This window comes from Corapipo altera, unplaced genomic scaffold (genome assembly GCF_003945725.1).
Source record: "Corapipo altera isolate COAL_440 unplaced genomic scaffold, ASM394572v1 214, whole genome shotgun sequence".
In the NCBI taxonomy this organism is placed as follows: Eukaryota; Metazoa; Chordata; class Aves; order Passeriformes; family Pipridae; genus Corapipo; species Corapipo altera.
In genome coordinates, this window is record NW_020885031.1 from 510,681 (window position 1) to 577,403 (window position 66,723).

Genomic DNA, 66,723 nt, shown 5'->3' on the forward strand with positions numbered 1-66,723 from the left:
ACCAAATGCCAGTGGGGATGTGACACAGATACCTGTGTCTGCCTCGCTAAGCTGGGAGCTGAAGCCTGATGTGAGCTGTGTGAGAGCACGAGCCCAGGAGGGGACTCCCACTGCAGCTGGACTGGTGTGTTTGTACAGCTTGGCACTTCACCCTCGCTGTATGTCCCCTGGCCCTGCTGCTGGGTCAGTGCCCAGTAGTCATTTCTTCTGCCCCGGGGAAGGTGGGGAGGGCCTGGGGCTGGTTCCTCAGCTGAGGTCAATTGATGTAGCTCCTATGGAGCCCTGCTGCTCGATGCTGGCTGAGAACCTGGCCGTGGGCACCCGCTGGAATACGAGGAGTGCTGTGTGCTGCATGCTCTGCTTGGCTAGGAATCCTTACAGACCTGTGGGGTCCAGGCGTGCTGAAACACCCTCCTGCAACCGTGGCTGTAAGCAGGATAGGCTGAAACCCCTGTCTGCTCTCACCTGAGAATTCAGACATGGTGATGTGTTTTCTAGAAAGAATAGGAAGTTTTGAAGGCCCTCTTTCTTATCTCTTTACAGAGTTGGTAGCTTAACATTTTTAAGAACTCTGCAGTCAGATTTTTCATCTTAGATCTGAGACCAGTGCAGTGCAGGATGGTCTGGGGAGTTCTGTCTCTTTGTGTAGCTGCTCTTTGCTCCTGGGAAGTTGGCTGACACGTTCACAGTGTCGTGGGTGAGACAGGGATGTTTCCAGCGACTGTGACCAACGCAGGTTCTGCTTTGCTGATGCATTCACAGACACTCTGCCCTGAGGAACATCCCTGTGTTTTAGTGTGTCCTTTGTGCTCCACACCAGGTGCTGTACCTGCTGCTGTTGTTCTTTAGTGTCGCAGTTACTAACGGAGGCTTTCAAGGGAAGTGCTGACACTTCTGCCCTGTAGCACACCTTGGGTTTCCAAAGGCTTTGAGTTTCTCCTTGCACTCTAATGAGCAGCTGCAGTTTGTGTGGTTAAAGGCTTCCATCCTCTCTCTCTCTGCTGACATGGCCTGTGGTGCTTCTTGTGCAGTTGCCAGAGAAGTCCTTGCCATGCCTGACGCTCGCAGCCTCCCCAGGAAGTAAATCACAGGAGTGCTTTTTTATTCTCAATGTGGGATCAGATTGCTCCAGCTTGGAGAACGGAGACTTTCCACTGTGCTGTGCATGCTGGAGGGAAGGCTCAGGGTGAAATCTGCTGCTGGCCCGACTCCCTGAGGGAGAGCTTGGCCTTCCCCATTTCCAGGCGATTCCTCCAGGAATTCCCTAGCTTGTACTCATTTTTAATCTAGAATTGTTGGGGCCCTGGCCTGATGGCAACAGTGTGCTGTTCTGGGGACAGCACATCTGCATACCCCAGGCACTTCAGGGGTGACTGGAGAGGTGTACTCGAGTGATCACCTGAATGTGAGGCTGAGCATACTCACCCTGCTGTAATTTTGGGATGGGGCTGTGCTTCAAACCTGTACAGCCTGGAGGCAGTTCCTGGCAATAGCCCAGATCAGAGCAGCCAACAGCCTTTCTGGTGCTTGCCTGCTGTTTGGGAGATGGCCACATGCCTCAGCATGTACTGCTGTGTTACTGCTCATCCTCAGCCCCCAGGAGCTGGGACCGTCTGTTTGGAGGCTATTTCGGTTTATTTCAGCCTATTTCTGAAAACCAAATGTAAGACTTGGGGATTTTTTTTTTTTTCAAGTTCCTTTCTATGTAAGTTTTCAGTCCCCCACGGCTGCTCTGGCCCAGCTTACATGGTTGGTTGGTCAGTGGTTCTGCCCCCTTGATTTTTCTTTCTACATTTGCTTGTCGTAGGCTGGAGTAGAGCCTGGCCTTGAGGTTGAGTTCCTTTGTAATTCCATGATCCGTGTGCATGCCCACCCACCGGAGCGAGTTGCTGGTGTTGGCTCTCCTGGCTTTCTTTTATTTTTATTTTTTTTTCATTTTGAGTTCAATTAGTGCTAACTTTTTTGTTTTTTGTTCTTTTTTTAACTTGCAGTGCAAGCTTCACATAAAGCCTGTCGAACCAAGGATGTTCCTGCATTCACCTGCTTTTGCAGTAATGTGTCTCTGCCATCTGTTTTCTTTTTCTTTTTTGGTTTTCTTTTTTCATTTTTTAACATGAATAACTATTAACTCATCTAATAACATAGGGGGAACAAGAAGGAAGAGGGATGCAACTGGAAGTTCAGGGGCGGGTGGAGGGACAAGATAACGATACCCATGTGTTTTTGTCACCAAAACCACCAGCTGTAAATCAGTTTTGTCCCCCAGTTTAACCAAGAGTCAGGGCTGGGTGTCAGCAGCTCAGGTGAGCAGGGCTGACCGGCTCAGGTGCCCTCAGTGCTGCAGTAACGTGTGCTGAGGGAGCCCCTGGACCCAAAGAAACCTGCCCCAGGGAATCGCTGCTGTAGGAATGTCACAGCCAGCCCATGGCGTGGCTAAACCTGGAGTTTAACCTGGTCCATATTCCTGGAGTAGCTGATGTGTTCCAGCAGTAGCTGCTGGGGAGAGGGAGGGGGGTGTGTGTAGATAACCCAGTGTAACTGACCCTGCATGCCATGACATTTGCATGATAATGTGTTTTAGTTGCTGTTTTTGTTGTCTGACCTGACCGTGGCTGGGGTTTGTTGTCCTGTGCTGGCCTGTTTTTCACAGCCACCCTTCCAGCTGAGCGCAGCAGCTGAGGGTGCCCGGGGGCAGGAGCATTCCCAGCACCCCTGTCCCTGCAGTACTTGCTTGAAACCTTTGGAACCTCCTTTAAAATCCTACCTGGTTTCCAACGGGTTAGCAGCTCTTGTGGAACCAAATGCTTGGGCAGGGGGGGCACAGAGCCTTCAACATCCTCTTAGAGCCTCCAGGAGCGTTCCTGCACATTGTTAAATACAGACTTGCAGTGGGATCCACAATTCCAGGTCAAGGGAGAGAAGATACCCGGACACACTCTGTGCTCCCCACCAGCCCTCCTGCACCAGGGGCAGTGTCCCATTCAGGTGTCCCTTGAATGTGCCAAGGACATATAGGATAAGCCAGGCCTTGCTCTGGGCCAGTGCAGGGTGGAAGGGGATCTGTTTAATGTGTATTTTCTATGCCATTGCTTTTGGACAGAGTCTTTCCCTTCCTTCCCCAGAAGTGGTGAGCCATGCTTATCCTATGACCCCTGGGTTCCTTTCTCTCCTGCTGATGCACAGCCAGCACTTGCTCTGCTCCTGGCTGGGGAGTCTCCTTTCCTTTCTTTAAAGCACTCCTACATATAACTCCTCCCACCTGAGTCTCACACACTGCAGCTCTTTGCTTGTTTCTGGATGGAATTTTTCCAGGGGAAAAAGGGCAGAATTATCACTTGTTTTTGTTACTTCTTCTTCAAGTGTTGCTGTTGAGAAGTGTGCTGGGGGGGGTTAGCTTATGGGTTGTCTTGCTTTTAACCCTCACTGCTTAAACATGGCTTTGGGAAGAGGATATCTAAATGGCCGTGTCTTGGACAAAAGAGAAAAGTGGATAAGTAAGCTGGAAATAAAATGGTTGACCCTTTTATCCCTTTCTTTTCTTTTTTTTTTTTTTTTTTTTTAACCTCCTGGTCTTGCCAACAATGCACTTTTTGCCATGTTAAATAGGTTTGCTGCAGGGTTGTTTGGAAAAATGAAATTCTGATTCTTGTGGCTTCTGGCAAACCCAACTTTAAAATCTTGAGTTATGAAAGAAGAAGCTTGGGTTGTTTGCATGAGTTTTTTACAGTCCAATCACATGCCCATCACCGAGCGCTCGTGGCAATATGCTTCACTTCAGCTGTCTCTGTGCATGTCCTCTTTTTAATTACCAGTGTTTTGTGCCAACTTGAAAACTTAATTTTAACATTTATTTGTACTGCTTCATTTAACAGCCCTTCAAGGGATGTTTAGCAGGGGAAATCAGCTGAGTTGAGCTTTTGCTTTTTGACAGAAAGCAGTGGCCAAGTGCATTAATGACTTTTGGGTTGAGTTTCTTTCTCCAGCAAAAAGCAAGCTATGTTGGAGAAACTGGGAATAAACCACAAGCTTGCAGATGTCCAAGGTATTGTTTTGGTTTTCACCACAGGAGATGATAATGACTTCTTTTTTTCACCTTAAACCCCTGGGCCATGTTTAGCTTGTCACTGCTGCACTTCTTGCTTTTCTTTCTAATGCCTTTTTTCACAGTAGCCCCTGGTGTGCATGGAGTGAGTGATACACTCAGGGCTGGCTGGATGTGCTTTCACCTTTGCATGTAAGTACAGCAGCAAGAGGCTCACCTTCCTGCCTCACTCCTGACAGGAAACCAGTCTTGCTTTTCTGGGAGATTAAGTCCACTTCCTTACAAGTGGCATGGCTAAAAACCCCCTAAAACTGTCTGCAGGCTGCTTGTGCTGAGCTGTTGTAGAGAAGCTGTAGGGAGCACAACATCCAGCTCCTGTTGGGTGCCTAGAGCAACCCTGGGCAGCTTCCCTGCATGCCAGAAGCTGGACACATGGTTGGGCAAAGCCTTGCTTGGGAGGCCCTGCCACATGGAACATGATTAGACAGCCATGATAACGAGCTGATGATGCTGCTTGCTCCTGACTGCATTTCAAACCTCAGTCTCACGTAAAGGAGCAGGAAAGCACACTGAAACGTGCCTTTTCTGGGATGGTGGTGTTCCCAGGGCATGAAACAAACCCCCAGCATGGAAAAACACAGTCAGGTTACTGAGAGAGGGGCTGTGACTGCTCTGTACAGGTTGGGCACCCCTGGGTCTGGCAGGCAGATGAAAAGGAGGAGGTGGATGAGGATTTGCTCCCCCAGAACCATCCAGGGCTTGCACAGTTCCTTTCTGGGAGGGCATTTAAGTGGGAAGGATCCCTTTGAGCTCGTGGTCATTAAATGCATTGTCTTGCATCTCCTGTGGCACGTGGCTCTCTGGGAGCAGGGACAGTAGTGCCTGGCACCCACCCTGGGCTCCTTGTCACAGCCTGAAATCCCACCAGGGAGATGGGTGTCTCTCTGGAAACATGTCTGTGTTTACCACGAGCAGTGTTTCCCCAGGCAGCTCCTGTTCTGCTTCTCCTGAACCGTCCAAGTGCAGATGGAAGTGTCTTTTTGTGTGTGACCACATCAGATCTGTCCATTTGGCTCCAGTTCCCTTTGCCCTTCAGAGGTGTTGGAAGAGGGGGGGGGGTGTCCCTTCTCCGAGGGCCCAGGTTGCATTTGCAGTGTGTGATATCCAGCACGGAGCTGTACAAATATGAAGGGGTTTTTTTAATTCACGGAAAATAAAGCTGTGAACAGCGGTAGAAATCTTGTATTTGTATACATTTTTAATATCCTGATTGCCTTAAACCATAGATGTAGGACTTTATTACCTTGCTATTGGAAAATAACCCGTGTTTGTAACTAAATAATTGTGTAACCGACATACAGTGTTAATGCAAGTGATATGTATGCATCTGTTAGATATTGTCACTTTATTTGATGTGAAAGTATTTCAGTTTTGGAATTACAGATGGAATAATAACCTTAGAGCATAAGCTCAAGTTATTTCTTGTATATGCTTCAGGTTACAGATCCAAATAGTGCCAACACTTGAAGTGGGGAGAGGAAATATATTTTTACCCAAAGCTTTGGTCTTTGCGTGGCCTTTGTGACGTTTGCTGTGTAACAGTGTGACAGGAGGGTCACCTGTCACCCTCTGCCTTCCCAGCAGGTCGTTCTGTGCCTTTGAGGTGCCTCTGTGGGCTCGTGCTGGTGTTTGTCAGTCCCTTTTTGTGGTGTTGTGTGGGTGTTCCTCGCCTCAGCCGGTGTCTCAGGGAGCTCAGGCGTCCCGGTGGAGTTGGTGTGTGTGGCACCTCCCCAGCGCACTCCCTCCTTCATGACTTACTTTAAAATGTTGTTCCTCCTTTATCCCCCCCTCTCTCACCCCTTCATTTCAATTCTGAACCTCTGTTTCTTTTCTCTTCTGTTTTTTCTCTTTTTCTGTAGCTTCTTCTTTATGTAACCGTCACCTTGCCAAAGCCCCCACACCCCCTCTCCCGGTGGGCTGTCGGGCACTGGAAGAGCCTGAGGCTACGGGCAGCCCTGCCAGGAGAAGAACCATCTCATTCCTCCATCTCGTCCGCCCTCCTCTCCTTCCCTCTTGTTCCCTCCCGTGCGCTGTGCTGTGTGTCTGTGCGGGATCTGTCGCTCCCGGCGCGGCTCCGACAGCGTCCAGGCTTCCCGGGCTGCCAGAGGTAACGGCCAGAATGGCCCACGTTGCACTGGGTTAGTTGGATTTCTTTCCTCCCTCCCTGTTTTCTCACCTTTTGCCATAATATGCACACGTTGCTGATGACAAATAGCGACAGACTGGGGGGGAGTGTGCGTAGCTGGAGGGTTTCGTTTCTGCCTCAAGTCTGGCTGCTTTGGATACCACAGCTTCATCCCAGGGCCATCCTGTGCTCCTCTGACACGGCTGGAAATCGGTCTGGAGACCCGGGAATGTTCTCCGTATGTCACTGTGTGAAGTGGGGATGGTGGATGCCACGCCCTGGGGTGCTGATGGAGCCTGTTCTGGACAGCCAAAGCCTTATTTTCTGGCTGATGTAGCAAAGTAGGATTTTCTTGTACAGCCGAACTGCACTGACTTGTACTTAGATCGAGGGCTTCGCTTTGTTTTCATGAAGCCTAGTTAGCAATTATTTTTTTAGCAGTCCTGAATGTGGGCAAGTTGTTAAACTTTGTACCTTGTTTATTTGAAATTGAATTCAGTCAAAAAGCTTGAGAAGTGCCAAAGGATTGGTTGAAGGTAAAAACAAAGCCTGTAAGTGTGGTTTAGCGCAGAGGGAAGGAGGCAGCCTGAGCTTCTTGGGATGTTTTTTCCTGTGGAGTGATGCACTTTTTTTTTTAACCGAATACTAGTGACTGACTCTTTGCATCTGTGAACCTTAATCAAGGAATTCCCCTCCTTTAACTGGGAAATGGTCTAGGTTTGGCCTCTCCCCTGTGTGATGTGCAGGCTGCTGGGAGGCTCTGCTGAAATCTGCTGGGGGTTTTTTTCAGAAGCACAATATTTTGCAGCACTTCCCAGTGACAAGGGTCGGCTCCCTCCCGCCAGGTGGAAGGAGGAAATCTTTGCAACCAGCCAAGTGACTTTATAGATACAGTCAGAAAGGTTGTGAAGTGTTTGGCCTTGTGTGTGTGCTGTGCTGATTTGCCTGGTGTGTAACTGGCCCTGCTGACCACTGCTCAGAGCACAGGGCTACCAATATCTGCACAAACGTAGCTTGGGGCAGCATTTGCATTAGTACCAAACCAGAGCCTGCAGAGGTCTCAGGTGGTACCTGCTCTTCTGCCACCAGTGCTTCCCTTGAGGTGGCCAGATCTAGGAAGCTGTGCAGTTCTCCAGCTGTTATGTTTCTCTCATTCCTTGGACTTTTTTGTTATATTTAAAAACTGTAGGATGGCTTTATGTGGGAGTAGGAGCCTGCAAGTTGCTCTCAAGACCATGGTTTCTGGGGCATTTCCTCTGCCCCTGAGAGGTGCTGGGCTGGACTGGGGGAGGTGTGGTGGTTCATCCCCTGCAGGGACTCAGCTCTGAGTGACCCACCTGTAGTGCTGCTGTGGCAAGAAGGTTAGAAGAGGGGTAAAACCCTTTTTCCCCCGGTGGCTTCTAAACTCTAGATGGGAATTTTTTTAAAGCTTAATCTAAAGAGAAGCACAAACCAAATACCAACACTTACACAGACTGCCTTTATTTTGCAGCTCTATAAGAGTTTTGCTGTGCTGGTGCCTTGAGTCCTGCTTGCAGCTCTGGACTTCGTGTCTCCAGAAGGACATAGTGGAGTTAGAGGAGGGCACTAATGGTAAATGGGATGGAGCAGCAGCTGCCAGGTGAGATGGCTCAGTTTGGCCAAGGAAAGGCAGAGGTGAGGGGGGATCAGCCCCGCTGTGAGCGGGAGGTGGCAGCACATGTCCTCTAGAGGTCCCTTGCAGCCCAGATTTATTTGTGACTCTTGTTGCAGAGCTCTCCAAGTTATGATGGCGCTGGGTGCCAACCTGCTAAGTCAGCAAATCGTCACAACTAGACGAGAGGAGTAACTTTTAAGGAGCAGGTACTAAACTTGTGGAATTTGTTGCCTCAGGTTGTTGAGGCAGATGGTGTCAGCAGAAGGTTTTGGGGTTGATTGGTGTGGTGTTCTTTTTTTTTAAAGGTGAACTCAGGGAGAAGAGATCCATAGGGAAAACAAGGTGAAACATCTGACAGCCATAATCCAGTGGTGGGGTGGGTACTGGGGCAGAGGGAAGGGAGCAGAAGGCCCTGCCGGTGTCCACAGTGAGACTGAGCTGCAGAGGGTGGTGGAGGCTTCCCCACACCCTGGGGCTGGGGAGGGGATGGCAATGTGCCCTTGGGCTGCTGCCTCCACGGCTGCAGCTGTTGGGGAAGAGGTGCCAGTGTGGGGAAAGGATGGCAACGTGAAACCTGTTGAGGACAGCTCAGAGAGGTTATTTGTTACCAGGTGTCCCCAGCAGAGCTGGGAAAGCCACTTCTTCCATTGGAGGGAGTGGGTGTCTGAGTTAAAAATCATGCTTTGGGCTTAACTCTTTCGTGTGGCTTCTGGAGGGGATCTGTGCTCTCACATCCTCAGAGCAAACCCTGAGGGGGCTGAGGGAGGCTGAGGTGCTGCAGGGAGCAGTGCAGCAGGGGAGGGTTTATGGCTAAAGGCATTGGAAAGGAGCAGCAGTGCTCTGCTGGGATGTCCCTGCCGTGCCCTGGGGAGCTCCCTGGACTTGGAGACTGAGCAGAAACATGCTGGGGTTTGTGAAAGCAGTGGTGTTATCGCAGTGCTCATGAGGGAGAGGGGGCAGCAGGGAGCTGAGCCTGGCAATTGGTTTCCTCTCCAGCCAACCATTCACCTGCCCCGTGTGCTGGGCTGCACTCCTGCCCTCGCTGCTCCGGGCCCCACTGGAGCAGACAGACTCTGGGCAGGTCCGTGGTGGGGAGTACTGGGATGCTGTGAAGCTTGTGGGAAGGTCACAGGAACATGAGGAGACAAGGGCACATCAGGGAAGGTTTTCCTGTGGGAAACGGGGAGCCCTGGCAGCACTCCAGGCCAGCCCTGTGTTCCGACAGCGAGAGCTGCGTACAAGCCAGCTACCGAAGGTGATGGGGGGGCAGCTTGGAGGAGACGTTGTCTGGGGGTTTTATGGGGAGGAAATGTGGGAAGTGGGAAATGGCTTCTGTCTCTGGCCATGTGGGTTGTTTCCAAGTCAGCTGGACTTGCTACATGAGGGAGCTGCTCTTGCTGGGATGACTCATTTTCCGAGGTAAGGCTGTGTCTGAAGGTCACCTCATTAGCCACGGAGCACTGTAAACGTGTATACCAGTGCAGGCAGCACAGCCAGGGAGCTGCTCATAGGTGTTCAGGGCCTGTGCCAGGACAGCAGGACACTGCAGAGGTGGGTCACACGGACCAGGGACAGGGTTTGTGCCTGAGCCTATTTTTTCTTGGAGTTGTCTGGCACAAGATCATTGGTGTGGGTTTGTGCATAGTGCCAGCAAAATAAAAGTGTCTGTCTCACTCTGCAACTCACTGGGGCTGGGGGGGTGCCTGTGTTTGGGGCTGGGAGCAGGAAAGCACTCACTTGGCAATGAGGGAGACCGAGTCCTGCCTCTGCAGGATTTTGCCTCCCGGGAGCTTGCCGAGTCGGTGCTGTGGCTTGTGCGGCTCCAGGCAGCACAGGGAGGCTGGGAAGGGTTCTGGGCGGTGACCCTGTGGTGGGACTGGGCTGTGATCCTCACAGGTGCCTGTGTGCTGATGTGCCAGTGGGGCAAGGGGGAACATGCCCTTCAGCCTGGGAGGGAAGCAGCATGCGGAGGGAGAGAAGCCAGTGTAAGTTAACTGGAAAAGGTGTGCAGCATGCGGTGAGCTGGAAGCAGAGAGCACCAGAGCTGGGGCTCTCCTGCACTGACAGGGTGCCTTGCTGGGGCTGTGCTTCTGACACCCCCAGAGGACTGCACAGCAGCCTGGCTGGAGAAAACCGAGCCACTGGATGAGAAGGTCAGGGTCTGGAAATAGCATAAGGATGGCAGGAAGGGCTGGAAGGGAAGGAAGACACACACCCCTCTGAGAAATATGGCCTGGGGAGAGGTTTTTCAGGACTCGAGCAGGAAGAGTTGGAACCTGTGGGAAGGCTCTTGTGGTGGTCTGTGCACGACAAGGAGATGGCACCTTGGAAGGCACAGGGCAGGATGGGCTCCAGGATGGGAGATGGAGCAGGGTTCCAGCCATGCACTCGGCCTGGAAAGGGAAGAGCCAGGAGTGAGGAGCACCAGAGCTGGGGCTAAAGCCAGAACTGCTGGAGGCAACGAGTTCATGTTGGTGACTCCCCTGGCACCCCAGGGGGCTGCCCAGCACCCCCGAAGGCACTTTAAGGCACTTTGTCAGCTGTCTGGCACAGAGCAACTCCCTGGCAGCATCTGGGTAAAACTGATCCAGGTCTCGGATGAAAAGCACAACACCAGACTTGGAAATCCAGGACAACTTTCTTTATTGCTACCAGAAGGCTTTCATCAGTACAATGGCTCCAGATACGATACCTTCCTCAGGGCTGTGGAGAGAGCGTACAGTCGGGACAGGGCGTTCTGAGAACGGGGTGTCACAGGGACGAGACAGGTTTAAAGGTCTGACTCTTGGTTAGAAGTTACATGAACACAAAACTCGAGGATCGGGTCTTTCGTTTTGGTTTTGTGACTGACAGGGACACACATTCCAAACCTCAGGGGTCCACAGCCACCCCGGCACCTCACCCAGCAGTGCTGGGAAAAGTGTGGGCAAAACCAGGCTCTGCACAATTCAAAGCTTACACTTCATGGAGAGGGTAAAGCATTGGTGAAAATTTACACTGAGTGCAACATTTCTCGGTGCAAACAAGAAAAAAATACCGTTTTGGTTCTAGTGCTAGAAAATGCAGTAACTGCTTTCTGTGTTGGGAGAAGCAAACTGGTGTAACTGGAGAAGTCTCTGTGTGAGGCAGAGCACCAGGGCCAGCTGCCCTAGGGTTCTTCCAGCGCACCTTCACGCTCCTGTGGGCATTACTGAAGTGTGGAGCAGCTTGCGAGAATTGGTTTGGGGTTTTGTTTAAAACCTTTTGTTTAAATCCAGTTTTGCAGTATTATCACATTTAAACACCCAAGTATTAACAAAAGAGAAGAGGTTTTCTGTTTAAAAGGGCAAAAGAAAAAGCTGTGGGGCAGGACAGAACGTCAAGCACAAGACTGGCTGAGAATTAAAAAGAGGAGCAAGCAGAAGGGGAGTGAGGAGCAGGTCGGAATGGGATCAGAGAGGTGTTAGTTGGCTGGGAAACCTGGAACAGCTCTGCAGGGTTGATGTGAGCTCTCAGATGTGGAGAATGGGTTACAACACACAGGAGCAGAAAAACAGTGGAACTGACAACACTAGAAAGGAACAGGTTTTTGCTACTTTTTTTTTTGGTTGGTTTTTGGGTCTTTTTTTAGATTTTTATACTTTTTTGTGTTTTTAAGTGCTTAAATAGTGGAACTATAATTAGCCGCACAAGAAATAAAATTCAAAAGGGGTTGGGATTTTTTTTCCTGGGGTTTTTTTGTTTTTTTTTTTTGGCTCCCTTCAGTTCAGCCTGACAAGGTATGGCCCCTTCTCCCCCCACTGAGGACACGGGCTGCCGGGTCCGGCGAGGCTCCTGGAGCGGGTGGTGGCACTCGCAGCTACATGACAGACACCGGCTGCAGGGGCGGGCAAGGGGACACGCTGCCCTCCTGCCGCGAGACGTCGGCGCCGCAAACAGAGCCCATGTTCTCCAGGGCCACGACCTCCGGGGCCAGGTCCTCGTTGTAGAGACGCTTGATCCCGTCGTAGAAGTCGTCCACTTCCATCTCTTCCACCTTGCGCTTGGCGGAGGCCTGTTTGCAGCCGCCGGCGGGGGCGGGACGGCGCTGGTAGAGCGCGGCTGTACCTGTGACTGGCGCTTCTGGCCGGCCGTTGTCCTTGGAGAGACCCGGCCCTGGGACAGAGGAGGGCTGGCGGTGGAACGCTCCTCTGTTACAGGTCACCAGGGTCTGCTGGAGGGGACTGTAGACATATACAGAGTTGGGCAGCAGAGAAAGCTGCACAGTGGAAAGGTGATGTGCCACGAGCTCCCGGCAGTGGATCAGCTGCGAGCTGTCCATCTGGAGGGGGAAGACAAACAAAGGTACCGGACTTGTGGGATCGCTGCCATGGTGAGGAGAGAGCACGGGCTCCAACAGCACCACCCAGCCATGCAGGAGGAGGAAGTGATACAGCACCCCTACCACGCTGACCTCCTGGGATACAGGCCCCTGCTCCTTCTTACACCTCATGGGAATAGTGGTGAGAAAAAGCTTAAAAGATACTAAAATGTTTCACTGCCAGAGCCTTTCCAGTACTTGCAAGTATGCTGGGAATGAATGCCTGAACCACTGACTAGGAATTTTGTGCTGGTCTGTTATTGTCTCCCTGGTGCAGCAGGACTCTGTGTACGTGAGGGCACACGGCTCCCACTTCTGTCACCCACTGGATGTGGTCAGGATGGAGCACTGTTCCTCCAGGCTGAAGCCCAGCCATCCCCACACAAGTGTACCAGCAGGCAGCCATTGGCAGCCAGGGATCCCAAAGCCCTGGCTGGCGGGAGCACTGAGCAGGATGTGTCGCGGTCCCTCCCCGCCCCTCACCTGTGCCTTCTGGAGCAGCTCGATGATGAGAGCCAGCCAGTCGGGGAGCAGCTTCTCCAGCTCCAGGCTGACGATGGCCAGTGCCAGCATGGAGCCCTTGAACTGCAGCAGCTGGAAACAGGCCATGCAGTGCAGCAGCTGCTTGGTGAGCGCTGCCACGTGCTGCGACGGGCTCAGCGTGGGCAGCAGAGCCAGGAGCTGCGGCCTGCTGGACACTGCCATGGCGTGGAACTGTGGGGACACAAGACAGGAGGCAGCTGGAGGCACCGATCTTAGGAACGCCTTGTGAGATGGCTCGGACACACTGGCATCCTCCAGCTTAACCCTGGAGGGATTTCCACACCAGGGGGAAAAACCCAGCACGTTGAACCCACCAAAGCTTGGTGCAGCTCTTCTAGTGGGGCCTGCCTGGCTTCTTTGGCAAGGCTTTTTCATTCAGAAAGTGCTTGTACAGAGGAATTACAAACATCCCGAGGTCTTTGCTCCCCTACAGGTAGAATTTTTGTTGAGGTGCTTCTCAACACATTATTTGCACTGACAGTCACCTGAAAGACCATCAGTAGCCCCTTACTTACAATATGAAGGAAATCCAGTGGCGTTGCCATGTGAAGATCCCAGTTCAGTTTATCCAGGATGATCTTCTCCATTCTGCGGATTTCAGCTGGAGAACAACCACAGAAGCTATCCCGAGCCAACACCTTCAGTACTGGAATCCTCTGCAAAAGCCAACACAAAAAAAGAACGGATTGTTAGAGAAATCCTACCAAGTGCTTCCTTCCTGTCCTGGCAAGTGTCAGCCACTGTGTGCAAGCAAGGGCAGGACTGGAAGGACAGATACTCCGACAATGGCAAGGTAGGAACAACAGAGTTACCTCATCTTCCTCAATGGTCTTTGCAGCGAGGAAGAAGCAGCTGATTGCAATACAGTTCAGGTACTTTGGACGGGCCTGCAGGACAGAAGAGCAGAGAAGTCTCTGTGTCAGCATGATGCAGAAATGATGCCCTGATCCTTCTGGTTGGACATCCCAAGCCCCAGGGTCTCCATGTGGATCGGCAGGCTGACCTCTAACTATGCCCTGGCAGTGGCAGGCTATGCCAAGCACAAATCCATGCTCCGTGACATCAGCCGAGCAGAGATCTGATCTGGCAGCCCCGTGATCGGAATGGGCAGCACTGGAGTGGAAAGAGCTCGGGCTCAGGCACTGCAGCAGAAATGGGAAGGACTGTCTTGCCTAGGGAAGTGTAACCTGGAAAAACACCACTCACTTGTTTTGCACTAGTTCCCAAACCTGTGGGCCAGGGATCAGTGGAGGAGAGCCAGTCCCTTCCACGGGAGATGGTTTAGGCAAGGTAAATGAAATTTGGATGGGAGAGGGTTCTGTCTGTGAGCTCTGTCCATGTGACTGTCTTTACAAAGGGCTTCATTCCTACCATCAGTGTAACAACCACTGGACATGGTCCCCTCCTCCACAGTGGCCAGGGACTGGGAAAGGCAGTCTGTTCCTAAACCTTGGCACAGCTGGAGATGCCGAAAGCAAAGGTAAGTGAAAATCCTGCAGCAAACCTGAAAATCCACTCACAACCTGCACTTGTGCACTCTGGTGTCCAAGAGAATGAAATCCCTTAGGGCAGGACCAGAACTGGGCCCTGCTGAGGGCTAACGAGTGCTGTGCAGTGACACACACCAAGACTGCTGTGGGTCACAGCCAGTCCCAGCAATCCCAGACTGTGTTCCTGGGGATGGGAAAGCACCTGATAAACAGGAGTTGAGCTGCATCAGAGGAATGAGAGCTTTATGGGAGAGGAGAGCTGGGGGAAGGAGCACAGAGCCCTGATGCTCGTGCAGCTAAGCCCCTTTCCCAGTCCCTGCTCGCTGCCTCAAGCACACAGAGGGCTCCTGACTTGTATTCCCATGCTTTCTGTACACACTCCTTGGCTGCTCCAACTTAAAGAAAAACTGTCCTTGAGGGCATTGGCTGCTGAGGGACTTAAATCTTTCCCATCTCAGCATTTCAGTAAATCAGCTACTTTGTGATCTCCTTAAAAATAAGACCTTCCATGGCTTGTATGAAAACATGAGCAATATTTATTAATGTTTAAAGGGTGGGTTAATGAATGAATGATGTCAGTTGTGTTCTTACCAAACTCAGTCACGTTGGAGTGCAAGGGCACAGGCCGGGAATGCATGTTCCTGCTTCCCTCTCCTAAGGGATACAGCCTACCCAACGTGCTGGTGGTGAGATCAGACATGTGCAGGTGAGACAGGGATTTGCCAAGCACAGAATGGTAGCTGAGCAAACATGATAAGAGATGAACTTCCCAAAGCCTGACCTCACAGCTCCAGGCCAGGGATTCCAGGCTGGAGCAGAGTTTGTTCAGTCACTGGGCAGGTACAAAGCCACAGCCCAAGCACAGCCCAGGTAACTCAAAGGACCAGAGGAACAGCAGGTCACACTTGCAAGGAGCCCAAGTGCTGGGTTTTACCCCCTTTTTAAGCAGTTTCTATGGTGGAACAGCCTTAAAAACAAGGGGGTTCCTCTGCTCTCCTGTTGGGGAATACACAGTGGGTTCAGCACCACAGGAGGGGACACGTGTCACACAGAAGCCTCCACCTGTGTGTGCTCCCCTGTCTCCTTCACACCCACTGGACATCAGCCAAAAGCTGCAAGTCCATCAGCCTGGCTGTAGAGCAGGCAGGCAGGGAACTGCTCCCAGAACAACAGTGGCCTCTGGCTCTATATTCTTTCCCCCCCTTTTTTTTTTCCCATTTCCCTGCACCAGCCTACTTGCCAGGCCCAAATCTCAAACTTTCTCTCCCAGCTGGTTCCCTGCTAGTAGGTGCTCCTGGCAATCCAAGTGGAACACATGAGGTGAATGTACTTAAAACACCCGCGAAATGGAGGTGAGCAGAGACCTTCCCAACACTTCTGTCCGAGGGCGCTGGTCCTGGGGTTGTAACTGTTATAACAGTTCATGGGCACTGCCTTTACCTTCTGAGTCTGTTCAGGGTGAGACTGGGCTCTTGGTATCTCAGAGCCCACCCCAGACTGAGGCTCTGGAGCAGCAGGTGCCAGCCTATCCACGCGGAGCAAGGAAGGGGTGTGAGCACCAGGGGGGAAGGAAGAGTTTCCGTCAGACTGCACACACCAACAGCTGAGTGGGGGGTAGGAATCTGTTCCAATTTAAGGATCCACAAATATTTACCTTTACTGCAGCTAAAAACCTGTCCAGGAGGCTGATGGCCAGGGCGAGTGTTTCTGGGTAAAGGTGGAACTGGTACTTGAGCTTGGCCAGCCACTGGATGACCTCATCCCTCTGCCTTGGAGAAATGGCTACATCCTGGGGGAGAGAAAAACAAACTGTTCCTATACACGGGCTGAGCAAGTCCCGAAACACCAAAGGTTTTACCTCTGCAGGAGTCTCTCTGCACGGGAACAAAGCCTCCTTTGGCAAGGGGAGCCTCGAGCCAGCCTCAATCACCACTTTGTTCCTGCAGTTACTTACCTCATCCCAAAAACCTGCCCTGGAAGAGCAAGCTTTCCTTACAGCAACCCCAAACCTCACTCCAGTGTCACTGTAGACTGGGGATAAGAAGAAGGATGTCTTGCAGTTTCTCATACACTGACAGGCTCAGCTCCAGCTTAGCTCCCAGAGGTTTATTATTTTTTTAACCTCCTCAGAACCATGTGGATGCACAGGAATGCCCAGCTGGAACAAAACCAGCCCAGAGGGGAGGGACCCAGTTGGACTTCTGAGAGGAAAGGTTTATTTTTTCTTCAAATTATGGAGATTTTTTAGCTCAGTGTATGTTAAAATAAAGAAAATTGCCAGCAGTGTACAAAAGGCTTTTAGTGGCTCAGTTAACTGGGAACTGGGGTGGAGCAGGTACAATTTCACCTGCGCTTTGGGTTTGGTGTTTGGTTTAAGTTTTTGGCCCCTGTCCTCCCCATTGTTCCGTTTGGACAACAGCTAAATTTCAACCACATGTACAGCTTAGCCATTGACATCAAATCCTTCTGTGTGACTGAGTTCAGAAATATTTACAGCTCTTCCAGAGCCTTTCACATCATCCAAGGAACTGTCTGGTCTCACTCCAGTGGGGATTATTGGGGATGACTAGCAAGGATGTATCCAGAAGCACAAACAGCTGGGCTATTACTGCCCTCCCAGCAACACCAGGAGAGTGAAGCAGCAGAAATTTAAAATAAAACCACCCCACAGAGATGCAAACCCAGTACTTAAGGCTCTGTCTACCACCCAAACACCTACTGTGTACCTTCCACGGACAGTAACTTGCTTTCTACCAGGGCTTGCTGCCCCTCCTGCCTTGGAGTCCAGCCCAGGTGAAGGCAGAGCTGTAATGGCAGAGGGGCCTCCCTGGGAACACGTGTCACCCCTTGCCATGTTACTGGCCGTGTGACATCTTTACTCTGCACTGAGCTCCCTTCCTGGTGGGACAGAAGGGGTGGGGAAGGTGCCAGGGCTCCAGCCACAGGGCTGGATTCTGGGCTGTGGGACAGCAGGGGCACAGGTGGTGACCGCTGCTCACACATGTCCCCCAGTTCCCTTGGGAAAAGTACACCAGTCCCAGTGCTGTTGTACTAGGAGTGCCCTGAGGAGAACAAGGGCCTGCCAACCGTTCTGTCCCAAGCCCAGCAGGGGATGGTGCCCTGGTGTCACCAGAACTGTCTGGTGATCGAGAGGGGCCTCTGCTCTCAGCTGCCACTCAAATGCTTCAATAAAAAGTACCTGCCATTTTCTCAATTCCAAGAAATATGGTTGTTTCTAAAACTGTTGATGCAGTTTCAGGGTGAAATGTGAGCCCCCCCAGGGGCAGGACACTTGCTGCCAGCAGTGCCCTGCACTCCTCCCAGGAATGCCAGTTCAAGGGGTGTGCTGGGAGCACAATGAACACACCACACAGCAGGAGAGTTTATTAAATGCTCTGCTAACGCTGTTCCGGACACAGAACAGGGACTGAGGGTGTACCTGTGGAGGAAAATGGGCTGAGGGGGTGAAAATGGCACCTGTGGCACTTCGGAATGGGGAGGGAGGGCCCTGCCTCAGCAGCATGGGGGCATTTCAACACCACCACAGCCCTGCCCCTTCCATCCCTGGAAAATCCCATTCCTGCTAGATCCAGGCAGAAATGGGCATCGGCTTCCACGGCTCCTGGCAGCGTCTGCCCTGGCTCGGCGCTGTTTTCCCTGTGCCTGCCAAAGCAAAAGGTTAGGCCTTCTCCTAAAAACAGCAGGAGTGGGAAGGGTAAGACTGCCTCTCAACCTCAGCCCTCCTGAGATCTGCCCTGAGGCCAAAAGGCCCCAGTTCAGCCCCAGAGTGATCTTTACCAGCAAGGCTGTAACACAAACTACACACTTGGTGCCTGTAAGGCCTGTCCTGGCCGTGGGAAGGGAAATGGTGCTTGACCCAAACCCTAAGCGTGTGTAAGATATAAAATTAAACCAAACGACCCTAAAGCCCCATGGCCCTGTGATGGGAAGGAACAACTGCAAACACCCTCAGTTCAGTGTATGTGCAGCACAAGGAAGGCTCCAAAATTAAACTGGCTCCTTAAGAACTACCCGAAGAAGCAAAGGAAAGGAGGTGAGTCTCCAGCTCTTTTCAACATCATCCTACAGAAAGGGTCTACTCCAGTCCCTAACTGCAAATGAGGGAGCAGGAGGCAGGGGGGAATTCCCTCACACACACAGACAGAGCAGGGAAGGTTGAGCGAGCCCAGTGTAAGAGACAGACAGCAGTGGGACCTGGTCCCCCCTGCACCCACAAGCCCTGCTGCTGCTCCTGCTTCCACACAGGGTAAGGAGCCTCCCACACGAAGTATCGGGCTCTGCTCCCCTCCCTTGGAGGTGTCCCTGTGCCACCCTCAGAATAAAAGTAAGAAAATGCAGCACAGTAACATTAATTAAGCAGCGAGGTCACTGTTCCTTAGTTAATTGAAACTAAAAGCAGCAATGAGACACTCAGTGGCTGAAAGTGAGGAAGTCCCTCTGGGCTGGAAAGCCCAGAGTTCTTGCCTGGTGCAGAGGTACTTTCTGTGTGTGTCCCTTCTGCACCAGACAGGAGGGTCAGGGGACACGACATGGGCGCAGATCACCTCTAGGAATGCCCCGAGACTTCCAGAATATGCAGGCTAAAATAAACATTATCTGTGAACTCAAACATGACTCAGTTTTATTGCAGCCCCGTCTAGGAAAAACACCTCACCTGATACTGTTTTCCTTCATGTCTGCTGTCCCAGACAGGTGTTTTGCCCTTTCCCCTGTTTGTTCCTGTGTGGCCTCCTGGGGAGTGAGCAGGTGACCTTTATTAGGACTGGAAATAACCTGAGATATTCTGACTCCTCAAGAGGTCCAGAGAAGAAGTGGGAAGACAGGAAGAATGAGCCAGAACAGGAAAGAAAGCAGGCATGACACAAGTGACACTGTTTCTGTTAAAAAAAGCCCCAAAACTCTTGGCTCACACATCTCTGTGCTGCGAAGTTACTTGGTAACATGCAAAAATCAACCTCTGACCAGGCTTTACAGCTTGATTTCTAGCCTTAATCCCATGAAAACTTCGGAATGTCACCTGCATCTTGTATAACTCAAGTGGTGGGGGAAAACCACAAGGGAAAAAAAGGAAGAAAAAGACCAGATCCATTCAGAAGCATGAGGAGGGTTCCAGACTCAGCCCATCTGTTTTTTCAGGCTGAAAAGCCCTTGTGAGATCTGGCTTTGCTATGTTGCACATACCCGGAGCACTGGCCTGCATTTAAAGTAGGGGATGGGAGTTTTCAGACAAAAAGTACTAAGGAAACACAAAAATCACATATATTAAACTACCAGGAACAAAGTCCCCAAGAGACTCTGCACCCTGTCCTAAAAATGGAAAGTCTTCCTGTTTCTGTAACTATGGGTTTGTTTCTTCCTTTCAAAGGTCTCAACTGACACATATTTAGAAACTGCATTTGTTCCGGTTTTAAACATTAGAACCAAAAATGTCTCCTCAAGAGTCAAAACTGAAAGTTTCCTCCTGCAAAATACCCCCTTGCGTGTCTCCAGTCAGGCTGTTCAGATCTCTGCAGCCGCACTCACGTCTGTCCCTGGCAAACCAGGTGAGCTCATTAAACCTTTGTGCAGTCAGCCCACCCTCGCAGCAGGGAATGGAAAGTTCCACACGCTCCGGGGTGCCAGATCTGATCCACAGAGGGCTGCACATTTCCCGACCGTCACGGCAAATAAACAAGTGTCGTGCAAGTGAGGTTTTAGGCTGCTGCAGCTGATTGCAGAAGGCAGTGGCTGTCAGGGAATCTGACCACCTTCCAGATTTTACAGAAAATGGGGTAATTCACGCTGAGCACCATGGCCAAAATGAACGCCGGGGGCACACGGGACAGTTGGAAAAGCTGGGTGTCGTGAACCGCAGGAACAGAGAGAAACCTGGGATTCCACACAGTGTTCTCAGCTGCCCCGTGGCCTCGCAAGGGGGAAAACAGGAAGAAAAAGGTGACACCAAGACAACAGAGTTTTGGGGGTGGCAATTCCAGGAGCAGAAACCCTTGGGGACAAGCACAGAACAGGGACTGCTGCGAGGTCTGCCTAAGGCAGGCAGGTGGTGGTTTCTGAGCCACCTTCACCAAGGCAGAAACGCAAGTGCCTTGTCCCTGTGAAATCTTCCCCCATGACTCTGGTGTGGTTACACTCTCTTATCCTCTAATCTTATCTCCCTACATTATAATCACCCCAGGAATACTGCCAGCAGGGAGTGACAGCCTGGTTTGCCATAAACCAGAGGCTTAAACTGTATGTGCCCCAAGACAGCCACAGCTACATATGCTTCACACCTCTGACAACCATGTCGCTCATTTGGAAACCACAATGTGGATTAATAAAACTAATACTGAGGCCCTTAAAAATGTATATGCTCCTACCCAACAGCAGCAGTTTCTTGTTTGCCAGACAGAAAAAACAAACAGCACGGGGATTAGCTCTGACAGCAGCTGACCTACCTGTATGAACGTTTCATGTGGCGTAACAACAGCGAGACGGGATCCGAGTCCTTAGTGTGGTTATTTCAGCCCAACCCAGCACCGAAGGAGCAGAAACCCTGTGAGAACCATCCTCACATTTCACATTTTGTTTTGAACAGGACTCTGTGGAGCGCAGAGGTGCTTCTGGGTGCACGTGTGAGACACACACCTCCTTCTGAAAGAGCCCAGGCCCAGCTCGGGCTGGGTGAGGCCGTGAGCAGCCTGCTCCAACCTCCCTGCTGCACAAGTCAAGCTTGGACTATGGAGCCCCTGCGGACCCTTCCACTCCGAATTTTCCTCCAGTCCTATGAGAACATTCCTAACTGGAACAGGCCGGTGCCTGGCTCTGGTTCCCTTGACACGAGCTTACACCCTGCTCCATAAATAGCCCTGCTGGAGTCAGTGGGGTTCTTCCTGGAGCAGTGCCTTTCCCAAGTCAGATCAACACTGTTATTAATGAACTAGTCCCAGAAATGGAGCTGCTTTTAAGAACTGTTGCGAAGTTGGTGCCCAGTAGAAATGGGCACTAATAAACCACACATTTCGTAAAATTAATTTAATTAAGACAATTCAGACAATGTCTGTATGTGCTTTCAGAGATGTACCACTGTGTGCTGCGCAGGGTGTTCTGCACCCCCGGGGGCAGGTGTGCCCCTCAAATAAAGGGGGAATCCCTCCCTGGAGAGGCCGATTCCCCAGGTAAAGGTAACCCCTTCTGAAAACACCTCCAGTTGTTCCCATACCAACACACCCAGGACAGCCTCCTGCCTTTGCTGAGATCAATGATGTGAAGAAGAGATATTACCTGATCGGGCTGAATTTTCGGCACATGTGCTTTCCACATTTGAGCTTCCCTAGAGATTGCCGTCTCCAGAAGGAGAGACAACCTCTGGCTCTCCAGGGGTCCTGAAAACTTCATGGTAACCCTTGGATCCACCTGCCACCCAGCTGGATACAGCTACCTGCAAAACCAAAGACAGCCTGATGAAACACTGAGCCAAAGGCAGCACAAAGGGGACTACAGCTGCAGGAAACGGAACAGGCTCATCTGGGACACGCTGCTTGGCAAACCTGCCCACGGAAACCCAACCCAGGTGGCTCAGATTTGAACAAAGCTGGGCCAAAATCACCCACAGGCCTCCAATCCCTCTGTGGGCTGCTGAGGTTTTCTGCAAGAGCTCTCTGACCTCAGCACTGAGAGGTGGGAGAGGCTGCTGGCAAATCCATGAGACAGGGAGGAGCTGCACAGCAAATACAGAGGGGATTTCAGCAAGCTCTGAACAAATGAAGATTCAAGGTGCTTTCCCAGAGCTAAGGGAAACCTTAAAGACTGACAAGGAACAAATATTGTTCTTCATTCACATATCCTGCACCAGGTATAAAACCACACTCCAGTACCACTTAAAGCCTGTCAGGTTTTAAGTGGCAAATAAGCGTCAAGGCCCTCAGTCCTGAAAAAAACCTCCTTTTATTTTAGATTTTTATAAAACAAATGCTTCTCCATGAGCAAGGGAGAGGCTGTACTGGGTAGGCATACACCTACACAAGGTTTCCAGGTATCAATGGAACGACCCGAGGTTTTCCAGCTAGAGGGAACACCTTGAATCCAGGATTCCTGAGCAGGGCTCCAAAAGGTCTGCAGTGTGTCTCACAATCACTTCCCATCAACCCCCAAAGGGCCAGTGTGGGCTGAAAAATCCCTGTTAGAAGTTCCTCCCTTGCCCAGGGGGATATTCTGCCTGGGGAAGCGAAACTCCAGAACCTCCAACCTCACGTTATTTATGTGCATTTAGTCATTTTTTAATTTCTTTTTTAAACCTGGGGCTGATCCCGAGGACACTCACTGTAAATGGGGCCAAGGGGAAACAGGGATGCACATTCACAGCCTCCCTCAGCTCCTTCCCTCGGGGGCTTCGTGAGCATCTCATTATCCTCCCATCAGACACCACAGGTTTTCCCCTGAGCTGGGCAGGTTCCCAAAGGCCGGATCCCCCACCGTCTCCAAAGCCACCAGCACTTCCAAAGGAGGGGTAAAGCCCTGGGAAATGAGCATGGCACTGATGGAAAAGAGCAGTTCAAATTACAAGGAACAGGTGAAATATGTTGTTCCCTTCGGCAGAGAGGGGCGGAGCTGGGGGACCCCTTCCCACCTTTCAAGTCCAGAGCCCCAGAAAGGGTTTTTTCCAGGCCTGTGCAGGGCAGAAGATGGGTGATTTACCCATTTATTTATTATTTGACTGAGCCTGCAGGTTGCCAGCTGTTACATCCCTGGTAACGCTACAGCCTCTCAGGACACACCTGGAGAAGATCCGAGAGCTGCACCAGGTGAAATATGTGCCTGGAGAAACAGGACCAGGTCAGGACCAGAGCCACAGCTCAGCCAAGCCAGCACAGAGGCCAAAGCCGGGCCCAGTGCTGAGCACTGAGAGCGAGGAGACCAGGAGCTCCTGGCTGCACGCTCATTAGGAAAAAAGCAGGAGCTATATTTAGCCCAACCACGTCTCCTAATACAAAATATTGATAGTCTTTTCTTGGTTTTGCAGGAAGAGAGTAATTAGCCATCACTGGAGAAAACACAGGAAAAATTTCAGGCCAAAGTGAGCATCCTCAGGCATTGCTTTTTTCTGTGGTGACTGGCAAACATTTCCACTGTATTTACAACACAAACATGTTTCAGAGGCCTCTGAGCCCAGGAAAGCACTTTTAGTCATCCTGATCCCTCTGGAGGTTGTCCCTGTGCTGCCTGGGCCAGTCAGTGGCCCCAGCAGAGAGCTCGGGGTGTTCCTGGAGCACCCTGACATAGCAGTGAGCAGCGCTGCCAGCTCCTCTTGAGCTGCCCAGGGGAAAAGAGAGGGGAAAATAACCTTTCCTTTCTGAACTAGGGACGTAATTCGATCGAGGGCTGAGGCTTTATAACCTTTATAAGGGGAAAAAAGAAGAGGACTGACGCGCTTGAAAGTTTCCCTTGGAGCAAGAGCGGTGCACGGACTTTTCCAGCACAGAGAGCAGGGCCAGGCAACCGGCCAAGCGCCCCCGGGCTGAATCCAGTTTGCATCTCCATTTACACAGCTCTCCCTCAGATACATGCATGCCATTTGGAAAAAATGCCAGCACATGTATGCAGGCTTCCCAAAACGCAAGGGAGGCACGGCAGAGCGGGATCCCAGAGGATGAGAAACGGGAGGGCTGGCACAGCTTCCCAAAATCCAGCACAGGGAAGTCGTGTGAAGATCACAGAGGGACCGGAGGCCCTTCTCTCTGCTCAGGGCAGGATGATAAAACCTGAGCAGCGCAGAAAAGCAACACCAGCAGCACAGATCCCTGTCAGTGCAGCAGCACCTCCCAGGGAACAGTAGGAGGGTGCTCCAGCCAAAAGCTTCCCTCCTTTTCCTGAGACCCACGGCTGGAGGAGCTGCCCAAGCTGGGACAGCCACCATGAACTAACTCACCCCAGCTTTCTGCTTCTGTTTTCCTGATTTAAAATTAAACCTTAGCTCCACGGTGGTGGCTTTTTTTTTTTGGCCTTTTTTTTTTTTCCCTGTGGTCACTTTGGGAGTTTTTAAACCACTGCTCACACAGTGCCTATGGTTTCTTAATCTTCACTGGAAGGTCAAGTGGCTCTGCTGAAACCCCTTAAAGAGCAGTTTGGAAGTTAATAAAGGAGAAGTGAGCCAAGTCAAGGCACCAGCTTTGACGTCTCCTGAGAAGTCACAAGCTGCAGGTCGGATCTTGCACTGAAATTTGAGAGTCAAAACTTTGGTGTGAGGTTTTCACTTGTGAGAGCCATCAAAAATCACCTGCTTATCCATTAAAAATAGCCCGACTTGGTCCATAGAATGTAACCCACCTCATAAAGATCTCTCTTTGGTCCGTGTTTATAGCTAACTTTACTAAAAGAAATACTTTTCAGTTTCCCCAGGAGAAATTTTAGGCTGCAAAGTGCAGCAGGCTATGGTTTCCAGAAGCAGTTTCTGGGGGAATTGGGGCAGACGGCTCTCTGGACAGAAACACTTTATGGTTTTGGGGATGCATTTGTGTAGGATGCAAAATAGGAGGGTTTTTTTTTATTTTTAGGCTTTGTAATCACTTGCACTGACAATAAAAAGTGCCTCCTGCAGACAAAGGATGCTGTCACAGGAACATTCACTGGCAGAACAAGCTCCTAACACAGTTCCTGATCTTGGTGCCTTCAGCTGCAATTCAGCTGTGCCAATACATCCAGGGCAGTAAGGGAAACCTCTTTGGTTTTGGTTGTGGGTTGTTTCTTGTTTGTTTGGGGAGGTTCTTTGTTTGCTTTTTTAACACAGCTCAGTTTGGAAACATTAACAACATCGGTCCAGGTGGGTATTCTGAACACGAGGGGTAATTCCAGTAAGAGCCCAACCACCAATTTCTGCAGACCTTTGTCAGCGACCAGCAGCCAAATCTGCTTCAGCTGTAGCAAGCAACAATAAAATCTTACAGCTGACCTGCAAACAGATTTTTCTGGGCGGCGGGGGGAAGGCAAAGCAGAAGGAAGAGAGGAGGAGACTGAATTCCTCGGAGCTCCAGCCAGCCATCTGTGATTTCAAAGGATCCAAACCTACTGCTAGAAGAAATCCTCTAACTGCAAGTTGTGATTAGAAATTTCAAAGCTGTGGGCGGGGGGCTGGGATGGATGTTAATTTTAGTACCCGGGGCTTTCTCTCAAGCTTAACTCTTTCCTGGCCCTGCAGTGAAGCAGCCTGGAATGTGTCAGTGTGGGACCCAAACCAGCCCCAGGCCCGCAGGGGACACTGCACCTTCAGCCAGCAGCACGTCTGAGTTGTGCCTAAGCCTAAAGTGGGGAAGAGGTAATTTCATGCAGGCTGGGAGCTGGAGAGGGCCCTTGCCACTCGTCTGTGTGACTCACCCCGAGCTCACTCCCACAGCCTGCTACAAAGGCAAGCCTGTGAGATATTTTGGCAGCGTCGCTCACGTACATCATATGCTCGCCACTTCTTTTCCTCCAACCAGATTTTTCCTGGGAGTGCAAATAAAGCTGACCTCATTTTAGTGCTGGTTTTCCAAACGGATGAATTTTTCCAAACATCTTAAAGGAACCCGCCAGCTAAAACCACGGGTCGGCAACAGCAAAAAGAGAAGGCAGAGCAATGTTTTGATGGGAGGGAAGGGAGGAGTTTTAAGTCTATTTTGAAACAGAAATCCCAGGGTCCATTTAGCAGCAAGGAAGGAGGAGCAGGAGCCCTCTGGAAAGGGGTGCACCACAAACTGGACCAGTTTTAACAAATCTTTGCTTTACTTTGTTCCACCAGCCTCGTGACTGACACCAGGGGTTTGCTGTTTAAGGGAAGCTAAAATGGTATTTTCCAAAGTAGGGCCTTTTAAAAAACAAGGTAGAAGATGAACTCCTGACTGAACTTTCAGACAATGTCACCATTCTTCCCTCCTGGCAGGATGGGCATGATTCCAGACCCATGCTCTGACGGCTCTGTTTGGAAATGCCAGGGGAGGAGGAGGAGGAGGTCTACATTTGCTTTTTGCCTAACAACTGCCAAGATGAGCCCATTCAAGCAGCCTTTGCCCAGAAAGGCCTTTGGTCAGTAATGGCTCAAATGTTCCGTGCCACAGCTCCCGAGTGATGCAAACAAGCTGTTTGAATCACAGCTCCCCTCCCTTCTGGGGCAGCCTGTGGAAACATATGGAGCACACTGTGGATAAAAGGTAAAGCCGGAGTGCAGCCCTGGGAGAGCAGCTCCAGCTGCACAACGGATGTGCCTGATGCAAAGAGGAGATGAAATTCAATACATTTTAATGAGTTCTGCTGCGAGATTTTGGGTTATTTGAACCTAAAAATCAAAGGAAAATGTAAACTCCTCACAAGGCTTATTAAAATCAGCCAAAAGACTGATTTTGGTAGGAATGGGCCCTGCTATTGTTCGGCAGCAGATCCCAAGGCTTGGAACAGCCCTGCTGCCAGGTCAGGAATGTGAGCCTTTACTGTGTGCACTGGGGTGTCACATCAAGGGCGGGGACAATTAGTGGTCACATGCTGAAAAGGTGGTGCCACCTCCTTGTCCAGAACTGAAGCACCAGACAGGAATAAAGCAAAGAACAACGAACGTTTGCTGAAATGATGCCTATTATTTTTATGGGGTTTTTTTCAGCCTAAATAAATCCAAGAAAGCCATGGCTGGCCCTGTACCAAGCTGTCTGTACACCACAAGCACAGCTCCCAGTGATGACCAACCAAGGTTTACATAGCAGCCTCTGGGTTCTGCTTTGGGACCCTCTGGCTCTTCTGGGGACAACATCCAGGATTGGAAGGGAACACCTGGCAACCCTCTGAGAAACTTGAGGGTGCTGCTGCTGAAGAGCCACCAGGCCATGGGCCTGAGGGAGCCATAGCAGCTCCTGAAGAGTATCACCAGCTGCCCCCTAATCAGGGAGGGTGAGGCACCCCGTTAGCAGCACCTGGGTAAGGGCTATGTAAGGGGCAACTCGAGGCACCACTGCTTTTTGCAGGCTGTGACGGAGGAAGGAGGGACTCAGGTAGGCCTGTTCCAGTATAACCAGTCCCAGGTTTGGTGTGGCACACCGTGGGGCAGTTTGGCCTCTCCCTTGCAGAGGATTTTTTTGTCTTGCAGGAGCTGTGGCGCCGAGTGAAGAGTTTTTAGGAGGAAGCGAGCAGGCTGCACAACAACAGCAGAGGAGCTTTACGGGAGATGGAGGGGACCTTGTCTGGGACTCAGCAGCCGGGAGAGCCTCAGCCCCCCTCTGCAATACAGAAGCAGGCAGTGTCCGCCTCCATCCTCAAGGAGCATGTAAGTGTCTGGAGAAGGGAAAGGGTGGAAGCAGGTGATTTCTGGCACTAAGAGGAAAGTCTGTGCCCCACCTAAAGGCTTTTAAAAACAAAACAGGCTCACCACTCTTGTTAAAGGGGAGCCACCTGTGCATTTGGGCAAAAAGTATGGGCTACCTGCCCCTAAACCAGGCCACACCAGGCAGGTGGTGTGTGATTGCAGCGGTGATTCAAATGACTGTGGAGATCCAGGGGAGGCAGACAAAGGCTTCTTAGGCCCTAAGTGATGTTCTCCTCAGTGCTGGCCACCAGTTGGCTGCAGAACCAGTCTCGGTGAAAGGGTCTGAGGTTCTACAACCACAGAATCCTGCTTGTGGTGCAGCACCTGCTTGGGAGCGACAGGATCCACCTTGCCAAGCCAGGCAAAGGTATCTCTGCCATTGGAATGTCTGACCAAAATTTTACAGAGGGGTTCAAAGCAGGTATGGCAGTGCAGCTACTATGGGAGTGACGGGGCTGGTGAACAAAGGACTTGGGGTGACAAGTACACTGAGAGCAGCTCGCCTGTTCTTCAGGCAGCAACTGCTGAAAGCAGAGCAGGAAGGCTTTAAAAGGAAAAAAAGAAGGGGCAAACCAAACCTGGCATTATGTAATGTCTCACTGCCAGTCTCCTAAAAGCAACACAGGCAGAGCATGATTCACTTCTCCCACCACCAATATAACTAGGTAGAAATCAACAGTAACTTGAAGGAAGTCACTCCAAGGAAAAGCAAGCTCACAAAGTATGAGAGTGAGCAGTAATTTCATAAAATAGGGCCAGAGGCTTTCAAGCTCATAAAAGCCAACTCTCTACAGGCGAGGGCCAACAGGCATTCAGAATTGAAAGCATCATGCACCACCTTTTGAGTAAAATAATCCCCTGAAACCAAATAAATACAATGCCTCTGTGGGCAAAAACACAGAGACAGGACTCAGCAGTAGCTCTTTTTGTCTTTCGGCAGTAGTCGGTCATTAACATCAATGAACAGCAATAAAACCAAACAAGTTTATACCCAGTTCAACACCCACTTCCAAAAAATGTCTGACTACAATGGCTTGATTCCTCTTGACAACAACAAAAGGGAATTTTGTCTGAAAGCCTAAGTGCTCACCAAGGCCAATATTTTGCTTTGCAGATTCTGATTGGCTTCGGGGTAAATTATCAGTGATTACAGCTAATATCAGGATACAGTGTGAGGCAGTAAAAAGAGATAATTATGAGGAAATGAGGAATTATCTGCTGTTGAAACAATAGATCAATTATGAGGTACAGCACAGTAGCTGCAGAGCAGCATTCTTGGGCTCTGAGGGTACTGTCTTCTCTTTCTCATCAACCAAAGAGAACCCACAGTTATAAAGCTTAATTATCCTCCAGGAGCTCAAGCTTGCTGACTAATTAGTCTCTTGTTGAGACAATACAGAAAAGGATATAATTCCAATTGTCCGCAAAAATAGGATGGCACAGGCACAGTCCTGGCTCTTCCCTGTGTATTTATCTCTCCTGCCCTCCGAGTACGAAGGCAACAGCTTTGATATCCGTGGTTCTGGACAGCCTAAAAACAGTCCCCAGCCTCAAACAGATGGAGGCAGGGAAAGGAGCTCCGGGAGGCGGGAGTCCGAATAAAGAGGAAGGGAGCGGTGTGTGTGCGACGGCAGCCGGGGTGTTCCCGCGGCTCAGCCACACGTGAGCCGGGTGAATCCCGCCTTGCTCCTGTCACTGCACAGACACACACCCTGCAGGGCTCTCACAAACACACACCAAGCTGGCTCTGATGCTCGGGGTATTACTGCAGCAGTTGCAGGCTCTGTAGTTGCATGGCCACAGTTAGGAGTGCTTAAACTGAACATTTACCGTGCAAACTGTTAAAAAAGTAAGGGCTGAAGCTTTCAGGAGCCAAGTTCTTGTCTGACAGACGGCTGTAGTCAAGGGCTACCCCAGCCAAGAAACAGGACCTTGAGGTATATACAGCAAAATGCCACCAAAAAGGCACAAAAGCCTCTGGCAGATGGGTTCATCCAGCACCTCCATAAGGAAAATGTCTGATGTCCGGGCTGATGAGCAATACAGACTATCTGCAGTAACATGTCATTCCTGAGTGAGCCTTTACATGAGTTTATGGCACAGCAAGTGCAAATAGCCATTATGGTTAATAAATCAGTCTTGGTAATATTTGCAGTCAGCAAACACACAGGAAGGGAAAATGTCAGACCACATCTGCTCCGTACTGAGACAGGAGACACCTGACATTTCCTTCCACCTCAATGACTTCACTGTGCTGGTTTGGCCTCTGAAAACAGCTATTATTGTGCTGAAATCTCAAAGAAACTGTTCTCAGTGAACCAGAATCCCCCCTGAAATCCACCTCCTGGATGGCAAGCCTGGATTTCCTGCTGCTTCATTGGAGTGCCCTGGTGGTTCTTTGGTCAGTACCTCCCCTGCACCCGGAATCACGGGAGCAAAGTACAAAAGGCACAAATTGGCAGCTTCCTGGGCAGGTCAGCTCTAGACACTCATTGTACATCCTGCAGGGGAGGAATTCAGATCCCACATTTCACACCATCTGGAGATACAGGTCTGCTTCACTCACAGTCTGCTCCCTGCTCGGGCAGTGGAGTCCTAAGGGTTATAATTTGGCAGTCAAAATATGATGTCTAATTTTCTTGAGGTCCTGCCCAGCCTTTTTAAAATCTGTTTGAAACAAACTGCAGGCTGCTTATCTATCCCTTCCATCACCCGGTTCAGATGGCCCATTTCCATCAGCGTGACAGATGTGCTGAACCTCATCTGGTAAAAGCACAAAGATTAGACCCGTGAATGTAAGTGCTCCCAAAAATCCAGTTCAGCAGGAGGTCAGAAGTAATTAATGCTTTAACCACCGAATGGTTGCAGGTGTGCAAGGGGAAGCACCTTCCACCACAGGGACACTGCTCCAGGCCTCACTTCAGTCCCTGCATGAGCTCTGCTGAGAAGCAGGTCAGCACAGAAGAGTTGGAATGGAAAAGGTAAGGGACTGTAATTACAGGGGACACGCTCCAAGCTTTAAAAGGCTCTCAACACTTTGTCCACCAAAAAGCTTCTCCCGGGGCAGCGACACGAGCGAAGGCAGTGGCATTGAACAGCCTCGTGCCTGGACTGACCTCTGTTTAAACTGATAAATGTACGTCCGTGGGCTGCAGCCCCAGGACATCCTAGACATGGAACAAGGGGGAAAGCCTGGCATCCACCAAGGAGAACCTTTTACGGTCCCACCACAGCAAGGCTCTTACCAGTTCACGTCAGTATTTTTAAGTAGGGTCCCAGAGCAAACAAAGCACAGGGTTTGGGAGTACAGATCGGACACAGTAAAAGGAGCATCTAAGGTCAGTTCTGCCACATCAAACCACACGCGAGCTCTGCATCGGGGTGAAGGATAATTAAAAGTGTATGTGTATGTACACCATGTGAAAGTTCAGTTCCTGCTGGGGAGAAGCCAAAACACCAGCTTCCCACACCCCACACCAAGGTCTGTGTAGGCACAGAGGAGAGCCAGCCAAGCTACTTGAAAACCAAAACTGATTCATTTGCAGGGATCCAAAATCAAACCCTCGAGACAAGGAAAAGATGCCGTGATTTGCTTTTTGGGAGACAGACTCCTCCCCAGCCTCACCTTGGCTAACCTGGGCTCCAGATGTACCTGCAGTGGGGCAGAGCTGGGGGGCACAATCAAAGCTGTCACCTGTGCATGGAAAAGGGGAGACGCTCCCCTTTCCAGAGCGTGTCAGGACCACATCCATCTTGGTCAGTTTTAGTATTTTGGCTAATAAAAAAATCTCACCCTTCTGTCTCTTAAAAGGGGCTGTGCCATGCACAGGCTGTTGCAGCGCACTATGGAAAGAATGTTTGGGAGCAGACAAAGGCTGATGCTGAAAAGCATTTTTAAATTCAGGCTTGAAACAGTCTGCCTTTTAACACCCTGATTTTTAAGAGCAGGAAAATGAGGGATTGTTCCTTTTTCCCCTCCTTCACGGGGTCAAAAGGGGAGGATATGGGAACAGGTTTTCCTGCGTTCAGTTTCCAGGAGGATTTTTTTTTGCCAGTCTGCTTTCTTTTTACCACAGGCATGAAACAACCCATGGCAATCTCACCCCTTTCAGCTGACCCCTGAAATGAATTTATGGAGCACCCCTTTGAAGATGGATTCGCAGAAGGCAACGCTGCTCTTCCTTCAAGGAAACTTAATCTCTGCAAATGAACTACGTGAAGAGAACAGAACAAAACCGGGGGCCCACAGGGAAGTCGGAGAGAGACTTCATCAGGTACTGTAGTGACAGGACGAGGAGTAATAGGTACAGACTGAAAGAGGGGAAATTCAGGTTAGATATCGGGAAGAAATTTTTCCCTGCCAGGGTGGTGAGACACGGGAACAGGTTGTCCAAGGGAGGCTGTGGCTGCTCCATCCCTGGCACTGTTCAAAGCCAGGTTGGACGGGGCTTGGAGCAATCTGGTCTAGTGGAGGTGTCCTGCCCATGGTAGGGGGGTTTGGGACTAGATCTTCAAGGTCTATTCCAACCCCGCAACATTCTGTGATTCTCAATCTTCGCCGTGACCAGAAACTCACAGTTGGGGCACAGACGGGGGACCGGCACCGCACCCGCACGGACACACAAAGCACCGCTCGCAGGATGCTTTGCGCGTCTGTAACCACAAATTAAAACGTTTATAACGCCAGCGCTGCACAGCGATGCCGTGCGCGCAGCCCTCGCCCCCCCCCGCTCCCCCCGTCCCCGCCCGGCTCTCACCTCCCCTGCGCGGCGGCGGGGTGCCCGGCGGGGCCCGGCCATCAGCACCCCATGACGGGGCGGCGGCGCCGGGGCTCCTCCGCGGCGCTTCAGCACCGTGCGGGGCCCATGCCCGGGGCGGCGGCGGCGGCCGGCGGGCTCCTCATGTCGCCATGACGGGCGAGGGAAGGCTGAGGGGAGGTTGGGGGTGGAGGGGGGGGGAAGGAAAGGTAGGCGGGCCGCCGCCGCCCGGGAGGGAGGGAGGGGGTTAAAATAAAATAAAATAAAATAAAAATGAAAAGGGAGGGGGGGGGAGCGAGAGGCAGCCCGCAGCCAGGCGCTTCCCGGGGGGGATCGGGGAGGGGGGGGTAGGAGGGGAAGAAGCGCCGGCGAGGCGGCGCGAGCGCCCCTCAGCGCGGAGCCGCCTCACCGCCTCCCCTCGGCACCGCCGCCAGGGGACAAAGCCCCGTGTGAGGAGGGGCGGAGGCCGCCGGCGGCTGGAGGCGGTTCTCCCCTCCCTTGTTCTCCCCCCTCCCCCCCCGCCGCCCGGTGAGGGTCCCGCCGGCGGGTGGCTGTAAGGGGGAGTCGGGGAGGGGAGCAGGGACTCTTTTCTCTGGCGGAAGAATCGCGCGTCTCGGTCGCTTCGCGAGGGCATCCGCGGCGCGTGCGCGGCTTCGCGAGAGAGCGGAGGGGACACCGGTCCCGGCCGGGGGAAGGTGTTTAAAGTTGTGTTTAAAACGCTCGCGAAGCGATGAGAAAAGGCGTCTGTTTGTAGCTAAACCCCTTCTTGTGTGGACCCTCGGCAAAAGCGCCGAGTTCTCGCCTATTCTGTGCCCATCCCGTGTCTCCCAGCCTGCGTGTGCTGGGACAGACCTCCTTGTTTATTCCATAGAGATCCCTTATTTACTGCCCTCCCTGCAGAATGTAAACAGGAATTTGCCCTGGACTTTATTTGCTTCCTTAGGCCTTTCCCCAGCACAAAGGGTGTAACTGCACTTTTCCTTCTCGTATCCAGGCTGGCATTCCCACTGACTGCATGAATGCCAGGGAAGCTGAGGTGTTGTCTTACAGCTCCATTTATTCTTTAAGAACTGGACAACTAAACTTGTGAATGTCCAAATTTTTCTGTAACCTAATTTTTTTTTTAAATGGGTTTGGGACTGTGTTACAATACAGTACAGCAGAGACCAGGAACAGAATAAATACTCGGCATGCAAATCCTGGCATGGTGAGGAGTGTCAGAATCTTGCCACACCACCAGAGGTTGAAATGAACAGATAAAAGCAAGAAGTTCAGAGCAAAGGCAACTCGTTTTCTTTAAACTCCTTCCAGTATCTGTAATTATTGGCTGTTCTGACAGCACACAAAGGAGGATTTCCTCTAGAGATAGTAAGCGCAGTGACATAAATCAAGCATGGAGAGAGCATAGTTTTTTGGTTTGGTTTTTTTTTTTTTCAGTTTATTTCCTGACAAATTAACTCTGAATCGGTTTGCTAAAAATTCATCTGTCACAGGCTTTTTTTAACCCTTTCCCTAGTAACTTGTAAGGCTGAAATGAAAGGCTATTTTTGTTGCAGCAACCCCTCTATGCATAGGGTGAACTGCTCTTGGAATCCAAGCCTGCCCATGTGCTGCTCCCTTCCACTTTTATTAATTTTCATCTTGACTTTTCAGACTGAGAAGGTGCAGAGAAGGGCAAGTCCCGCCGGAATTTTATCTCGCTTTCACAATTCCATTCTAATTCTTCTGCGACTCGTTGCTTAAGGGTCGGCGTTTAAGAAGTCTGTAAAGCTGTGGCAGTTTTCCAAGATCCCACTGGTGGTTTGTGGCAGTCACCACAACCAAGGGATTTAGAGAGACACTGCTGGGAAAGAGAGAGAGGCAGCCAGCAAGAATTCCGTGTGTTTGTCCAGGGAAAGAGGCAATATTAAACCTAGAGAAAAGAAATTACCTTGGTGATTGCAATGAGGCACACCTGGAGCACGGCCACTGTCCAACGGCAGGGAGATGTTTTGCGTTGGACTTGATGCCCTGGACAAAAGCTGGATGTCTTGGAGCGGTGGAAAGACTCCCAAGGGCCATGTCAACCAAGGAAGAACACTTTGGTTGCAGGGGTTCACAGCCAAAAACTGAAATGTGGAAAAGGGATCTCACCCTGACGAGAAGGACTTGGGGGTGCTGGTGGATGAGAGGCTGGACAGGAGGTGTCCATGTGCATTGGGATTGTTCAGCCTGGAAAAGAGAAGGCTTTAGGGTGACCTAATTACTGTCTTCCAGTGCTGGAGGGGAGCCTGTAAGAAAGATGGAGAGAGACTATTTAAAAGGGCCTGGAGTGACAGGACAAGGGGGGATGGCTTCAAACTGAAAGATATTAGGTTTAGATTGGATATTGGGAAGAAACTCTTCCCTGTGAGGGTGGTGAGGCCCTGGCACAGGTTGCCCAGAGAAGCTGCGGCTGCCCCATCCCTGGAGGTGTCCAAGGACAGCTTGGACAGGGCTTGGAGCAACCTGGGCTAGTGGAAGGTGTCCCTGCCCATGGCAGGGAAGTGGAACTGAGTGAGCTTTAAGGTCCCTTCCAACCCAAACCATTCTACGATTCTGTGTATCCTTGCAGCAGACATTTCTGTCTATTTTTAAACACCCTTCAGAGAAAAAAAAACGGATGGTCTTGTGGTTTGGCTCTGTGTGGTGCTGTGGAGACCCAAGTGCTGCTCCCTGCCTGACTTTTGACCAGTCAGTTAAACGCAGGGCTGCAAAGGTTAAGGCTCATTTTCATACCCACCCAGCTTCGGTGCACTCAAAGTTCAGCAAGGGCTCGCAGAGCTCGAGGAGTTCAAATCCGTGTGCAGACAGCAGCTGCACAGCAAGGATAGATTCACCCTCGTGTTGGGCAGGCTGGGAGGCTACATTCAAATAGTTTGTCAAGAATTTGAATATCCCGAGGGGCTGGAAACATGCAAACCTGTAGAAACAACTGCTGTTTGGGTTTAGCTGGTCAGGTTCGCTCTGTGACAGAGTTATCCAGTTATCCCTGTGGTTTTCCTTGTGTTTGTGCTTTGGCTCCAGTCGTTACATAACTTATCTATATTTATTGCTAGCCTGTGATCCAAGCAGGCTTTGAGCAGCCCAGAGGAGGCAATACTGATGTTGGTTTAAAGAACAGAATCTTTAAAAAAAATAATGGAAACAGACTCTCAGGATTTCTTGGTTTTCCAAAAGCTGCAAAGAAAGTTAAACTCCCTTTTCTTTGTGAGAGGCACAGTTTCCAAGCATGGAATGTTGGGAAAAGCAGTAGAAGGTAATAAGGAGAATCCTAAAAACATAGTTTATGGTAAAATGACCTGGCAAGGCTTTGCTCAGCTTCCAGGGAGGAAGTGCTCATCAAAGAAAAATCATTGGCACATAGGAACTCTCCCAGAGGAATGAAATGGGTTTGAGCACTGAACTGTCTGATCTCCGTGAGAACTGAACTATCCAAAATCGTTAGTTAGTTTTGAAAAATCTTACCCTTTTTTGTGCAGTGAATGAACCAATGGAATGCTGATTTTCCCAGTAAGCCGTGTGGAAATCAGAATATACAAATTATTAGGCCGCTCTGCCTTATAAGTACATCGGCCGTGCTTGTTCCTACAGGCAGTAATTAGCTGCCCTTTGAAAAAAAATAATCCTGTCTTCCTGGAGAATATGTGGCAAAGGACAAAAAGAAACTAGATGCAGGCTCCTTCATTTCTCTGAGCTCAAATGTAGATTTGCACCGCAGCTGTTAAAGGCTGTTGACCTCAGAAACCATCAGCAGCAGAATTACAGGAGTGTCACCTCGAGTGGAACATCCCCACGGCCTCTGAGGACTTCGTAGCCGTTCCCACCCTGCTCTTCCTACCAGCAGGAATCTAAATTATTTACTAGGGAAACAAACCCTTGTATCTGAGCTGCACAAGATCCCCTTCCTGTCTGTCCCCAGCACGGAGCTTCTTGAAACACCGAGACACAGTTCTGCTTTCCACCGGGGCTGTGCAATACGTGCTCACATTTAGCAAATGAAGCACCTCTTTCACCTCATTCAGTGATTAATTCAGAGAGGAGAACTGCAGGCACTAAATTAACCTTTTTACCTGATTTAGTTTTACTAAACAAACAGCCCCATAATGTAATTTTCTCAACCAGAACAGCTATTTCCTGCGGTTCGCTTTCCTATTTGGAACGTGTTCCATTCCAAATCTATCTCATGTCACTCGGTAACAGTAATACCTTCAGACTGTGTCCCCTTTTCCCTGGGGATCGCACCTGTAAATCCAGCATTCTTCCTAGAAAATAGATGATTAGTCAGAAGTGGCTGTCACAGCATGCAGGAGCACCAACAGCAGATAGGAATGTGCCTCCTCCTCAACAGCATTCCCAATTTTACCTTTTAGTATTGGGAGTGTGAATGACACAGGGGGGGTCAATTAATATACAGGTTTTCTTCCACTTTTCCCTTCCAGAACATCAGAATTCCTTCCTTTTCTCCGTTGCTTTTAATCAGCTGACTGTGGTTATACTCCACTGTAGACATCATCGTTAATAAGTGGGTAGTTTATGTCCTGGGGAGTTGATATCAGCACTGCAGGAGTTCATAACCTTGCCCAATGTGTGGTGTTGCTGTGCCACTCATAGCTGTGCCTTTTCCCATGGATCGTTTGCCGCCCTGTAACAGTGATTTTCACTTTTCCATGTGGATCAGGATCGTGTTCACTGAGGGTACATCTGAGAAAGTGTATCTGAGTTATCTCCTCTGGCAAGTGTCAAGGGGATGTTAGGGAAATGTGCCTGGATACGGTAGCTTAAGACACAGCTATGCTGGAAATGCTCTTGCAGCTGTTCCTTGGAAAACATCTGTGGGACTGGGCGTGGAAATTTGTACATCTCTGTTCACACCAGCACAGAGCAATTTTCCTCTCGTGCAACAGAGTATAAATTATTGGGAAATAAGGACATTATGCACCAACAGACATGAAATGACTAAAGGTAGTCATTTGGAAAGCAAGGGGAGGGGAAATGGAATATTCCTTACTGGCACAGGAATAAGATAAGCAGACTCCACAAGAATTCCAGTACTCCAGCTTCTAGTATTTGAGTAGGAATAACCACTTCTCCAGGCTCAATTACTTGCGTTTACAGTTGGAAAAAAACCTTCCATCTGTGACAGTCTGTGTTTGTACTGACTGATAAAGGGAAGAATATACAGGTTGACATTATTTCGTATTTATAATGAGTGATTATCCCTATGCAAAGTGTAAAGGACATTGTCCCAAGAAGTCAGTTTTAGGAAATGACATACAAGAATTTAAGTAACTGTGGTAAAGGAGAGAAAGGAGTATTTTGTTTTGTAAGTATCTTCATATTGTCTCGTGGACTCTGTGTGCAAAGGGACCTCGGGCCTCTTGGAGTTTAATCCCAGTTATAGAAAATGAAATGTTAAATTAGAAAATAAGTGTTAAATCATAAAATAAATTTACAATATCCATTCACAGCCCTTGTAACTGACTGCTTCCTAGCAAATCATTTTACTCAGCAGCTGCCTGGTTCTACAGGCAGAAAGGTGACTGCTTCTCTTTTTTTTTTTTTTTCTTTTCCATGGGTTAACTTTTAATGACTAATTTAAATTCCATTTATGCAGAATCCCTATGATTTTGAAAACGCCTCCTGCAATTATGCACAACTACCTTTCCAAAAAAAAAAAAAAAAAAAAAAAAAAAAAAAAACAACTTTCCAAAGCTGTAAGTACAACACTGCCTAGAATTATCCTGTCAATTAAATAAAAGAACCCACTTAAAATAAGTGACAGAAATACACAGTGAATTAAACGCACCTTCCAGTAACAAATGGTTATTAAAGGAGACCTCTGAGCAAACTGCTGGTTCTGTGGTCATGCTTGGACAAGCACAAGGCTATTGAAACACACAGCTGCCTTTCAGACAATTTAACTTGCACTGAAGGCAAATTATCGCCATTTGATGTCATTCTCTTGGCTTCTCAGAGCTTCCCTTCGCTGCACAACAGTGTCAGGGGGAGCGGGACTGGGGCTGCAGCTCCAGCTGCCCATCAAACGCTGCCTGCAACGTCCTCCTGCAGAAAATGGGCTTGTGCATCTGGCAGTATCAGCTGAAAAAAGGCAGGGACAGATATTTTAATAGGCTTGGAGAAGCAGTGTGGGGTTCTGGCAATAGCTGGAATGGGAATCGGGGAGGAATAAGACAAACGGCGCCTAAACCCACCCCCTCCAGAAGTCATGAATAATAATTGCAGTCACTGGGTAAGCTCTGAAGTGTGTCACAGATTCGGAGTCTTTCCTGCTTCCTCCCTTTTTCTCAGTGCCCAGAGAGCAGAGTTTCAACAAGGTGGGGCAACAACAACAACCCATGAGCCACAAAACTGCAGATGTTCTTGCCGTGGCCCTGGTGAAGTCACCACGAGTCCCTTCCCCTTGGTGCTGTCTGTACGTGAGGGTTTGCACTGCTCTGGGGGTGATGTTCCCCCTTCCTCTTCCCATGCCAGAGCCCTTTCCAAAGCCTCCAAAACAAGACTGGATGATGTTAAAAATATGGGTTGCACTGGACTGTTGGCTCTTTGCTCCAGATCTTTCCAGCTCTGTGTAGAGAGGCCTTTGTGACCCCACAGGCTCACCAAAGAGCCAGCTCACACTCTCCAGGCTTTTCCTCGCTCTCTGTCAGTATCAGGGATCATGGAATTCTGTGCTTCCCAGCATACCCTACGTGGGCTCGCTCCACGCTGTGAAATAATAGACAGGGGCCTGTCCCTGGTGTTATTTCTGGAACAGAATCCTTTTGTGTCAGTGAAGACTTGGAATTTCCTTCACGATTCGGGATTTTAGCACTACAAGCAATTGAATTTTTTAGCTGCGTTTCGCAGGTTTTCTGCCAGCTACTGGGAATAAGGACATTTTCTAGTACATTTTTGGATTCCTCTCCTCTAGTAATCTCATCTCGGGAGCCTTGTCCCAGGGCTGTGGTGCAGCTGTGCTGGTATAGAGGTATTTATATAAATAAGGCAGCTTTTATTTTCGGTAAGCAGAGTATGTGGTATCAGTACATGGCAGATTTATTTAAGTGAAAACTTACAGTCCATCCTAAACTTATTAAGTTTCCATTGATTTGTGTTTGGGTCTTGTCAGCTCAAAATGCTTTCTGCTCTAAGTTTCCTGAGCAAACAAGCTGAGTTTCTTTTTTCTGCCCTCTCCCTTCCTTATTCCAAGAGCTGTTTGGAAACTTGGGGTGTGGTCTCTGGGACTAACAGACTCTGGATTTGTCCGTGTGGCCAGTGAACCTCTTCCCCAGCACCAAGCTCCTATTTACATTGTTCCTTTGTTGGGAAGCCTGTCTCTCCTTTTTTCTTGTGGGCAGCATGTAATGAATCTGAATAAATTCATTTATTTATGAATGCTGAGCCTGACTTCCATGGGCACGAGGTGAGGGGTGTGGAATTACACTCCTCTGGGCAGACAGGAGCTGCACCAGTGGGGACATGGCTCCTATGGCTACTGGAGGATCAAATGCCACTTCCCTCCGGGGGCTGCTGTCTGGGGAACAAGGTTTTAAGTTCTGACAGACCTATGAATCATTTCATCTCTTTGAATATTTCCTCCCAAAGGGCCTGGTGAGGGGAAGCCCGTGCAGAGGCTTTTGATAGCTTGTATCCCCAGGCACCGGTCCCACTGCTTCTAAAAGCAACAGAATCTGCAAAACATTTCTCAGATACGTACACATACTTGTGTGTACATGTACCAAGCTGTGGAGCCTCTGTTGTATCTGTTTTCTCATAGGTGCATTTTGGTACAGAAATGCAACTCTGTGACTTCTGCCTTCCAGTTGCCAGTGCTGCTGTTGTCCTCCAAATCAGGGTAATGGGGCAGCAGTGGAGCACTTGGATTAATTAGTGGCCATAAATGGTGTGGAGCTCTTTGGCTGAGTGGTTCAAGGGAACTGTTGTTCCAAGTGACCCCCGTTTTCCTTCCGTGGGTGGGCAGAGTGGGCAGACTGCTTGTGTCTGGAGCGTTAATTACTCTGTGTCCCTTAATCAGGAAGGTTGTAATCCTATTTCGGTGTGGAGATCCACATGCCACAGCGCCCAATCAGCGTCCCTGATGTCATCCCCTGCCAGTCAATACACAGCCATTAGCCATCCAGAACTATTCCCGAGGAACTGCTGGGCAGACATGCCAGGACAAGTTTTGCCAAGCCACACTGGAAGACAGTTTAGCAAGGCTGGTTAAAATAATCCCAGTTTAACGGGACATGCATCTTTGGGTTCCCAAAGAATGCCAGGCAGGACTTGCTGCTCTCTAAAGCACAGCATGTTACAGAACAGATAAATTGTGTTTCCTCAGAATACTGAAAACACTTCTCAAGCCCTCCCCCCCACATTTGCACTCCCCTGGATCCCAAATAAATGCCACATTGAAAGAAAATTATTCCTTGCATAAGTGGAAAAAAAAGAAAACAACAACAGATTTTGTTTCCTGACCTCACCACGACTCCTCCTTTGCCCACAACACTCCATTGTTCTGCCAGGTCCAGACAGCACAGGGAGCAGACTCGTTTTCCCTGTTTTTAATCCCAAAGCTGGAGTCCATCCCTTACAATAAGGATCCTTGGGGTTTTGGTGGGTTTTTTTCTCGATCCTACTCAGCTGTTTGCAACAAATGAGTTAATTACCGAGGAACAAAGATGAGGCAGGGATCCTTCTCTCCCAGCTTTGGGAAGTGAGCCATGCTCTGATAAGAGATTTCCCCCCTCAGGTTACGTGATGTATTGAAGGATAATTTTTCAGTGTGTTCTATTAGGTTTAAATTAGTAAAGGGAAAGGAATGCCTGTGTTCAAGTAGGTGTCTGAATTGGTATTTTTAGAGCTGTCATGCTCTGTGCTTGCAAAATGAACCTTTTCTGTCCTTTAGGTAAACTGGAACTTATGTTCCACTATTTTGGAGGAGGACGAACAGCCATGTTCCATTTCTGTGGCGGCAAAATACACTCCAGAATGTGGGGAGAAATAAAAGGAGTGACCGCCCAGGGCATTTGGAGAACAGAGACTGGAGCTGAGAGCCTCATCCTGTAAATGTCACCTGGATGATGTCACTGCATGGAACCACTTGGAAGTTGGTTCCACTCACAGTTGTTAACAATTTTTCAAACTGGAGCAGATCCACAGCTCCCACTTCAGAAGCTACAATGGCTTTTGTTGTCTCCCCCCCCCCCAAAAATCAGCTGGTGCGCCGGTTCATTCACCGTGTGATGGGAGGGATGCTCAGGTGTAGCTGGTGGTACCTACAGGAGCTCTGGCCCCCGTCAGGAATTACCCTGAGGAGAAGTCGTGCGTGTTTACGGGAATCTTGGAGCGCTTGGCATCCAAATAAACTTGAAGGAAGCGTTGGCCGTCATCGCTGGCAGAGCAGACAGGGACTGTGCCTCGAAATAGCGCTTGGCAGGGGAACGCTGCTGACGGCTCGGTGGAGAAGGCGGATTTGCTTTTCCAGACCGAGACATTTCATCAACAGTTTCTGTTTGTTGGAGCTGTGGAACCTCACTAGATCAAACCCAGTCCTAATCTGCTGGAGCCGCCTCCACAGGCTTTTGTCTCCAGTGTGTACACACAGCCAGTCGCTGTGGTTTGGGTCTGTCCTAGGACATCTATCCCTTTGTGTTTGTCCACGAGCACGTTGGGGCAGCCCCACAAATCCTCCAGACGATGGGGGTTTTGTTTTATGTGGTCAAGCTGCAGGCTGAGAAGGTCTTTGATGCAGCCTCTGACTTAGGGGCCGACCCACCATCTCCTTCCTGACACACCGAGCCTTGGATTCACTCCACGGGACGGGAAGCTTGGAAGTGCGCATCCCAAAAAACTCTGCCAACACCAGGCTGTACGTAAACCTGTCGATCTGAAGCAGGACGCGGAGGGGTTTTAAAATCCAGGCGGGTGTTTGGAACCCTCAAGGAACAGCACGAGGAGGAGGGTCCCACAGAGATACACATTAAACCCGCGGGGGCTGAGCACTCGTCCTTACCCTGCACGGGGACACGGGATAAGGCAGGACGGGCGGGTGCGGGGGCAGAAGACCTCTGTGGCACACGGTGCCCGCCGGGCCTCGCCGCGGCCTGAGGGGGCGCGCGCGGGCCCGTCGCGGTTGCCGAGGCCCGGAGCTGTGGGCGAGGCAGAGGCAGAACTGGCTCGACCAATCAGGAGAGACCCGGCCACGGCCGGCGGCCAATCGGCGCCAGTAAACAACACACCCCCCCACCCGCGGGGAGGGGCGGACCAATCAGGGCGCGGGACATTTGGGCGGTCTTTTCAAACCGGCCGAGGCGCCGCTAGCGGCCCTTTAAAGGCGCGATGCGACCCTTCGAAGTGTCCCTCCGCGCGGCCTCGCCGTCCATCCCGAGCGGCGCAGTGCCGCCCCGCTCCCCGCCGAGCCGGAGCGCTGCCGGGCCGCCGCGCCTTTCTCGGACCTCCGGGCGCTCTCGGAGCGCCTCCGGGCCGCGCGGGTGTGATCGGACTATTTGTCTTCCGCGCGCCGCCTCACCAGCGGGAATCGCTCCGCTCGGGACAACAAAAGGCGTGGGCGGGGCCGCGGGGCCGCCATCTTGGAGCGGGGCCGGGGCGGGGGCTGCAGCAGCGGCGGCCGGGGGCGGTGTTGTGATGGTGCCGTGACGGTGCCGTGACTCCCCGCGGGAGTCCAGGCCGCCCTGCCTGGATGCGGGGCCAGCGGCCGAGCCCACCCCCGTCCGCGCGGTGACGGGAGCCGGGCTCACCTCCCCCTCCCCGAGCGCTGAAGGGCCGCGGGGGGGGCCCGGCGCCCCCTCGTCCCCGGCCTGCGGGGCCCCTTTGTTTCCCAGGTGCGGAGGGGAAGGAGGAGGAGGAGGAGGAGGAGGAGGAGGAGGAGGAAAAAGGGGAAGATGGGCAGCGAGGCGCTGTGGCTTTTCAAGCAGCTGAACCTCCACCTGGAGCTGGAGGGGCGGTTCCAGCCCCGCGAGAAGGGGCTCAGCCTCATCGAGGCCGCCGCCGAGGTGGGTGAGGAGGGCCCGGGCCGCTGAGCTGGGAAGGGGAGTGGGGGCAGAAAATGCGTGGGCTTAAAGAAAATTCGAGGTAACAGTGGACGTGCGTTACCTGCGGAAAGTTAATTCTTTCCTCCTTATGCGACGCTTGCCTTTTGTTTTAGCTCTGCCTTAATTCTTAGGTGTTAACGTTGCGTTATCCAAGAGCTGCGACCTACAGGGCAAGCAAAATATTTAGGCGTTCAGTGTTTATTGTTTAGGTTTAGAGTGAGCACAGGAGCAAGCGGTTCTGTATTGTTTTCATCAGGGGAGCCTCCCGCCACCGCAGGGAAGGTGGGATGTCAAGCGGCTTTTCATTAGCGAGGTCTGGGGAAACGAACCCAGAAGCGCTCAGTGCTTTGACAGCAAAATGTATATTGACCGTAAACATCTCCACGTAAAAGACCAAAGTTCCTCGGAGTTCAGGGAAGGCTGCGTTCCATCGGGTTCCTGGGAGGGTTTTTTGGGGGGGAAGGGCCCTAATGTTTAACAAAAAACAAGTCCCTGAAACGAGGCTGCCTGTTTGTTGTGAAAGCAGAGCTGTTGTTCCTTAAATATTGACGCGCAGGCAGACAGCTGTGTGGTCATCTCTAAGGTCAGGAGGCGCTGTGTATGCCCGCACTTGGTAAATAAGTCTGAAATATGTCTTTACATAAGAATTGGAAATGTGGCTGTGCTGGGTGTTGCTCTGGTGAGACTCAGGACCTGGCTGTAACCTCTGTACCTTGGGTGTGATTGGAATCTCGAGTGTCTAAATTCTTTTTAAAGTTAAGTGAAATAAAAGTGTCTGAGGAAAAAAAATTGCTTCTGTTTGATATAAAAAAAAGATGATTTAGGGAGTGAGTGGTCCCGGTCACTGCTGCTGCTGCCACAGAATAATCCTGACTTTGTCTGTCTTGCCATAGAATGAAAACACTCTGTGTCCAAGACAAAGGAATGCCAAGGTGGAAGATCTTTGGAGCCTGACCAACTTCTTTGGATTTGCAACTGAAACATTTGTTTTGGCTGTCAACATCCTGGACAGATTCTTGGCCCTTATGAAGGTACAAGTGTGGCTGTTGATTCATTCTGTGCTAGCAACAGATCTGGACTCTCCTTTGGAAACCTGGAGTACAGTTCTTTTACCTCTAAAGACAAGTAGCAGGTTGATTTATTTCTCTAATAAGTCTGTAACCTTTGCCATGTAGATGTTTAAGAAAGGAGGAATTAAGAAAAACAAACTTATTTGTCTTCCAGACTGTTTCTGGGTACTGTGCTAAAGCTTAACTTAGCTCTGGAACTGATACCAAGTGATAAATGTCCTGGTTGTTTTTATCGTGTTAGTGCTGGTTTAAGGCAGGAAATCTGAACCTAAAGCAGTTCCCTGTTATTAAATCAGCAGAAAAACTGAAGTCGCGTCAGGTTTGTGGTCTGACTGTCCTTGAGGTGGCACAAAACGGGTGGGAGAGAAGAGCAGAGGCAGGAGCAAGTTGTGGAGGGATGGGGCTGCCTGGAACAGGCTCAGACTGGATCTGTGTGGGCTGTCAGTGAGGGAAGGTGAGCACTGCCGCTCGGGGAAGTGAGGAATTACAGCTCTCACTGCAGTGGATTTGTGTAGTGATGTGGAATGGCCCGAACAGAGGCTGCTCAGCTCTCCAACTTCACTTCCTCTGCCCTGGCAGATCGATGCTGCTTGCTGGGCTCTGCCAGCTGGGTTGTGCTCCAGCTGCACTGCTGCAGCTGGTTTTGACTGGGGGCAGTGGAGGAGCTGGCTGACACCAGGTTTACTTGAGATAAGCAAGTCCTTGGCTGTTGAACTGTGAATATTCCGGGCGCTGTTGCCGTGCAGTCAGGGTGCTCATGGGGAGGGAAGCACTCACAGTGCTTCCTGTACTTTTTCAGGTGAAGCCAAAGCACTTGTCTTGCATTGGAGTTTGCTGCATCCAGCTGGCCGCCCGTGTCGTGGAGGAGGAATGCAACATCCCCGCTGCTCCCGAGATCATCCGCATCAGCCAATGTAAATGCACTGTGTCCGACCTGAAACGGATGGAAAAGATCATTTCAGAAAAGTTGCACTTTGAATTTAAAGCTACTACTGCCTTAACCTTCTTGCACTTGTACCATACTATTGTACTCTGTCATACCTCAGAAAGGTAGGTGAGCCCTTTTTGCCCTCCCTGATTCCCTCCCAAAGGGTCACAGCGTTGGCTGTAGAGGAGGCAGCTCCTCGATTTTTTTACTTCCTGACAATGGAATGCTTGTTGATCCACCTCCTCCTCCTCTTGGGTGTCTCACAGGAAAGAAGTATTGAATCTGGACAAGTTGGAAGCACAGCTGAAAGCTTGCAACTGTCGTCTGGTCTTCTCTAAAGCAAAAGTAAGTAGGAGTAGTTTTCTTTAACTTCTGGGTAGGGTTATGATTCTTTTTATATCGAGTGCTGTTTCCTTGTCCTTTTAGCCTTCTGTCTTGGCCTTGTGCCTTCTCACTCTGGAAGTTCAGATGTTGAAATCTGTGGAGCTGCTGGAGATCCTTCTGCGTGTTCAGAAGCATTCAAAGGTAAATATTGTCAGTGGATTGTTTGTCCAGTTGCTGGGGCTGACACTGTTAGTGGGGGACGATGTTACATTTAAGGGACCCCTTAAGTGGGTCCCTGAGTGTGTTTTTAGAGGTTCGGTTTGGCATCAGCTGAAGGAAGCAATTAAAAAATGTATAAAATCAGGAGAACTGCTGAGCTGGTGCCCGTGCAGTGCATGCTTTAACAGGCAGCTGATTGAACTTGTGCAGCTCTGACTGTGTGTTCTGGAGAAACTTCCAGTCTGTTCCTGGGACTGCTGGGCTGGTTATTTTTTTTTTTCCTGAATAGCTAGACCCAAAGAAACAACATGGAGCTGTGTCAGGGGAGGGTTAGGATGGATATTAGGGAAAGGTTCTTCACCCAGAGGGTGGTCAGGTGTGAAAGACAGCAATTGTACAACCCCAGTTTCTTGAGGGGTGAAAGTAGTTCCTTAAAGGACAGTATTTATTCCGTTTTAAAAAGGAATTTTAAAATTTTTCATTCCCTTTTGAAATGGAATAACCTCTGTTTCATTTATCCTCGGGAAGTGATAATGAAAACGTTAACAACTTGACAGGCAAACTGTCAACTCAGACTTGAACATGGCCTTGTCTGGGAGGTGTGTAGGAGTTGGTGGGAGTTCACCTTCAAAAGCAACTTTGACAAAGGTATCACGGTCATGACTCACTTGTCTCTTGAGTGATGTTTTTTCCCGGGGGGGTGAAATGGAGGGGGTATCTTTGGAGCCCCTGCGTAACAGACTAAATAAGTTCTTTGGGTTTTGTTTCTTTTTCAGATAAGTGATGGTGACCTGCTTTACTGGAGGGAGCTGGTCTCGAAATGCCTGGCAGACTATTCCTCCCCTGAGTGCTGCAAGCCTGACCACAAGAAGCTGGTTTGGATTGTTTCCAGACGAACAGCCCAGAACCTCCAGAACAGCTACTACAGCGTTCCCGAGTTGCCAACGATTCCGGAGGGGGGATGTTTCAACGGGAGCGAGAGGTTGGTAAAACTGCCACCACCTGGTTCATTTGCTGGGAGTTCTCCTTTTCCTGTAGTGTTCATGGCAGCTCCCTGTCACTAGGCTTTGTTAAAATGACCTTTCCCACTGTTCCTTCCAGTGAAGACTCCTGCGAAGACATGAGCAGCGGAGAGGAAAGCCTGAGCAGTTCTCCTCCCAGTGACCTGGAAGGCACCTTCTTCTTTGAACTCAAACCCAAACCCAAGTGGCAAACTCTCAGCTGTGGGTCTTAGCATTACATCTGGACTGTATTAGGTTGAGGTCTCTAATGCACCATAGAGTCTTTTGGCAATAATAAATAAGGTGGTAATCTGTAAACTGTATTAAGGCAAAGACTTGCTGTGGTATATCAGTGCTTTGAATGCCTGCCTTGATTTTTCTTGTTGTTGTAATTTTAAGGAATTAAAAACAAAAACACTTTCAGGTCCCCAGATCAGCAAAAAAAAAAAAAGTTCTTGTATAGCTCTGTTGTCAGCAGCCATGAATGTAGCCCTGTACCTGGTGGTCCAAACCCCTCAGCAGCTCAACACCTGAGCTGACTTCAGGGTCTTGACTGAGAAGCATGGAGCAAGAGTGAGAGGCTTTCCTGGAATTTAAATGTGCTCCATGGGGACAGTCAAGCATGGGAGTGGCCCAGGAGGAGCTGTGCAGTCCTTGTCCTGGGATGTTCTTGGGTTTCAGCATGACAAACACCCAGGCTTGGCTTGAATTCAGCTTTGACCCTGCTTTGAGCAGGAGGTTGGCCTGGAGTCCCTCCTGAGGGCAGCTCCACTCCCTGCTGCGGTGGGATTAGATCCAGCAGGCTGAGTAGGTTGTGTGGAATGGTGTGTGTACATAGTGCCAGGCTGGAATGATTTACTCTCCAACGGGCCAAACACAAACTGCTTTTCCTTTTCAGCAGGGTCTTGAGTTGTGTACTCCAAGTAGCAATTTTTTGAAGCTTGGCTTTTATTAACTTCAGGGATCCCTATTTCACACCAGGAGTGTGTGTGGTCAGCAGGGGTTTTCTAGTCAATCTAGTTTTCACTGAGACAGTACAAAGTGCGTGGCCAGGAGTAATTTCATGTTTCCTTTAATCCGGCTGTTTTTCCCCTGAAATCCACATTGTATACTTCAGTGTCTTTCCAATCCTAACATGTCAATCCATGCTATTAGCTTAGACTTCTTAACATGGTAAACCCTGCTAAGTCTACATTCCTTTGAATATTTAACCCTTGTAGTTGTTTTTCAGTATATTCATGTTATTGATTGAGTCATAATCAGACTTGTTTGCATGCTGATGTGAAGCAGTTAGTGCAGGAGAAGTTGGTATTATGCAGTAATATCAGGTAAATGTGATGGTGAAGTAGTTAATGTAACGGTTTTTCCTCTGAACTGTGTTATCAAAGCACAAATTGAAGTATGATGGTGTCTCTCCGTGGTGAGAACACGGCTAAAGCGGATTAAACGAGCTCAGAATCACGGTGTGAGGCTGTGGTGGTGCCAAAGTAGAGATGAAGGAGCAAACAAGCTAAAAGCTGTTCCGTAGGTGCAAGCATTGCTTTAGGAAGGTAAGAGTGATGCTGTTCAAGTCCATAACTGTTGTGTGATTTCAGTTTTCTAAAAACAAACAAAAAAAGTTTACAAAAAATGTATATGAAAATGTAAATTGAAAAAATGTACAGAAAAAAAAATTTAAAATTAAAAAAACGAGCAGAAAATACTGTATTTTTTTACATTGTATGTAACTTTTTGTAGGTCTGTGGCATGTAGATAGTAATTTATTGTGTACTCTGTATGATACAAATACTGTACCTCTGAAGACTTCTTGCTGCAAGTCTCTGCTCCCTTCGGGAGTCCTTGGGTGAGGAACCTACTGAGTCTTGTTTCAGTTGAGAACAAAAATAAACCAAGTGCTGTATTTGTTAACTGCTGGGAGTGGTGGTTGGTCACTTTTTTTCACGCTGTACAGGGTGTATGATCCTGCAGCTGGATTCCAGACTGCCCAGGAGTGCTGGTGAGCAGCTGGCAAAGAAAAGGGAGAGACTGCAGTGCCGGATGGGAATCGCCCGTGGAGCCCGTCTGCCAAGGGAAATCCTGCCCCGGATGTTTCTTCGTGGCCTTCATAGGTACTACTTTTTTTTTTTTTTTTAAACACAGGAACACACTACAGGAGTTCTCACTTCCCACGGGGAACAGGTGAGGGATGGATGCTTGGCACGGGGAGCTGTGTGTGAAAGCCCCTTCTGACTAATAAAGAACTCGCACGTACCACTGGGAGCTGATCGCGGAACGGAACTGTGCCTCCTGCCAGCGCTTGCTCCCGAGTTTTCAGAGCGCCAGTTGCTCGCTGTCTGGTGTTCTGGCTGCTTTGAACATGAAAGAGATGTTCAGCTTCCACTTCAAAGGTGCCCACTTGGGTCACCTCAGTGCAGCCTCGCTCGGGAGCCGGCAGGAACGCGCGCGCGCGGCGTAGGTGGGCTCGAGGAAGGTGGGAAGCCGTGGGCGATATCCCTGGGTTTACACAGCCTGGGAGGTTACCAAAGCTCGAGGTGTGCCATTCAGCCCCTTTTAAGTTCGTCCTGGCTTGGAAGAGCGCTCTCAGGGCTCACTTCTGTGGTGATAATTCAGGTTTCGTAATGTGGTTTGATAATTTAGGCTCCACTTTGATTTTTGCCGGGTCAGGTGGCTGCAGATCCCTCCGAGGGGGTTTGCCTGGCTCCCTTCAAAGAACGGGAATTTTGGGGGTTGTTTTGCCTGTTTTTAATGGCAGAGGAGTGCGCGGCTTTAAATGCTGTTTGGGGCTTGCTGGTACCACGTGGTGGGGCTTGGAAGGCTTGCAGGCTCCAGGGCTGGAATACGTGCTCGTTTTCATAACTGAGGTGGGAGGGAGGGGGCTGAGAGGGAATGCTTGTGTGGGGAAGCCATCCCCTGGGACAGCTCCCAGCTGCATCCCGGTTTTCTGGGATGTGATTCCCTGTGCTGCCGAACCTACTGGAAGTGTAGTGCTGAAGGTTCACGTGGGTTTCTGCTCTCCTGTGGCTGGACTGGGCCACAAGGGATCAGTCGTGGAACCATTTCTGTTCCCAGTGAGTTGTCATTCCATAATTAAATAATGATAATGGCCTTTTAAACAGGGAGCTTGACTTCCCCACCGCTCGATGACATATAACAAGTGACACGGAGCAATAAACCATTCAGAATAAAGCAGTCAGTGTGTTCAGACCCTGGTCCTTAACAGCTCCCCCTTTTCTTCTGATGGAATAAGAAGGATGTTCCTGTCAGAGCTTGGAGCACTCTGTGCTACTTGACTGTAGCGTGAAAGGCTGAAACACAGAGTAGAGGGAACAGTTGATCTGAACATCAGCGCTGCCTCACGATCTCGGGCCATTTCTGTGCTTGCACTAACAGGGGGGTGAGTTATTCTTATGATCCCCCGTGGCTGTCAGGCCTTTGAAGCCCAACAAAATGTGAGTCAGTAAATCCTCAGTGGACAATGAGAATTATTTATTTCAAAATGTGGTGCAGCTGTGGAGCGTCACACACTACCGTGCTTCGCGGCCTGAGCCCACGTCTGCTTTTAGTAGTGCACCTACTAAAAGGAGAAAGTTGCCATAACAACTGAATGAAATCAATTAGAGTAATAAGCAATTAAAATCTCATCCTTAGTGTTGCATAAACATAGCATTTTGCTCATGAATTATTACTAATCTTGCCTCTAGACCTGTACGTTCTGGTTCTGATTTGCAATCTGAACCATTTTTGAATTAATGAAGCATTTAATTTCTCCTTCAAAGAGTGCTGGTGGGGTTTTCTTTGGCTGTAGCAAGTACATCTTCATCAGGGATGTGAGCACTATTAAACATCTAAATGAAGGAAACACTTGTGATGGGATTTCCAGAGCGCTTGGCTCTGGCTTCCTTCCCACCCAGTGAAGTCAAGGATTAGTGTGTGGTGAGAAATTCTGTCCCAGGCCTGGAAAGGCAACTGCAACTCCTTCCTCTGTCACACGCTTCCTCCCTGACCTCCTGTGTGTTCCTGAACCTCTGGCTTCCTTTGCTCCCCCTGGGCAGAACAAAGCCAGGAATAGCTTCTTGCTGAAGTTCTTGGTTGTCAAGGATAAATCAGCTGAACCCTTGTGGAAAGGTGGGATGTGTGAGGAACCAGGGCTTGCAGACTGATTTCTGTAGGAAGCAGCTGAAGGCTTGACTGTTAAATAAACTCCTATTTACACTGTGCTGCCTGTGCTGATGTACATTTTAATCGGGGTTTATCTGAAAGGTTTTCAGTACTGCCACAGTTGTTGGAAGAGACTTGGTGTAATGGAGAATTTACCAACTCTCCTTCTGCTAAAAAAACCCGTATTTAATGGGTTTTTCCCACAGTTGCCATGGAAGCCTGCCTTCAGAATGCCCCTGGGGTTCATCTCCTTAACAAAAGGTCCACCTGAAGTCACAGGGCTGGACTCTTTCTGTATAGCTTTGAGTCCTCAGAGGGTTAAAGCCGTGCTGGTTCTGGTCAGAAATCATTTTCTGCTTCACTGGGGTCAAAGCTTTTATGTTATTGCCTCCTTTAGATCCTTCCAGGCCCATCTCTCAGACTCTGCACCCTGTGGGGCCCCTCAGCCAGCGCTGGCCATCGCTCGATATTGTTGCTCTGTGATCAAGTTTATATCTCCTGGCATCACTTCTTGAGCTGGGAGCAGGGAGTGACTTAGATTTTAGTAAGCAAGAGTATGTGACAGTGCCCTGTCATCCCTCAAGGGGTGTCCTGTGTGCCCTGTGCTGTACAAGAGGCACATAAAAGGCTCTGTGGAATGCCTTGCTCCTCGGGGGTGTTCGGTTGGCAGCCCTGCAGGTCAAAGTCCTTTCTTGGGTCGCTGACATCAGCCCACACCTCTCTGTCCTTCCCCTTCCCCGTGCCTCAAACACAACCTCAGGAGGCAGAGGTGATCTAGGGAGGCAACTTAGATGCCAAACTGGAGCAGCATTTTTCCTGCTGTGTGCAGAGAGGGTGATATTTCCAGCAGCTGAACGTCTCCATCTGCCTCTGCTTTCCAAAGGAGTCGGGGAGATTTATGAGCTCTGAAACCCAGGTCTTGCACATCCTTAGGGTTATCCCAGAGGGAAGACTTTGGATGTAAAAGATCTAATCAACACCTGAGTTTTGCAAATGTTTGCTTGAGCAAGTTCTTATCTCTAGTAACAGGTTTTTGGAAACAAGAAGGCAAAGTTTTACTGTGGGCTAAAAGAGAACCAAGTCAGAATGCTCCTGAACTTCAGGAAGTCTGAAATTCAAATCCACACTTGGATCCTGGGCTAGTCTCCTAATTTCCATTTCAGAAGTGGAAATACCTTGCCAGGAGTAAGTGGCCAGACCTTGTGTCTTAACAGCAAGTTGTGAGCAGACAGATAGAAGGAAGAATCACACAGTGTAAGATAGAGAATCTCTGACCATTTTATGTTTAACCACAAGCAATTTTAAAGCTCACTAGTGATGCTGATTGTACGTGCAGGGAGGAAGATCCGGGCTGGGGCACAATTTCCAGGGAATGAGGGTTTAGGAGAGCTCATTTCCCTGCCCCACCAAGGCCAGAGAAAAGAAGTCAGACTCTGTGTATATGATTTTCTCATTAAAGGCCTGAAAATAAACTATTCCAAACTCATTTGGAAAGGTATCTAAGTGTGCTGACTTATTTGAACCTCGTGATAGCATTTCCATGCCCTTCTGGGTAAGAACACAGGACAATTATTATCCCTGCAAGTGCTTTGAAACTCTCAAAATGCTTGAAGTGCCTTACAAAGATCACAGATATTCTATAAAATATAAAGGGGCTGTGGCTGTCTGTTATTTTTTAATGGAGGGGGACGATAGGTGTGGGTGGGAACGTAGAGAGGCAAGAGAAAGGTTAGAGGAAATGGAGGGGGGGGTGTTTGTGTGGAATTCCTGGGAATTGGCAGGGAAATGCTCTCATGTAGAGAAGAAATTGCAGGAAGACAAGTCAACGTGGAGAGAAAGGGTTTTGTAGCAGACTGGATGGAAATCAGCCTCTTCCTGGGGTTCAGCTTCAACAGCACCAGCAGAAAGGAAACTTCCACAGGTGGAAACAACCTGCAAACAAGGAGATCGGGGTGGGGGTAAGAAAAGAACCTCCCAGATGGATAAATCGTCCAGGACAGAGGTTTTCAAGCGCAGCCTGCAGGGTGCTCAAGGCTTGACAAGCCTCTACGTGCAGCCTGTCAGGGGATTGTTTTAAACCGTTATCTGGGGTATTTATTGCACTGTGGACGAAGGATACGTGACCTGAGTCTGGCAGCCCCTCTGTTGGAGAGGGAGCCTGTGAGCAGGGCTAATCGTGTAGGAGGGCTTTTCCTAGCAAGATCTTGCTACAGCTTTCTCTAGGTGTGAAGAAGGGCAGTTTGAATTTTTTCATCGCCTTCTGTTGGTTTTTATCAGTTTTCTGAACTCCTATCTCTGTTTCTCACTGCATCTGTCCCAGGTAACCTGCCACAAAGCAGCTGGAATAGACAGAAACTACCCTGCATCCTCTTTATCACGGTTAGGGTAAAACAAGCTCAGTCCTGCATCTGTGTGGAAATACGAACAAGCAGAAAAAGTCTGGCTGCAGAGCCCCTCCAGCCCTCAGGGCTGTGTAAAATGGGTCACTGGAAGTGTGTAAGCAGAATGAAAGGAGAGAGGAGAGCCTGTTAATCCTGGATTTTTTGGCTCCTTGGGCACAAATTTAATGTTAAGCTACTTTCTGACTTGAGGGATTGGCACGTGCTAAAAAGCTTTGCTGCAAAGTGGGCAGAGAGCAGCAGGACACGAATGACAGGGAACTCCTGTGCCTGTGCAAGCAGCAGTGATTTGGTGATTTTACTAAGACATTTGAGAGGAGGTGGCAGAAGCCTTTAGGAAAGGACTCGGAGGGTAAAATGTCATTAATTTCTCTTCTTCCCATCTCCCCCTGCTGCCCATCACGAGGCAGCTGAGGAAGGCACCCAGACAAGCTGCCCCCTCACTCAGCCTTCCCAGGTGGGAATGCTTTACAGGGAATTGGGTATTTCCTAGCTGAGCCCAGGTGTAGAGACTCCCTTGCAGCTTCCTGCTCATGGTAGGAGACCCAGTGCCACGTCTCTCAGCAGATTGTGAAGCACAGTTTGGCTGCAGAGGTGACAGGGCTCTCGCTTCGTGGCTCCTCCAGCAGTCAGACTCCCATATGTAAGTACACACAGTTGTTTTACTAGTAGTTTATGCTGGTGGCTCCTATTGAACTGGAACAGGAACTTGTTTGCTCACAGGAATATGCCTTGTCCTCACCTTCTTTCAGATGCAAGTAGAAGTCTCTGCACAGTGGGGAGCCTTTCTCTTGTTTAGGTGTCGTCATAATACCTGGTGTCAGTACAACTTGTCTTGGAAGCAGTTGAGTTGAAATTTACTCTTTGTTAGAGAGTTCTGTGCCAACACAGCACTTTCGTAAGTGGTTGAAAAGACGGTCTTAAGGGAAGAGCCTGTTTTCTCTAATGCAGTTGAAATGGGGAGAGCAGCTGTTACCCTGTCGTGAACCTGCAGCAACAGCCTTTTGGGTTGCTTGTGCCTTGTTTTTTCTGGGTTGTTCTTTTTGGGGAGATGGGTATGATTTTGCTTGTTTGTGCTTTCTGGAGAGAGGAGTATGATTTTGTTTACCTGACCAGTCTTGTCACGTTGGAAGTAGAGGAATAAGGAGAGAATGAGTGCAGGAAGGAGCAGAGTCAGGACTCTACTTTTTCCACACAAAGCTTTCCCACCGTGTCTTTCAACCAGCCTGTCTTCCTCAGTGAAAACACTGTTTACAGAATACAGGTTTGGGGTTAGGACAGTGTTTTTACTCCTATTTTAAGTACTTGTAACTTGAAGTTGGTGGCTCCCCCACCCCTGGGAGTGTCCAAGGCCAGCTTGGGCGGGTCTTGGAGCAACTTGGTCTATTGGAAGATGTCCCTGCCCATGGCAGGGGGTGGCACTGGATGAGCTTTAAGGTCCCTTGCCAACCCAAACCATTCTGTGATTCAATGTGCAAATGGCTGCTGTGGGGCTTCTGTTGTGACCCTGAAATGCAGGAACTTACTGTGTGTGGTTACGTGCACCTCCAAAGAAGGTTTTTTCCGTAGGTGTGGTAGAAACGTGGGCTCCCTGCCCGCGGGTTAGTCTGGGGTTAGGCAGGACGGTGACTAACCTTAGGAAAGGCTGGGGAGGGAGGGAGGGTGTGAGTGTGCTGCTGTTTATGCAAACACCCTGATAGCTCGAGCAATTCAGAAAACAGCTCAGGAACTGAGGAAATATCAGCTGGGCAGGGCAAATAGCTGTGGCATTACCTGTGAGGAGGCGGGAGGTGACACAGAGGTGTGACTGGACTTGGGACACGGCTGCCTCACCTTGGAGCTGTGTGAGAGATGGGATAGGGACTCTGTGACCTCCTGCACATCATCAGATATCCTGAGGCATCAGAGGCAGGATGCAGCAGCTTTCCCCTCCTTGCCTGAAGCAGGGCAGGCACAATCCTGGGGCCGATACAGCCGGAGTAGCAAAAATACTTTGATGGCATTTAGCACTGTGACCTTTAAACACTTCCACAGGCTGATTCAACAGCACAGAAAACACTGTGGGTGAGGCAGGGCTCGATGAAAATGTGCTGTGAATCACGTTCTTGTGTTGCTGTCGGTCTCTCAGTCCCATGCATGCGAGTTTGGGGCAGATAAACATCGTTTCCTTTAGCATGACAAAGCAAAGTGGGGAGGGTCCCTCGCAGTTGCCTCCCAACGCTGGGTGAGTGCTGAAGCAGCGGGGTGGACTTAAAGCATTAGTTTGTGTTGGCTGATACTTCCCAAGTATTAAAAACCCCAGTTTCTGAAGATGTTTGGCATGGAAATGCATTTTATCCACGCTCCCTGCAAAGCTGGGGAGCAGCTCTCCGGGGGAGCAGCTGAATGCCCTCCAGTCCCATGGGGTGGCTTTCCCAGTATCACTCCCCTCCAGCTGGAATGATAACCAGCTGTACCAGACAGGAAAAGCCAGGCTAGGACATAACCAGCCTGTCTGACAGTTATATCAGTCCCCAGGGCTGGATGCTTCCTGGGGAACAGTTTGCCCAAACCCTGGGGAAAATGCTACCCCATTCCACAGTCTTTCCCTCCTTCACCTTTCCTCTCTGGAATTGTGACACTGCAGGCTGTCCCCGAGTTGCCTTTCAGCAAATAAGCATCCAACAGTGTCCTGGGGGAAGCATTTATGTGGGATGCAAAACTCCCTTACAAGCAGAAACCCAGGAGAAATTAGGGAAGATGTTTGCCTTGAGCTCCCTTAAACTTGGATCCCACCATGGCTCCTCTTTGGGATTCAAGAAAGAGATCCCAAATGTGTGCTCTCCCAGGAACACTGTGAGATTGCAGGAGTGATGGAGGCAGGCAGCCTGCTCCCCAGTTCTCCCTCTGCTCCCAGTGGGAAGCCCCAGCCGTTTTGTTTCCCGACTGGCATACTGGCTTCCCGTGACACTAACAGCTTCCAGCTGCTTCCAGGTGTGCAGCTTGAACAGTAAGGCTCCTGTCTCAGCTTAAGATTACTTAACCTCCCAGCTTTCTAGCTGGGAATAGAGCCAGGAGACACATGCTAAAAAGGCACTGCATCTTCATGCCTCTGGCAATCTCTGGAGTTGGAAAAATGGGCGTGGTGCTGGCTTCATCCAGTTCCCCAGCCACTCAGGACAAAGAAGGCATCTCCCTCTCCTCCTCCTCCTCCTTTTTCAGGGTGATCTGTGCAGCATCTTCCTCCCTCCTCCCTCAGACAAAGGTCCCTTTACCTTGCTGCAGGGTCTGCAGGGTCTAACCTGCATTTCTAGATTTCCAGGATGCCTCTGTGCCTCTCCCCACCCAAAAACCTCCCCTGAACTCTCCTTTGCTGCAGAACATCAAGAGGAGCGAGTTCTGCTACTGCTCTTGCCTGGGAATTGAGCAAAGAGCACCAACCTGTGCGTTTTGGGAGAGGAGGAAGCCCTACTTTCATCTCATCTCCTGCCTTCCCTTCCCTTTCCTTCCCCAGGTCTGAGTTTCCCCTGTTCATTCCCACCCCAACACCCAGCCACTTGGTCCTTCTTGGCTGCATCCCATCTCCACGGCCGCTCCTTGGGCACCCCCACCCTTTGTGCACTCTGGTGCAAAGCCGTGAGCAGAAATGACGGGCTGGGGGAAAAACTCGCAGCTGGTGGTTCAGAAATACTTCTGGAAGCCGCCTTTTCAGCGAACCACCCCCCAAACACACACACCTTTGTGATGAGAGCAGGCACACGTGACACCTGCAAGGATTTAACTTTTTTTTCCTGTGCACTCACTCACCGCGGATCGTGATCCTTTACCGACCAACTGGACACTTGGGCAGATCCCGGGCCGTCTGGAAGTCTCCTTTCTCGCCCCGTTTTCCCTTTCTCGGCTGCCATCAGCAACGCTGGTGTCTGCTGCTCTCTAGTGGCCTCCGCTCCGAGCTGCACTCGCTGGGTCAACTTTCTTGTTTGCTCACCCCTGAAAAATGAGTCTGTTCGGTAAAAAAGGCTTCCCCCCCCCCCCCCCCCCCTTTTCCATTTCAGTGGATTAGCAGCGGCGGGGAGCTTCGGGTTGGGGATGGAAAACTTTTCTCGCACGACAAAACCTCAAGCCAGGAGATGCTCTAGTGAGTGACTGTGAGGGGCTGGCAGGGTGGGGGTATGGAAGGGAGGGGAGATGCCCGTAACGCTGCAGGGACATTCTGGATCCAGCCCCCGGCTGTGCCCTGCGGCAGATTTGACTCTAATTTAGGCCTTATTAGTTTCCAGGGCGTGCGTCGTGAGCGACAAGCGAGATAAAAGCTGAGGAAAGATCAAAGCAGATTTCATGGGTTTTATGGCTTTGTGCTTCTTGGTTTCACTTTCACGTGTCTCCCGAAGCCTTTCTTCTCTCCCTGAGTGCTGCCCTTTCATCTCCCTCCCCATTTACACCCGGCAGGCCAGAGCTTGCCGACCTTCCATCATGAAGCATGACTCGTGTGCTTGACCCACCTTCCTTTCATACCCTCCAAACGTGAACTGGGTTATTTCAGCCCAAGACAGCTCCTTTCAGTATCAATTCCCACTGAGACTTCAGTCCTTAGCAGAAGCTGGGCTCAGGTTTCTCTGTCTCCTTTGAGAGCATCTCTGGGCACAAGGCTCTGGTGGCCAAAGTGCTGATTCAAGGGGTGCTGGGTTCAAGAGGAAAGCTTGAGAAGGGGCTTTCCGAGGGGTGGGAGGGCTGCTCATTTCCCCAGAAGACATTAGTATTGCAGCTTCCTTCTCAGTGCAGACCTGGATTTCCCCTCCTTACCATGTGCACTTCTACTCGGTGCTGGAGAACAGTCGCTCTTGGCTTGGGGCTTTTCTAAGTACAGCTACTCCTGCGGTGGCTTGTGGGTGAAACGTGGGGAAAGCATCTTCCCCGAGGGAAAAACAAGTGGGGAGGCACCTGGCAAAAAGAGGGTTAGGGAAGGCCTCAAAGCATTAAGTGGACATGAGCGAAAAAAATGACTCTGGGTTATCCTGCAAGCCAAGTAATGTGGAGACAGCTTAATTACGGGCTCAACTAAAGTGGAAGCCACTAATAACTGGAAAAACAGAAAATGTTTAACCAGACTTGTAGCTGCATTTATCAAGGTGTCAGACTCCAAGGAGAAGGGCAGGAGACCTTGCCATAACACTCCTGGGAGAGTGGTGCTGGGACTTTTGGGAAGTGTTTGCCTAAACAGGTTGCCCAAATGGGATATAATTTGGCTCCAGAAATCAGAACATGCCTTCAGGAGGCTGCTCCCTCTGGAGCGTAGAGGGGAGATGAACCTGCGGGCCATCCCTGTTGTATTTGTGGCACTTTGGGTTCTTTGGTCCTTGTCACGCACCGAGAGGTCTGACTGTGAAAGCTCATGTGACTCCTTCCATATCCTGGTAGTCCCAGGGTCTAATTCCTTTTTCCAGTCGTGGGCTTGCTGCATCCTCTTGGTATTCCAGGGAAAGGTGCTGCTGGGGGTTGTTGGGGGTGGCAACTTCCCATCTTGTGAAGCAAGATCTAGCTGGAGGAGTTTGCAGGAGTGTGTTAAGCCGTTGTGAGTAGACCTGGATGGGATGGCTTCTTGACTACTCTGAGAAGGAAGTGCTGAAAGCCGGAGCCCTTCCTCCCGGCTGCTGGAGACTGCTGAGAACTGCAGGTTGAAGTGGCTCTGACTGTGCAGAGAGAGCAGCAAGGCCCTGTCAACAGGCACCACTGGCTCACAGTGTCCACTGGCTCCCTCCTGTCACAGCCCGACTCCGTGTCCCTCATCATCCCGTTGCTCCCATGGCAAGGGGTTGAGCCGTCGCCGTCACCGCGATGCAAATCTCCAACGGCGCCCGGGCCCTCCGCGGCACCTGCGGCGTCTAGACCGGTTCCTGCGCCCACATGCAAATGTGTGGGAAGGGAACCGGGGCCCATGAGGCCTCGGTGGCACTTTCTGGGAAAGCCCTCGGGTCTCCCTCCAGCCTCGCCTCATCCATGCCAGGCGGCGCGGTGCTTTCGGCTCTCCCGGTGTGGCCCGGAGGGATAACGCCGCTCCTCGGCTCGGCGTTTCGGATTGACTCGGGTCAGAAACAGAGCGAGAGCTTGGCAGGGCTGTGGGGCGCCAGGGTGCTCCCCACGGTGCTTTTCTACTGCAATTTGGCACAGCAGTCCGGGGCTTTTCTCCTGGGCTCGCTCGGTGCCGTTTGTATCTCTGGGGTGGGTGGCCGGGATGTCCCAAAAACTGCCCCTGCTCCGGGGCTCGTGCTGACGTGCTGCTCAACACCTACTGCGGCTGCCCCTGCCACGGAAAGCTGCTCCACACAGGTCCTATGGCTCGGGATTGACTGGGGAGGCAGGAATATCACGTTCACAGTTCTAAAAATTATCCTTAGTTCCTCTGGTTCCTGCTCAGAGCCTTTCTCCTTCTGCCTTATCCCGTCTCATTCAAAAGATCCTTCGTACTGTATTCCCTGTGTTTGGCCCTCGAGCAGACCAAATGGTTTTAAAAATGCCCATAGCAGGTTTCTCACCTGCTTGCAGAGGTGTCACTGCTCTGCTGTCACCAAAAATGAGCCCAAACTGAGATTTCCGTCCCCATGCTGCATCACCAGCAAGTCTGTTCACCTTGGCTTGAAGACAGTAAGTGACAGTAAGCTCTACAGGTCGCTCAACCAACCTAATTATGGACTGATTTCGTTAGGTTTTGGCTTATTCTGGTGCTCTCACACTGAGGCTGAAATAGGTGTGGGTTTCAGGTTTCAGTAGGAGGCATCTTTGTCTCTGAAGCAGGTACAGGACCACAAACCGCAGCAGTGAAGATTCGCCGCGGTTGGGGTTTTTGGGGGGGAAATTTAAAACACAAAACCCCCGTAGTTGTTGTTTTTTTTTTCTCCTGCAAGGAGCCCTGGGTGAGTTGTGGGGAAGGGAGGAGTGGGCTGAAAAATTTTGGCTGCGATTTAAGTGCTGGGGGAAGGATTCGGCAGGTGTAAAAAATTTGATAAAAATCTAACATAAATAAGATAAAAAATGACTGAAATAAAAGTCTTGCCTGCAAAGGCGCAGCTGCTGCAGAAAATAGAGAAGCTGTGAGGATGTTTTGTACGTGTTTCAGTTGGTTCTGGCCTGGATGAGGCCACAGATCGATATGTGAGGGCCCCTCTTCCGAATTCCTGGCATCTAGGAAGCGGTTAACTTAAATACAGCGGCAGGTCAGATCCTCACCCCGCTTCTCCCTTTTCAAAACTCCCACTGGTGTGCAGGAACACGGGGCACCGCAGCGACTGTGGCTTTTCCTTCCTGGCAAAAACCCTCAACTGCCCGTTAGTCACCCATCAGAACCAGTGGGCTGATTCAGAACCCCTGGCAGGGCAGCCAAGTCCTCCTTTCTCGCCGCCTCCACGTTGATTCCGCCTTTCCTACCTAGAAAGATTTGGAGAGGTCTTTTGTGCTTCCGTAGCAGTTTGTGTAGGTGACTGGTCATCTCTCCCGGTGAATCGCTGCCTTCCCCACCATTTTTTTTTCTGAGAGAACCCTTCCACAACCCGGCAAAACCAGCCCTAGACTGGGCTTCTAATAACTCTCTGCAAGGAAATTTAGATCTGAAAGGACTGAACAAAAAGTAGTTTTAAGGCCATGTCCTTTTTCACTGCTGTGACAGCAAGGTGCTCGTTCCTTCTGTAGGACCTGGGGGAATAGCCCATGGAAATTTTCCCTGGCCTCTCCATGACCCTGGTGTACAGGGAGTTAAACTCAATCATCTCTTTTTGACCTTGGTCTCTTGAACAAGGTCTTCACAAGACTTTTGGACTTAGAGAAAAAAACGGGTTTTCAGAGAGAGATGAGTAACTTGAGTGGAAGACTCTTTTTTTTTTTTTTTAATGTACCATTTTGTTACTATATAAAATGCTGATGCAATTTGAAAGCTCCAAATTACAACATTATCACACGAACCACATCGCTTTTCTTGTGCCCTCTTCCTTCCTCCTCGCCTGTCCCCCTTCCCCTTTGGCTTCCTGGCTGGTGACTTTGCAGACTTTATTCAGGGCAGCCCCTGTCCCATTGACATCCACGGACATGGGATGCTGCTGTGGCCACCCTGGGTGTGTTACTAGTCCAGCCAAGCATGAGATCTGAAGGGTCTGAGTAGAAACAGAGCAGAGATCTTGATTATTTTTCCACAGCGAGGCGTTTTTGCTGATGAAAGAGGCAGCAAAAATAGCGTGGGGGAAATACAGCCCTAAGAAAGAAATATGTAAATGTCTGAGTGCATTAAACCCCCTCTGCTCAGCCAGGGCTGGCGCTCTGGTTTTATTCTGGGCTTTTTTGTGTGGTTGAGGGGTAAATGCTCAAGGGAGTGAAGGGTGATATGAGCACAGACCCAACAGAAACAGGGCGTGGGGAATCCAAATCTGCGCCTCGTCCCAGTGGCAGGTCTCGATCGATAATATTGTCAATTCAGCCCCCGAGGCGGCTGTGGGAGCAGCAGAGAAATGATGTCACCCCTCTCCATGCTCTGCTGGCTGGCTGTTGACTGCTCAAGTGTGAACCTTGTGCCTGAGTCGGCGTGTGACCCTCCCGAATAAATAGGGGTGTTTGTGCGCCCGGCTCCTCAGAGCGTCCCCGGGGCCGATCCTGCCGCCAGGATGCGAGTGCTGGCTGGGGTAGGGATGGGAGTCCCCGTGCTCCCGTGGCTGCTGCTGCTGCTGGTGATGTCCCACTCAGCCCACGCAGGTGAGCTCCGGGTGGCTTTGCTGTCAGCTCCCTGCTGTGGGTGGGCATCACCCGCATCCAGGGACTGGAGGAGACTGGGATCTTCCTGCCTGTTTAGCTGAGGGAGAAAGTGTGACCGTCCTTTGCCAGGGTCTGGTTCAGCTTTCAGGGGCTGTGTGGGAGCAGGGAACTGAGGCAGAGGCACGGCTTCTTACTGTGGTCCCTGCAGTGCTGTCCGTGAAAACATGGAAAGGGAAACTTCCTTTGGCTCTCGGAGCTGCTGCATCTCTAACAGTGCGGTTCGTGTCTGTAAGTCGCCCCCTTCTCTCTCTCCCAGCCATCCTGGAGGTGAATGGGAACCTGAGCTGTAGGTGTGCCAAGACAACCTTGGACTACATCAGTCCCAAGAAATATGAGAGCATTGAGATAAGGCCCGTGGGCAGCACCTGCAGGCGCACGGAGATCATGTAAGTGCTGTGCTTCTGCTGCCATCCTGCTTCCACGCTGCCTTGCTGGAAACCTTTCCAAAACTGCTGCTGGCTTGCTCCCTGAGAAATATGAGGTGTGGAAATGCACCCCAGGCCACCTGCTACAGGACCCAAAGGAATGTTTCCAGCCAGGGAAAGTGTGATCTCCTCATGCTGGTGCTTAGCAGGGAGCGTGCTGGAGAAGGGGTTGTTTGCAGCTTGGAAGGAGCACATCTTTTAAACGCTGGGCCATAACTAATTTTCCCAGAATTCTTTAACTGCTCAGCACTGATACATTTGTAAATCTCCAGAAAAAAACCTGTGTTTGAACCATGCTCTGGTCTTTGGGTTTGAACCATGCTCTGGTTCCCCTCTGCAGGGGAACGTGTTGCATTTTCCTTGTTCCTGGCCATCCCGTGGCTTCCTCTGTCTCTGGCTGCTTTCTCTGGCACTGTGAGCAAAAGCTGACTCTTGCCTGTCATCTCTGGCTGCTTGAATCCCTGCCTTTGGAGGGGACAGGAATGCTCAGGAGCTCTCCTTGCATTTCAGAATTAAATTAAGAGCTGCAGGGAAGGTGTGTGTGAATCCCGAAGCCCCTTGGGTAAAGAAGCTGCTGAAGCGTATCGCTAGCACGTGAGTTGGTCTGGTGGAAACCCCTTTGGCTCAGGTGGCCTTGGACAGCATTCCAGCACATCTGCACTCCTGAGAAGCGCTTGTGGATCTGGGGGGCTCTCGGGGGGCTGCTGGTGGCCAAGGGACCCGCTCCCAAGGCAGTGAGGGGCAACTCTTTGCTGTGCAAGTTCCACAGGACCCGTCCATGGGTCGTACTCTCCCTGGCTTATATGCACAGTGCTGCGTCTCCAAAAACATTTTAGAGGAAAAAAAAAAAGGTGGGGAGCAATGGCAGGAGCAGGGTTGGCTCGTTGCAGGTGCAGTAGTGCATCGGTGCTGGGCTGGGAAACCGCCCCACTCTGTGCCCGTGCCGGGTTTGTGGCTGTCCCAGCGAGTGATTCCTGCCCCGGGGAAATGGCAGTGACTTCCTTCGCTTGGGGGCAAGAGCTTCCTCCCCCCAGGACCCGCTTTTCTCGGCATTCACACATTTCTCCTCCTTCTGCTTTTCGCAGGAAGAAAAAATAAGTTTCCTGCTAAGGAAGTTGATGCCCAGAGCCCCGAGATGGGCTGGTGGACGATGCCCGGGTGTGCAGACCTGGCTGCTCCTCACTTTGCCCTCGCTTCCCCCCCTCCTGAAACACTGGCAGTGCCTGTAGGGAGGGTGGCTCACTGCTGGCCCCAGCCCCACGGTGGGTTTGTGGGGGTGTTTCCCCCTGCATTTGGTCCCTGGATCGGTGTGAATCTGAATCCTTCATTTATTTACTTGCCCGTGGACTGCGAAGCCGTTCTCTGTGAGGGGCTGCTCCTGCTTCTTTAGGAATGACTTTGTGACTCCTTCTGTGCAAAGTGCTCAGCGAGAGAGTGTGTGTCTGGGGTTTGTGTGGCACAGCGTGGCGTGTCCTGTCCCGAGAGCTCAAGTCCAATAAAATTCAGGATTTTTCCTGCTGTTGTATTTCCCTGGATCTCCTAGCTTTGAAGTAATATAGGACATAGAGTCATAGGACAGTTTGGGTTGGAAGGCACCTTAAAGCTCATCCAGTGCCACCCCCCTGCCATGGGCAGGGACACCTTCCACTAGCCCAGGTTGCTCCAAGCCCCATCCAACCTGGCCTTGGACACTTCCAGGGAGGGAGCAGCCACAGCTTCTCTGGGCAACCTGTGCCAGGGCCTCCCCACCCTCACAAGGAAGACCTTCTTCCCCAAATCCCATCTAACCCTGCCCTCTGTCAGTGTAAAGCTATTCCCCCTTGTCAAGGGTCCTTCCCATCCTTAACCTGTTGTTTCCCTGAGTCCTGATTGGAGGCCACGATGTTCCTGGCAGGGAGCTGGATCCAGCCAACGCATCCCACATCCAGGTGCTGGTGTTTGTGATGGGGCTGGGGTTTGCAGGTGGCTGTAAGCCTTTAAAAATCAATCCAGGCCGAAAGGGAATGGGTGTGAGGTCACGTGGCAGAGTTCTGGGGGAAAAGACCAAAAGCAAATGTCACCAGAGCTCTGCTGGTCTGTTCCTTGCGGGGGGGACAACGTGACTGTAGGAGAAAATAGTAATATCAGGACAGATATTACTGTAATAATAGTAATGCAGGGCAGAGAAACCTCTGGGCTCGTCGGGCTGTGTGGGCTAAGAACAAACTTGGGCGAAACAACTGATCTCTTCACAAGACCCGGCATTCTAGGAAGGGGAAAACGAGCCAGTTTCGGGAAGCCTGGGCCCCTGCCAAGCCCCGAGCCACGTTTGACCAGCAGCGCTGCAAGCTCAGCAAGCTCCGTCAGCACAGAACGGGACGGGAGAAAACCACCCCGACCCCGGGGCCGCCCGTGCCGCCTCACTTCTCCTATTTTCCGGCTCAAATAGGGGGATGCTGCCGGTGCCGGGGTGGGGCCGGCATGGCTGCGTGGGCGGCCCTGCTGCTGGGGGTGCTGCTGGCGACCCACCGCCCCGGGGACGCAGGTGAGGTTCCCCTCGGGAGGGTTTGGGGGGGGGGGGGGGGGGGGGGGGGGGGGATGAGGCTTTCGGGGGTGTTATCCTGCCGTGCCGCCTCCAGGGTTTAAAGCGGGTGATCCCGGTGAGATATGGGGGCACACGCATTGCACAGGAAGGGTTTTGGGGATGGCAGTGGGATTTGAGGTGACGGGTGAGCCGCAGCCGCGTGCTCCTCCAGCTCTCCTGGAAGCCAATGGCAACCTGAGCTGCCGCTGCCGCAAAACCACCAGAGCCTTCATCCCCCCGGCGAAATACGACAGCATCGAGGTGCGGCCCGTGGGGAGCAGCTGCCGGCGCCTCGAGGTGGTGTAAGTGTGTGCCGGGGGTTATGAGCCTCTCACTCCCCCCACATTCCCTGAATTACTTCAGTGTCATGCTTATTTTTATGAGAAGGATGGGGGGCTCAGCGGCTCAAAACCCCTCCACTGCAGGAGGGGGAAGTGACGGTGCTGAAAGCCTGTGTGTTTTCTAGGATTAAGCTAAAATCCCTGGAGAAGGTCTGCGTGGATCCCGATACCCCTTGGGTGAAGAAACTCTTGCATGACCTCCCTCACCTGTAAGACCTCCCCTCCGCTCCCCCTGAGCACACAGGGCTCCTGGCAGGACCAGGGGCATCCCGTGGGGACCTGTCTTCACACGTTCCTCCCCTCTTCTGCTTTTGGCAGGAGGAAGAAAGAGCGTCCCCGCTGAGGAAGCTGCCACCGGAGGGACGGCCAGATGTGCTGGGCCCAGAACTGCCCCCCCTTCCCATCCTGCTGCCACTTTACCCCAGTCCTGGGGGGAGTGTCCTCCCGCCTGATCCCCTGAGACCCTTTTCCCTCGGCATTTTATTCCTTTAAACCCTTGACCATGCCAGTCCCTGCCTCCCTCCCCTCCCACCCTGCGGCCATGCGCTGGGTGTCCTTTTTGAGCACAACCCAACAGGCCCAATAAAGGTGTGGCAGCCCGAGGTTACCGTCCCTTGCATCCCTTCCTGTGGCACTCTGGGGGACTGGGGTGCTCAGGGAGCAGCAGGGGCATGGGGGCACCAGCCTTTCCCCGAAAACATGGGGCGAGCAGGAGGTTTTAGGAGGCGGCCGTGGCAATTTCCGCCTTTTTCATGGGCCACGTGCAATGGGGGGGAAGCAAGGGCAGGGAAGTTGAAGCGTGGGGGCATCTCCTTTTTCCTCCCTCTCAGGCCCTTCCCAGCCTGTGAAATCCCCTCAGGGCTGGCTATAAGGCAGCCCCTGCATTGGCTCTGGGCAGGCAGCAAGGATGAGGCTGCTCCTGGCAGCGCTGGCCCTGCTCCTGCTCCTGAGCAACTTGGTGCCTGGGGGCAGTGAGTGGCTTTGGGGTGTCTGTGTCCCTCTCCAAACACCTGGATAGTGGCACTGGGTGTCCCAGATGGGGCTGAGTGTGGGCTCTGCTAAGCTTTCAAATTTGTTTCTTACCTGTCTTTGAGCTTATCTTTCAAATTTGTCTCTCGCCTGCCTTTGAGCTTGA

The 66,723-nt window shown here is 50.8% G+C and overlaps 6 protein-coding genes and 1 long non-coding RNA gene across 13 annotated transcripts in view; 5 read left to right on the forward strand and 2 right to left on the reverse strand.

Annotated features, from left to right (window-relative positions):
• Window positions 1-9,548, forward strand: part of SEPT11 (septin 11) — a 46,677-nt gene extending 37,129 nt beyond the window's left edge. For 3 of the 5 annotated variants that reach the window (XM_027668213.1, XM_027668210.1, XM_027668212.1), the window contains 2 exons: window positions 7,720-7,848; window positions 7,980-9,548. In XM_027668213.1, the coding sequence (XP_027524014.1) occupies window positions 7,720-7,848; window positions 7,980-8,055 (205 nt within the window). In that variant the 3' untranslated portion in view covers window positions 8,056-9,548. Of the gene's footprint in view, window positions 1-1,991; window positions 5,601-5,961; window positions 7,699-7,719; window positions 7,849-7,979 lie in introns of those variants that run through there. The other 2 variants (XM_027668215.1, XM_027668214.1) reach the window with 2 other exon arrangements.
• Window positions 9,549-10,489: 941 nt separating this feature from the next.
• Window positions 10,490-32,824, reverse strand: CCNI (cyclin I). The gene is made up of 7 exons (XM_027668218.1): window positions 32,314-32,824; window positions 21,520-21,676; window positions 15,890-16,024; window positions 13,558-13,632; window positions 13,261-13,401; window positions 12,686-12,916; window positions 10,490-12,163 (listed from the first exon to the last, which is right to left on the reverse strand). Exons 2-7 carry the CDS (start codon window positions 21,631-21,633, stop codon window positions 11,702-11,704), a joined length of 1,158 nt encoding a protein of 385 aa, XP_027524019.1. The 5' UTR covers window positions 21,634-21,676; window positions 32,314-32,824; the 3' UTR covers window positions 10,490-11,701.
• Window positions 32,825-33,765: 941 nt separating this feature from the next.
• LOC113959280 lies at window positions 33,766-45,400 on the reverse strand. 3 transcript variants are annotated; one of them, XR_003531759.1, is made up of 5 exons: window positions 45,236-45,400; window positions 43,450-43,551; window positions 40,813-42,215; window positions 36,577-38,433; window positions 33,766-34,524 (listed from the first exon to the last, which is right to left on the reverse strand). It is a non-coding gene; the product is annotated as an uncharacterized LOC113959280 (long non-coding RNA). The 3 variants fall into 3 exon arrangements; XR_003531758.1 differs by lacking the exon at window positions 45,236-45,400 and having other exon boundaries at window positions 43,450-43,648; XR_003531757.1 differs by lacking the exons at window positions 43,450-43,551; window positions 45,236-45,400 and having other exon boundaries at window positions 40,813-42,497.
• Window positions 42,951-48,838, forward strand: CCNG2 (cyclin G2). Its single transcript, XM_027668197.1, has 7 exons — window positions 42,951-43,349; window positions 44,282-44,419; window positions 45,258-45,508; window positions 45,653-45,731; window positions 45,813-45,911; window positions 46,706-46,911; window positions 47,031-48,838. Exons 1-7 carry the CDS (start codon window positions 43,239-43,241, stop codon window positions 47,161-47,163), a joined length of 1,017 nt encoding a protein of 338 aa, XP_027523998.1. The 5' UTR covers window positions 42,951-43,238; the 3' UTR covers window positions 47,164-48,838.
• Window positions 48,839-62,111: 13,273 nt separating this feature from the next.
• On the forward strand, window positions 62,112-63,782 carry LOC113959289 (alveolar macrophage chemotactic factor-like). Its single transcript, XM_027668206.1, has 4 exons — window positions 62,112-62,199; window positions 62,516-62,645; window positions 63,195-63,278; window positions 63,770-63,782. Exons 1-4 carry the CDS (start codon window positions 62,112-62,114, stop codon window positions 63,780-63,782), a joined length of 315 nt encoding a protein of 104 aa, XP_027524007.1.
• A 962-nt stretch (window positions 63,783-64,744) lies between these two features.
• Window positions 64,745-66,207, forward strand: LOC113959284 (alveolar macrophage chemotactic factor-like). Its single transcript, XM_027668203.1, has 4 exons — window positions 64,745-65,208; window positions 65,420-65,549; window positions 65,714-65,797; window positions 65,907-66,207. Exons 1-4 carry the CDS (start codon window positions 65,145-65,147, stop codon window positions 65,929-65,931), a joined length of 303 nt encoding a protein of 100 aa, XP_027524004.1. The 5' UTR covers window positions 64,745-65,144; the 3' UTR covers window positions 65,932-66,207.
• A 288-nt stretch (window positions 66,208-66,495) lies between these two features.
• Window positions 66,496-66,723, forward strand: part of LOC113959283 (permeability factor 2-like) — a 1,588-nt gene continuing 1,360 nt past the window's right edge. Inside the window, exon 1 of the mRNA XM_027668202.1 lies at window positions 66,496-66,559. Coding sequence (XP_027524003.1) covers window positions 66,496-66,559 — 64 coding nt within the window. The remainder of the gene's footprint in view (window positions 66,560-66,723) is intronic.

Excerpts from the sequence above, each read along its gene's own strand:
- CCNI (XM_027668218.1), bottom strand. The coding sequence starts at position 21,633 with ATGAAGTTTTCAGGACCCCTGGAGAGCCAGAGGTTGTCTCTCCTTCTG. Across the intron at positions 13,633-15,889 it reads GGTTTTTAGCTGCAGTAAAG|GCCCGTCCAAAGTACCTGAA; the intron begins GTAAATATTTGT and ends TCTGTCCTGCAG. Across the intron at positions 12,164-12,685 it reads AGCTGCTCCAGAAGGCACAG|ATGGACAGCTCGCAGCTGAT; the intron begins GTGAGGGGCGGG and ends TTCCCCCTCCAG.
- CCNG2 (XM_027668197.1), top strand. The coding sequence starts at position 43,239 with ATGGGCAGCGAGGCGCTGTGGCTTTTCAAGCAGCTGAACCTCCACCTG. Across the intron at positions 43,350-44,281 it reads TCATCGAGGCCGCCGCCGAG|AATGAAAACACTCTGTGTCC; the intron begins GTGGGTGAGGAG and ends GTCTTGCCATAG. Across the intron at positions 45,912-46,705 it reads GTGTTCAGAAGCATTCAAAG|ATAAGTGATGGTGACCTGCT; the intron begins GTAAATATTGTC and ends TTTCTTTTTCAG.
- LOC113959284 (XM_027668203.1), top strand. The coding sequence starts at position 65,145 with ATGGCTGCGTGGGCGGCCCTGCTGCTGGGGGTGCTGCTGGCGACCCAC. Across the intron at positions 65,550-65,713 it reads TGCCGGCGCCTCGAGGTGGT|GATTAAGCTAAAATCCCTGG; the intron begins GTAAGTGTGTGC and ends TGTGTTTTCTAG. Across the intron at positions 65,798-65,906 it reads TTGCATGACCTCCCTCACCT|GAGGAAGAAAGAGCGTCCCC; the intron begins GTAAGACCTCCC and ends TGCTTTTGGCAG.
- LOC113959289 (XM_027668206.1), top strand. The coding sequence starts at position 62,112 with ATGCGAGTGCTGGCTGGGGTAGGGATGGGAGTCCCCGTGCTCCCGTGG. Across the intron at positions 62,200-62,515 it reads GTCCCACTCAGCCCACGCAG|CCATCCTGGAGGTGAATGGG; the intron begins GTGAGCTCCGGG and ends TCTCTCTCCCAG. Across the intron at positions 62,646-63,194 it reads TGCAGGCGCACGGAGATCAT|AATTAAATTAAGAGCTGCAG; the intron begins GTAAGTGCTGTG and ends CTTGCATTTCAG.